At 30.6% G+C, this 72,089-nt stretch overlaps 2 protein-coding genes and 18 non-coding genes across 21 annotated transcripts in view; 7 read left to right on the top strand and 13 right to left on the bottom strand.

The window, feature by feature from the left end:
• The window catches only part of LOC123302704, a 6,913-nt gene extending 4,696 nt beyond the window's left edge, over positions 1-2,217 (top strand). Inside the window, exons 2-4 of one of the 2 annotated variants that reach the window (XM_044885751.1) lie at positions 566-917; positions 1,034-1,132; positions 1,972-2,217. In XM_044885751.1, the coding sequence (XP_044741686.1) occupies positions 566-917; positions 1,034-1,132; positions 1,972-2,121 (601 nt within the window). In that variant the 3' untranslated portion in view covers positions 2,122-2,217. Of the gene's footprint in view, positions 1-565; positions 933-1,033; positions 1,133-1,971 lie in introns of both variants that reach the window. The other variant, XM_044885750.1, reaches the window with a different exon arrangement.
• Positions 2,218-24,276: 22,059 nt separating this feature from the next.
• Trnad-guc lies at positions 24,277-24,348 on the top strand. Its single transcript has one exon. It is a non-coding gene; the product is annotated as a tRNA-Asp (tRNA).
• Positions 24,349-24,700: 352 nt separating this feature from the next.
• On the top strand, positions 24,701-24,772 carry Trnad-guc. Its single transcript has one exon. It is a non-coding gene; the product is annotated as a tRNA-Asp (tRNA).
• Positions 24,773-24,983: 211 nt separating this feature from the next.
• On the top strand, positions 24,984-25,055 carry Trnad-guc. The gene has a single exon. It is a non-coding gene; the product is annotated as a tRNA-Asp (tRNA).
• Positions 25,056-25,125: 70 nt separating this feature from the next.
• Positions 25,126-25,197, top strand: Trnad-guc. The gene has a single exon. It is a non-coding gene; the product is annotated as a tRNA-Asp (tRNA).
• A 70-nt stretch (positions 25,198-25,267) lies between these two features.
• On the top strand, positions 25,268-25,339 carry Trnad-guc. Its single transcript has one exon. It is a non-coding gene; the product is annotated as a tRNA-Asp (tRNA).
• Positions 25,340-25,409: 70 nt separating this feature from the next.
• On the top strand, positions 25,410-25,481 carry Trnad-guc. Its single transcript has one exon. It is a non-coding gene; the product is annotated as a tRNA-Asp (tRNA).
• Positions 25,482-26,377: 896 nt separating this feature from the next.
• On the bottom strand, positions 26,378-26,449 carry Trnad-guc. The gene has a single exon. It is a non-coding gene; the product is annotated as a tRNA-Asp (tRNA).
• A 70-nt stretch (positions 26,450-26,519) lies between these two features.
• On the bottom strand, positions 26,520-26,591 carry Trnad-guc. Its single transcript has one exon. It is a non-coding gene; the product is annotated as a tRNA-Asp (tRNA).
• Positions 26,592-32,813: 6,222 nt separating this feature from the next.
• Positions 32,814-32,885, bottom strand: Trnad-guc. The gene has a single exon. It is a non-coding gene; the product is annotated as a tRNA-Asp (tRNA).
• A 70-nt stretch (positions 32,886-32,955) lies between these two features.
• On the bottom strand, positions 32,956-33,027 carry Trnad-guc. The gene has a single exon. It is a non-coding gene; the product is annotated as a tRNA-Asp (tRNA).
• A 70-nt stretch (positions 33,028-33,097) lies between these two features.
• Positions 33,098-33,169, bottom strand: Trnad-guc. Its single transcript has one exon. It is a non-coding gene; the product is annotated as a tRNA-Asp (tRNA).
• Positions 33,170-33,239: 70 nt separating this feature from the next.
• Positions 33,240-33,311, bottom strand: Trnad-guc. Its single transcript has one exon. It is a non-coding gene; the product is annotated as a tRNA-Asp (tRNA).
• Positions 33,312-33,949: 638 nt separating this feature from the next.
• Positions 33,950-34,021, bottom strand: Trnad-guc. The gene has a single exon. It is a non-coding gene; the product is annotated as a tRNA-Asp (tRNA).
• A 70-nt stretch (positions 34,022-34,091) lies between these two features.
• Positions 34,092-34,163, bottom strand: Trnad-guc. The gene has a single exon. It is a non-coding gene; the product is annotated as a tRNA-Asp (tRNA).
• A 212-nt stretch (positions 34,164-34,375) lies between these two features.
• On the bottom strand, positions 34,376-34,447 carry Trnad-guc. Its single transcript has one exon. It is a non-coding gene; the product is annotated as a tRNA-Asp (tRNA).
• Positions 34,448-34,517: 70 nt separating this feature from the next.
• Positions 34,518-34,589, bottom strand: Trnad-guc. Its single transcript has one exon. It is a non-coding gene; the product is annotated as a tRNA-Asp (tRNA).
• A 354-nt stretch (positions 34,590-34,943) lies between these two features.
• Positions 34,944-35,015, bottom strand: Trnad-guc. The gene has a single exon. It is a non-coding gene; the product is annotated as a tRNA-Asp (tRNA).
• Positions 35,016-35,227: 212 nt separating this feature from the next.
• Positions 35,228-35,299, bottom strand: Trnad-guc. The gene has a single exon. It is a non-coding gene; the product is annotated as a tRNA-Asp (tRNA).
• A 32,856-nt stretch (positions 35,300-68,155) lies between these two features.
• Positions 68,156-72,089, bottom strand: part of LOC123302240 (solute carrier family 12 member 9) — a 12,092-nt gene continuing 8,158 nt past the window's right edge. The window contains exons 11-12 of the mRNA XM_044885093.1: positions 71,253-71,369; positions 68,156-70,695 (exon numbers count right to left, since the gene is read on the bottom strand). Coding sequence (XP_044741028.1) covers positions 70,264-70,695; positions 71,253-71,369 — 549 coding nt within the window. The 3' untranslated portion in view covers positions 68,156-70,263. The remainder of the gene's footprint in view (positions 70,696-71,252; positions 71,370-72,089) is intronic.

The raw sequence follows: 72,089 nt of genomic DNA, 5'->3' as shown, positions 1-72,089 counted from the left end.
TATAAGATCTCCGGGTTATCAAAGATTGTACTCAGAACATATCTGTCTTGTATTACTACAAGTACGTTCTCCCTACATCTAAAATTGGCCTTTTTTAAGATATCCCCTTTAAGGAACAACTTTGGAGTTCGCAAATGAGACTCCCGGATGTATGTCGAAGCTTGTGTCCGGCAACATTGTGCCATTTCTAGCAAGCTCGTCGGCTTCACAATTTCGCAACTAGAAAGTTCATAAAATCAAGCCAAAATCAGACTCAGTTTCGTCCTTAGGTTGTACATCAACCCACATAATATTATAACTATTTAGAATTAAAATAAATTAAAGCTTTCGAATATAAACTCAAAATGCAATATTTACTAGGAGACAGAATTAGTTTTAATTTAAAAATTGTTTTGAAAAGTAGACGTAACAGTTTTTATTTTTATTTTCTAGGAAAATAACATACAATTTGGTCTCCCCTCTCTCACATTATCACGCTACGTTACATTTTTCTCCGCCTCTATTAGCGTGACGTATTTTATAAATATCACTTCAAGTAAAAACAAATTTATAAAATTTTTTACAGATTTTTCACACGTGCAGCATTTTTACTGACACCATCGCACGAATTAAGCTTGGATCGTGCAGCGGCAATATGTGATCGTATGCCATTTAAAGGGAAATTTAGTGTTGCAAAAACTGCAACCGGTATCCTATTTAAATTCTCCAATTCAGAAGATTGTGCAGCAGTCTTACGTAAAGGCTTTCACCGTGTGACTGGTGCTCGATTATATCGTAAAGTATCAATTCCATGCCGACCACAACGTGTGTACGCAGCAGCCATTTTGGATACACCAAGCGATTTACCGCTGGAGGATATATGCCATTGTTTGGATCGTATGCGTTTTGTAAGCGTATTGGAAGTACGACGCCCAGCTGTGGGTATCGACCAGGTTTTTATTCGTAGATTTTAGTAATAGATTAGTTTTTCTCATGTAATTTTTTAAGCTTGTTTTGTTTGTTTTACTTTGTGGTCATTGTTTCTTATTTAAAGGGACCGTCAGTTGGTATGCATATTGTTAATCCAGGCAGTGGGGTATCGTCGACTGGACCACCAATTCGAGTTACACTAGCATCACAGGATGAGTATCAGGTATATATTCAGAAACTCATAGACTATTCGCAGCTGTAGTGCCAGAGTTATCAAATTATGTCATTAAAAATGCCGCAGAACTGCTAAAAAATGGAAGACTTGTACTTTGTTTCATTTTTGCATAATTTAAACATGGCTAGTAGTTAAAATCTTTTCGCCGCAGAGAAGCTGCTTCAAAATTGAGTTGCAAGATTCCATCCGAACAAGCATAGTTACATACATTGCAAGTTAAATAAAAGCTTGTAAAATAAAATCTTTTGGCAACTTAATAAATTTTGATTTAGATAAAAAGTCGTTACAAAAAGGTTTCGAAAAAAAACGATAGAATCAGAAAGCTCTGGTAACGCTGCGCAACGTGTTCAGTGTTCAGTTTCCCGCTTTGTTAATGTTTGACCGAGGAATAATCTTGATAACTCCGGGCTAGTCACAACGTAAAAAATACGTAAAAACGACCTTAATATTTGCCAACGACAGAATTTAGAGTCATACTTCAGGAATCGATAATGTGGTCAATTATTACACTTTTTGGTGCTAAATTCCAATGCAATAAAGCCCCTGAAGTGAATAATTTGAAGCCTAATTTATTCCGATGGGTAATGTCCGAATTTTGCCCAGAGCCAGCTTTTGCATTTTGGGAGGGGGCAGGGAATATAAAGATATAGTAATGTAATGTGAACAATTACTACACTTTTTGAAGAAGAAAAGAGTTGAATAATTATTACACGGAAACGCAAGGAACAAAAATAAATTTCTAGTTTGGTATTTTTTAAATGTTTTATTTCTCATCGCTTCCATAATATTAAGTTAAATGTTTTTTAAACTTTGTTTATATTTTATAGATGCTTATACAACGGGGTTTGGATTTTTACGGAGCGACATGTTTTGCTGTTGAACCAGCGCCAGAAATCAAACAGGAAAAGAAAAAGACAAGTATTAGCCTTAATAAAGCAGCAAGTGCCCGTCTAGCGAAAACATTATCAAATCATTAAACAATTTTGATTTTTTTTTTCATAAAAAAACATGTGTATCCTTTGCCTTAAATTATAAATGTTCCTAACACCCTTTAATATTTTTTTTTTGTATTATTTCACCCTAAAAATATGTACGCTAATTTATAAAAAAAAAAAATTTTCTAAAACAAAAATTAAAAATGTATAACGTTTTATTGAATAAAGAAAATTTTTAATTGTTGAATTTTAATATTTAAAAAGCAATTCACAATGAAAATTTCCCAAGTTAAATACACTCAAAACCGGTTATTAATAAAGTTTTCTTTCTTTTTAATACCATGTATATGAAATATACCAAGATATACTAAGTTTAGTCCCAAGTTTGTAACGCTTAAAAATATTCATACTATGATGAAAGTTTGGTTTAGGTGTTCATAAAATCATCTAATTAGTCCATTTCCGGTTATCTATCTGTCTGTCTGTCGTCTGTGTGTCGTCTATCTGTCGTCTGTCCTTCTGTCATCACGATAACTCAAAACAAAAAAGATGTCAAGCGAAAAAAGTGAGGTAGAAGTCGTAAATGAGCAACATAGGTCAATTAGGTCTTGGGTCCGTAGGACCTATCTCGTAAACCGTTGGAGATGAAACAAAATTTCAAATGTAAAAATTGATCCTTATTAAAAAGTAAACAACATTCTGTTCGAAAGATTTTTTCGTACACATCACTGTTTACGAAATATAGTATGTGTTATATGGAAAGTCGCCCTGGTAGCTCAGTTGGTTAAGGCGTAACCTATTCCGACCGTGGTATGGCCAGGGTAGCTGGTTCGATTCCCGTCATCGCAACAAAAAATAATTTAATTAATAGTTGTGATGGGCTGGTGTAGTGCATGGTATATGTATGAAGGAGGTGCACTCAGCCTGTGAAATTGAGGAGCTGATAAATGAAATTATCAGCGGAAAAGGTGGTAAAACACATATATGGTATCACAATGGGCTCCATAGCCTAAGTGTGCCCTTCGTGGATAGCCAATATAACCTAACCTAACCTAATATATTGTATGGGAATATCAGTTATATATGTGTGACATGTATGAATGTGTAATGAGACAGAGTAATCAACACTGTCTATACATGGTATTTCAACAATTAACTCAATCAGTTGTTTGTTTTCACTTGTTATCTCAAGTTTAAATTTGGTATTTATGTAGAATTTGGTTAGGCAATCATGGACGTATAGTATGAACAAGTGAGTCATGACTTTGGGGGTAAGTTTCAGGGGGTAAGTAAGAAAGTTAAAAAAAAACTTTTTCCTACTATATCAAGTGATATATCATAGTTAAGGGATCAAAAATTTCGAAAGAATTTTGGTTCATTTTTGGAGGCTTCTTCACTACTACAGGCCACTACTTGAATTTACATACAAATGTTTAACTTATATTTTATAAATTTGGAGAAAATAGACAAAAAATTATTGTCGTAATTTGTGAACTCACGGGAAAAATACAATGATGTTTTTGAAAAAATATTTCAAATAAAAGTTGTTAATTGAATTTTTTTCAGTGTAATCTTCTCTTATTTGTTGAAATTTCACGAAATAGATATACGGTTTCAAACTAGGGTTCAAAAAATACATCATCATAAATAAAACTTTTAACACCCTTTCGCGTTGTCACGGTTCGTCACATTCAATTGTAGAACCCCAAACTATGATTATCCGATCTCCCTCTAGACAGAGATGTATTTGTTTGTGTATATTATTATACTCTGTACATATGAAATATATATCATGGTATATTAATTTAGTCCCAAGTTCGCAACGCTTAAAACTATTGATTATACGAACAAAATTTTGGTATAGGTGTTCATAAAATCACCTAATTAGTCCATTTCCGTCTGTCCGCACGCCTGTTTGAATCAAATTTTTATAGCGTGCTCTGGGCATAAAAAGTGAGGCTCAGTTCGTAAGTGAGCAACATAGGCCAATTACGTCTTGGGTTCGTAGGACCTTTCTCGTAAGCCCTTAGAGATAGAACAAAAGTTTAAATATAAAAAATATTCCTTATAAAAAATATACAACTTTTGCTTGAATCCAAAACAAACTTTAGTATCCATTTTTTGCAATACTATAAAAGATGGGGAGTTGATAATTTGTAGGTAGCTTCATTTAGTGAACTTTGTGAACCCTCTCCCCACTAAAACTTTCAGAATTGATTAAGACTCAGTCCAACTTCATAAAAAAAATCAAGCCTTTTATCCCAAATTGGCCTATGTTGCGCACTTACGAACTGAGCCTCATATTTTACGTCCAGAGCACGCTATATAAAGAATTTTGTTACCTAGTTTCCATCTTTCATAGTTTTGAAGAAAATGTAAACATAAGTTTGCCGTTTCTTGCGCACTCGCAATAATCCAACTGACCAATGTTTCTCGTTTACGTTATTAAAGTTACTATTAATGTCAAGACTCCCGTAAAAATTTCATTTGGATATTCCTTTTAGTTTTTGAGTAATGTTGATATCGGACAGATAGACAGGCGAACATATGGACAATTTTTCCATTTTCTCCGGATTTATTATTAAAAACTACGGAAAAATAAGAAGAAAAATAAAACAAAATTAAACCCAAGAAGAACGAAAACTTTCTAACAAACATTATCATTATCATCAAACATTAAGCTTTGGTCACAAAATGGACGTTAAGAAAAGAATTAATAAATAAGTTATAAAAGTAAAAAAGAATAAGTTATAAAAGTTATAATTCTGGAAAGTTAAGTTTGAGAAGGGTTAGTTTAAATTTTTAACATTATTAACAAGAATAAAATTAATTTTAAATTTGTTAATGAGTAAAATCCCAGCCTTTTAAATAATAAACAGAGAATGGAAAATGGTTGAAAGGAATATAAGTAAATATAGAAATATGCTCCCTTCTTTTAAACTAATAAACTTTTGTTTGAAAAATTTTTTTCTGAACTTTATTGTTTTCATACAACTTTTAAGTTTTTAGACCACATCTATAATTCAATATTTGTGTAGACAGAGTGACTAATTTTTATTTGATCTAGAAGACGAAAGTTTTCAGTTAACAGAAGTTTTAAGTATGAAAATATCTTATCTTATATACGGGAAAATAGCCTGTTACATACCACTGCATAGATCGGACCTAGCGACCTCCGCATAACTGGTGGTTTTTATGCGAGATCTGACGAACATCTCATATACTAAATGATTTTTTATAAAAACATGACCCACTCAGTGGTCGAGCTGTCTAAGGCGTTAGTCTTCGACCGTTTGGCTACTGACTGAGAGGTTGCGGGTTAGAATCCAGGCAGCGGCAGTGTGAACAAATTATAATTAATGGGGGCGGTAGAAAGGATCACATTGTCGTCGCTTGGATAAGAACGAAGTAATCGATTCCACCCACATTATAAAATTTAATTGTATATATACGGATATAGTTAAATAAATAAAGATGTGGGTGGCCTCTGTTTTAGGTATATGTCAAGCAATAATAGACCCTATTATTATTATAAAAACATGAAGGTTTTTCCCGGTTTTAAAGATTTGCGGTCTTCTACATCTCCTTCAAATTGAGTTAGAGGATAGAAAATGTATGTAAGCTGTGTTAGAGTCAAGGAAGTATCTTCTGGTAGGATTGCCATCTCGGTCAGGTCTCTCGCCTGGAACATTAGGAAGGTGGTGTTGTGGAGAGAGGGGCTATTGCAGTGAGAAGCGGGAATAATAATATATAAAGTAATATAAATAAATTAGAAATTTGCACATTTTGTCCATCATTTTGCACGCAAACTACCAGTCAGTTTGTTTTTGCATTAATCCATAAGTATCTATCATCACTTAATGACAAGGTACAGACATAAAAATTTGACACAAGCATGAATCAAACAAAACGAACAAACATGAAAATTCTGCAAGAACGTGACTCAAATAGAATTAATATAAAAGTCTTACAACTGACTTCTTATCGTGATACCAACAAAATAAGCTGAAAAGTGCTATAAACACTAAAATCATGAACAACATCTATTATTCATCATAACTCTATTTCCTGAGGTCAGATCCATCGTGGTGGCGATTCAGCAATCCTAATGCTAATTTTTGCTTTTTCAACCCTGACCACGCAATGCCAAGGCAATATTTTCAAAAACCCGGCCACCCGGCAAAACCTTCTAAGCCCGTCACTGCCGGGCGAGTCCCGAGCAAGTGGCAACCCTAATCGAATCAAAAATAAAGGCAGAATTTATTTAACACTATAAAAATTATAGACGAAAGTAAACAGATGTCAGCCCACAAAGTTTCTAGCAGAGAGAGCTATTTTCATTTCTATAATATCCCCTTAAGGTGTAGGTATAGAAAAAGTTTACTGCACGATATATACATATAAACCAAATACATTTGTAGTCAAGTAATGAGTTATTCTTAGCTTTACAATACCACGTAAATACAAAAATATATATATTGTGTGCAAGTGATGCTTATAAATTTGATAATATAGATATCTCTCTTCAATCATCAATACTCTAACTATAGTCGTCTCTGTTCATCAAATGATGGATCTTCGAGAACTCATAATTAAATTAAAATTTTGTTTTTATATCATCGACAACCATAATATCAATAATAATATCAATATTTTTATGATATTATTATAAACTAAAAGATTGTCTAAATATTTTAGAAAGTTTTTTATCACACTCTCTAAAATTTTTTATATAGAAATATCCAATTGAAAAAGATAATCTATATGATTCATTTTTTTTCAGCAAACTTTGAACGATAAAATAATAATTAAAAGCCCGATAACGTAGGACTATTTGTGATTTTTGGATACTTTGTTAATCAAGAAATGTATTTATAAAGTTTTATTGAAATTCCTAGTATTATTCAATCCTTATTACTATAGAAATTATAGACGAAAATGAACAGATGTCAGTCCACAAAGTTTCTAGCAGGGAGAGCTATTTTGATTTCTATAATATCCCCTTAAGTCGAATGAAAGATTGCAATTTGATGAGTAGATTATAATCTAACTAGTTAGATTATAAAATCTGGTGATATTCAAACCCAACTATGACATATATATCTACTTAATATATTGTAAGATTTTATGTTTGGAACTTTACATAATAGTCCATTATACATATCCGGTAAAATAGTTGTACATGTCAAAGATACATTGACATTATACGGTCAATTGTTTTAGTACATCAAACTAAAGTGTACATTCGTTGTCTTTTTTAGTCTTATGTTAGTCTTATCATCTTGTAAAAACTATTATTATTATTCTCAGAGTGCTTGTAGTTCAAAATGAGCACATTTACAAAGAAATGTATTCTTCTCTTTTATTGTATTTTAATGAAACCTCCTGCCATTACTATCTTTCATTATAAACTGGGAGATAGTTACTAATTTTACGACTTTACGAGACATGATTTTTTTACTAATTTTATTCAGGGACTACCATTAAATTCTAATAGTGAATCACTCCTATACTGTAAGGAATAAAGCTGGAAAAAAATCATAAGGTTGCAATTCTACACTGAAAAATATTCAAATAATGACAGCGTCATCCCGAAGTTGGCCGTTTCATATTGAAATAAAGTAAAAATACTTACAAACAATTTCCTAATGATTGGAACAAGTGCAGTTAAATATTTGTATTTACAATAGAATGGGATTGAATTTAAAATATGAATTCATTGGTACAAAATCATTGAAGCTAAATAAATAAAATCATTACTTCTATGAAAGAGATTGATTTTAGTTTAAAGTCATGCCTTTTATTAATGGAAAATAAAATTATACTCAGTTGGAATATTTAATCGTGTTAATGAAGCGAATAGACGAATTAAAGGAACATATATTTACGTTTGCTTTAAACATACGATTTGCTTACTACGAACGCATACCTGGTATGGCTAGTTTAGATGTGGTTGGTACAACTACATGAATGACAATTTGAACTAAGCTTATTGATCATTTTTATGATAAATACCATATTTTTGTTTGAATATAACAAGCGTCGGTAGCGATATTGGTTAAGCAATGGAATTAGGACACTAAAATCAAATTTACTCATGAATAATTATTATGTGGGGTTTGCTTTTGCTAAAATAAACTAATAACGGGCCGGAAAAATGATAAAACTCAATACTTACAATCGTGCTAGCATCGATGCTATTACATAAAACGTATTTTTATGTGCATAACATTAAATTAATTATAGACTCATACCTTTAAAATGAGTACCTTGCAAGTACAAAAATATTATTTATTGGTCAATTTAAGGACGTTACAAACCAAGCGCTGCGTGCCAACCTTATTCAATATAATTTTAGTTATATCTGCTTTTCTATTTAATAGTTTAGAAGTTATGACCGTATAAACAATTAATTATATAATAAATAACAAATGTACCCCGTCTCTGAGTGATGAGGAAGTGAGAGAAAATTTTGATTTAGATGTTCATAAAATCACCTAATTAATCCATTTACGTCTGTCCGCACGTCTGTCTGTCTGTCAACACGATAATTCAAAAACAATAAAATATATCAAATTGAAATTTTTATAGCGTGCTCTGGGCGTAAAAAATGAGGCTCAGTTCGTAAGTGCGGAACATAGGCCAATTGCGTCTTGGGCTTGTAGGACCTTTCTTGTAAACCGTTAGAGATAGAATACAATTTTAATGTTAATGTTAAAAATACTCCTTATAAAAAATATACCACTTTTGCTTGAATCATTTTTTGGTACAAAACCTACTTGCCTACAGATAATCTAGATGAGTGCGTACCTAGATACCGTACAAAACTGGTTAATTTAATATACATAATGGAAAATTGATGTAAAAATATCCAGTAATAATTATATTTCAACGGAAAAACAACATGTATAACTTCTTATGCAAAAATTCGCATTAATCAGAAAAAAATTTTAATAAAAGAAAAAAAAATTATATTTTCAACGATAATTATACGAAGGGAAAATTTTTTTTTTCTAAACATACCACCCTTTTCTTATACCCGCCGCCATGCCAGCTGATATGAATACATGAATATAATATATATATATACATACCATAATATATGTAAATAAATCAATATATATACTTACAAAATGGTGTAAAAGAATCAACCCCCCCAAGGTCAGTTCTAGAAAAGAAACTTTTAATACGTGTGTAAGTAATTTGTAAAAATAACTTATTCAAGACTCGAGTATTCCGTATTTTGTGATTTTTTAAGGCCTTTAGATTAATTCTAGATTATTTTTTGTTTTATTTGAACAAAATTCCTAAATTCTACGCTGGGCCAGTGGTACATTTTGAGGAAAAATGTAGGAGTATCCTGCTCCCTTAAGGAAGGAGGAGGAAGGAAGTAAGGATGTTTGTTTGTTTGTTTGTTTGTTACGCTTTGACGCAAAAAGTAATGAATGGATTTGAATGAAACTTAACTATAATATAGCTCATACATCAGAATAACACATGAGCTATAATTTATAAAGATATATTTAAAACAAACAAAAAATTAAAGAATTAAAGTTAATTTGATATTATCATAAATTACAGATTTCTGTAAAAATAGCAAAAAAATAAAATAAAAATTTCATGGCCATCTTTTCTGATAAACTCAATATTTCTGAAAACCGTACATATATTTTACCTGTGTAAAACTTTACCAATATTTACTTTTACAAAACAAATATTAATTAAAAGCCACGGGTATAGTTCTAATTCTACTCGATTGAGTAAATAAATTCTTTGTAAGGGGTCTATAGACAAAAAATTGACGTTTTTTAACATATGCATAACTTAGTTTAAACAATCAAATAACTGAGTTAATTGTTAAAATACCCTGTATAAAAAATGTTGAATGTCAGTGCATTCTTTTTTATAAATAAGAAGACTTTGCAAAATCAAAACAATTTTTTTGGTTTTCGAAAATTTCCGAAAGTATTTTGCTAGAGCTTTTTTCGAAAATATTACACCACTTACAAAGACCACTACTGGAAGCTAACTGCAAATTTTCAACTCCCTATCTTTTATAGTTTTGGAGAAAATTGACACCAATTTTGTCCTAATTGGCGTCCTCACTCGTAAACAGTAATGTTAACGAGAAAATGTTTCAATCAAAAGTTGCTTATTTAAATTTTAGAAGGATTTTTTACGTTTACTTTTTTCCATCTCAAACGGTTTAGAAGATGATTTAGACCCTAGCTTTTTACGCCCTGAGCCCGCTATAAAAATTTCAGCTTGATATGTCTTTTCATTTTTGTGTTATCGTGTTTTTTCACAGACTGACACACAAACGGACAAAATTTGTTCTTATCATCAATATCTCTAAGCCTTGCAATCTTTGGACTAAAATTAGTATACCTTTATAAACTCCAACGATAGAATCTTGAAAGAAAACAACTAATTTTTATTAAATTATTTTTTTAAAAGTGTAAATTCGATGGTCCAATTTAGTTTTGACCGCGTGTAACTTGCTCAAAAAAGTTCGTATGATAATGCGTAAAAAACACACTCGATAGAGAAATGCATAAGCTTTCGGATGTCTATGTTTCTTTTCTTGAAAAACAATTTTTGCGTCCTGCGTACGCAAAATGATGAATGATAATAAAAAACTTTTAGCTTTGTATTAAAAAAAATGCAGCCATTCGAATGAGTTGAATCTGATCCTGATAAAATAATTATACTCGGAAATACAGATGTTTGAAGTTTCGTTAAAGTTTGAGTTTTTTTAAGAGGGGCGATTTTTTCATACCGCGTTTCAACATTCATAAATTTATACGATTTGAAAAACATAAAATAAAAGTTCGAATAAAATAATTGATAATTTAGCGCGTCTTTAAAAATATCATAAAATATATTTTTCTAAGAAACGTATTTTATTAAATTACAGAAATCACATTAAAATCTGTTTTGTGGTATCAAAGATTAACGCGTTTAAACAGAGTTCAAAGTGATCTAATTATTATTTAAAACCATCAAGTGTGTATTTATTTTTTGCAGTATCAAAAAGGGCTCATATGTTATATGATTACATATATACTGTGTGTGGTCTGCACCATTAAAAATACACCAGTTAAATCATTCTAAGCGTTAGTACTACTGTAACATCCAGAATTGGGCAAGCCCTATAGGTTCCCAAGCTTTTTAGTTATATTCCTAATTAAATTTAAACATGTAACTTATATACACCGTATTCTGTTATTGACTGCAGAAACCTGGCTTACCAAAATAAGCTCATCAAGAGCAATAAAAAAACTCTTTTCCAAATTTGGATCTGAGGCCTAATTTGGGAGAGACGGGGATTTTAAAAAAAGTATACAATTATTTAATTGGATTTGGTCAAATTTCACTTTTTATATTTTTATTATATTTTTCCGGGATCAAAATTTAGAAAAGCGTTTTTTTGGTGCTCTTGATGAGCTTATTTTGGTAAGCCGGGTTTCTAAGTCAATAACAGAACACGGTGTATATTTTTAAAATCTCCATTTAATATTTCTTTTTTTTATGGTACAATACTCGATAGGTTTCGTGAATTTTTTTTTCTTAATATATTACCATTTCTCACAGAAAATTTTGTTTTTCTATTTTTGACCTATCTTAGGACACTTGGGTTTTTAAAACGAATATAAAGGTACCTTAACTGTCGTAATCCATCCAGCTGTTTGAAAGATACGAGATCATACAAAAAATTATAAAGAAACAAATATAATATATATATAGTACATTCTATATACGAGTGGAAAATGATTCTTTGAGAGCCTTGTAGAAATAAATCTTAAATAGAAATATAAACAAACTATTACTAAGGAAAACGTAATTTCTAAGAAAATCACTATAAATACTAAGAAAATTGTTGGAAAATAGTGAATGTCTATATAAAATTAGAATCATGTTGAATTTCACGTTTATATTTTACTAGATTGATACCCGCCCGCTTCACTGGGCTTAAAAGTAAAAACCACCGCTTTATAGCCTCCACCTGCTTTGATCTCACTTATGAACGTTCCATAACACTTGAAATGATGGTTTTACTTAGGTAAAAGATATGCACAGTTTTCAATTTTTTAAATTGTAAAGTAGTTATTAATTCACGGAGTTTATCCGAAAAGGTAGCCATGAATTATGACATTTACTATTTTAAATTTATTTTGAAAAAAATTTTTTGTTTTGGTATTTATATCTTTTTAATTTATAGCTCATGTGCTATTCTGGTGTATGAGCTATATTGCTGAACAGTTTCATTAAAGACCATTCGCTAGTTTTTGCGTGAAAGCGTAACAAACAAACAAACAAACAAACAAACATTGTTACTTTCACATTTATAATATATAGGGATTATCTTACAATGAAAATAATATATAATGTAGTTAATTGCTTAAATATTCTGCATATCCAGGGTGCTGTTTCGCTTAAATTGGGTATGCTATCATTGTTTCATAAGAAATCGTACATAATTAACTTGATCAGCATAGTCCAGTGATTTTACGAAAATCCAAGTGGGGTGACCCAAAAGTTTGTGACTAGAATTTTTTATTTATTCATTCAACAGAGGTTTGTTTGGAGACCATTTTTTGGAGAATCTGATTTTGGGTACTCACGAAGTTTTTTTTGTGTGTTTGGTCCATATTTTGCCTTCAATTCATTCAATTAAATTTGATGATTTTGGTGTCGTTGGACTTGTCTGCATTTTATCTTCAAACTGACTTATTTCGAAGTACACGCTACGATTGATAGAAAAAAGTTATTCTTGTTCAACATCAAATATTTTATCGTGAATTTCTTTTTGTAAGTTGTATAAATGAGTTTGAAGATAAAACGCAGACAAGTACAAAGACATCCTAACCCTAAAATTTTAATGAATAGAACGCAGGATGTGGATCAAAACGCAAAAGAAGTTATTTTGCAAGATGTCGGGTTAATTTCGGAAATACGCAAAATCAGGTTTAATGTCTTTAGTGTCACAAATTTCAGTCCGCAACTGTAATGGACTAAGCAATGCATTGGCGCAGAAAGTGGAGGTTTAAGATTTCAAACCCTTCGTATTTCTTTGCCTATGAAGGTAAGGAATTGGAAATGTTGAAATTAGATGCAGCAAATAGTTTGTAAGTACTCTATTAACAAGATTTTTCGATATAATCTGGAACATCTGAATGTAATTTTTCTTAGTTCCAAGGAATAATATTTCAAATTTGCAGTAAAACATAAAGATATCCGATTTTTTCCATGGGTATCTTTTCTCTAGTTTGCAATTTACTGAACCCAAATTAAACAATTTTAGTCCTTTTTCTCCATGGACGTAGAAATACGGGGGGTATGAAATATAAAAATGTCATGTACTACGAAACATTAATGATATCTACATTTTTATACCCTGTATGCATGTAATATATATCAAAACATAAGTTTAGTCCCAAGTTTCTAACGCTTAAAAATATTGATGATACGAACAAAATTTTGGTATAGGTGTTTATAAAATCACCTAATTAGTCTATTTTCGGTTTTCCATCAATCCGTTTATCTGCCTGTTTGTCTGACAACACGTTAACTCCAAAACAAAAACAGATAAGAAGCTGGAATTTATAGCGTGCTCAGGACGTAAAAAGTGAGGTTGAGTTCGTAATTGGGTAACATAGGTCAATTGGGTCTTGGATACGTAGGACCAATTTGTAAACTGTTAGAGATAAAACTAAAGTTTAAATAAACAAAATGTTGCTTATAAAAAAATAAACAACTTTTGTATGAAACAATTTTTCGTAATCATCACTGTTTCCCCACGAGGGCGCAAATTACGTTATAACATTATATATTACATATTATATAAGCGAATATCAGTTATGTGTGTGTAAAACCACAATCACGTGACTGTGACTATCTAAGAATGACCATCTATCTTTACTTGTATTACGTTTGCGTAAAAACAAACATTTGCGTAATCAACACTGTCTATGCATGGTGTTTTAATAATCAAGTCAGTCAATTGTTTGTTTACACTTGTTTATGTTGGTTTTTGTTTTCCAATGAAATAATGTCCACAGACTCAATCTTAGCTGAATGATATTTTGTGTTTCGAGTTACAAGAAACGATTTCAAACTTTCAACTGAAGGGTCACTCATGCTTCAAACAAAACAACTTGATACAAAGTTAAGTTAAATCAATTCATTTTGAGCTGTATTATATCTGGTTTAGTGTTGCACAAACCTTTTAGAGAGTTATGCAGAATATTTAAGCAATTAACTACATTAGATATTATTTTCATTATTAGACAATTAGTACGGTAAAAGATGTTACAAAAATCGGCTAATTAAGGAAAATGAAATAAACCGCTTACTTTTCGCTAAAACGTCATGGAATGTGTTTTTTAGATGTCAAATATTATTAATAAAGAGTTAGTGGTGCAAATGTTTCTATTGGTTAATAAACAATAAATTATTAATTAAATGAAACGGTCAATGCAAAAGTTTACAATTAAAAATTAATAAATAGACAACTTGTATTACGTATAAGTTATACTTGTATAATAGTTTTTCGATTATTTGACAAGCACTCACATATATGTAATACAAGTTTATTTATTAACTTTTAAGTCAATATTTATTGTTTATTAATAAATAGTAAGATTTGCGCCACCAACTCATGCTTTGCTTATGATATTTGACACGTAAGAAACACTTTTCACCAAGATTAGCAAAAAGTAAGCGGTTTTTTTTTTCATTTTCCTTAATTTTTAACATATTTTACTCTACTAAATAAACTATTAAACTGAAATTCAACATGATCGTAATTTAAATAGACATTCACTATTTTCTAACAATTTTTTTAGAATTATTAGCGATTTTCTTAGAATAAATTCTTTCTTTCTATTTAATAAAAAAATTCCTTAGCAATATAAAGACATTCTTTTCTACTTAGGACGCTCATTACACATTGAAATTCTTTATAAAATTTTTTGAAACTTTGTCAAAATAAAGATTTAAGGATGTATGAGCATAACAACAATGTTTGATTTATAGGTAGACTTTTACTCAAAGAATATGTAGTTAAAATTTCAACTAAGTTATCCATGCAAATTTTTAAGAAAGAAATCATTGAAAATCGATATAAAATACATTGATTGCTCTTATGGAGAAATCTCAAAAAAACGGCATGTTTTGAAAGTTTTTGATAATTTTTGGAATGAATTTGAAATGATTGATAATTGAATTGAAAGTAAACATATAAATAATGACAGAAACGAATTGAAACAAGTGCCTCCATATATATAAGGGATGTACGAGCAGGATAGATTTAGGGTTAAAATTATTTTTATCTTATTATTTACTTTGATGATGAATTTTATTATAATTCCATTAACGTAGACGGAAAATAAGAATATAATTTTTCAATATTTGCCTTAGTTTTCGAAAAATCGAAAAATGAATAATTAAAGAAAGTTTTCAATTAGGGCCTTATTAAAGAAATAAAAAATATATTAAAAAACCGTGTCGGTCGAATTTATTAAGGATATACAATCAGTGTTAAAGTTCTCTTACGTATACCTTAAAAAAAATTATATTTTCTCACTTGATAATGAATTATCACATAGCTTGACGAAATCGCTTATTCAAGCTTAGTTTACGAAATATCAAATATCGGAAATTTCGGTAAAATTATTCATTCTTGGTTATTTCGAAAATAAAGCTAGATGTCAATAAATTGTTTGTTATCAAGGTTGAAAATTTGATTACAAATTTCAACCCGTCATATAACCTGCTCGTCCTTCTTTAATTAAATGAATAATTCAATTAGAACATTAATTAAATAAAGCCAGTTAGTATAACAACTAACGATTTTAACTGTTTAAATACCCTGGATATGGCTGAGTATCAACGTTTGAACTATTTATAATCATTAGTTAAATTACACTACAATTATACTTCCATAGCGGTAAGTATAAATAAGTATAATTATTATGTAATCAATTATCAATAACAAAATTATGCAACAATAAAAAAAATTGTTGATGAAACCGTTTATAGATTTGACTTAGAATCGAAAGCATTTTACGTAAATACGATTTGAATATCATCAACTTCTAGATTGGATTTGTAATATTTGTAAATTGTTCAGATAAATTGTGATCTATTATGAATGTGAAATTTAGTGAGGATGTATGGATGTATCAACAAACTATAACTGCTTACCCATTGGTATATATTTTAACATACAGGAACATGTCACATTTGAGAGTTACAATAATTAAGTTATTTTTTTCTCTAGATTCTGAACTTTTTTCTAAATATGACCCCGATACACAAATATCTCTATCACATTTCATTATCTTTCCCATATTCATAAGTATGAACAAGTATGTACATAGAAGTCGTATGGGGTATTTAAAATTCATATTTTCCATATGGTTTGAATAAAATAACAAAAACTAAACGATATAGGTCATCCCGAATATATCCGAAAGATATTAAATTATACAGAAAATAATCATTTTTGAAAAATAAATATTATTCAATTAAACTTTGGATTAAAAGTTTTAAGATATATAATTAAAGTAATGAAATTATGAATAATTGAACAAATCCCTTAAGGAGGTTGGTGTAGTCGATTTTAATGACTACATAATTTATACAAAATATCAAAAGAAAAGCCAATTCTATTGTATTTACAAAATATAAATTAATAATGAGAGGTGGTTGGAACAAAATTAGTGGCTGATTTTTTAAAATGTTATTCTTTAGTTTTCAATCAGATGAAATTTTTTTTTTTGAATAGCTAATACGATTTGAACAAAAATTTTCTTACATAAACATATAAACAAAAACTTTTGATTAAAGATGAAAAACTATTACAAGGAAATTGTATTCTTAAGAGAAATTTTGGAAATGAAAATATACAATTTTGAAAAAGTTAATCGGATAATATAATTTTAAAGAAAATTATTAAATCTTCATAAAATAAGTTTGTTTTGAATTAAATTAATTGCCCCCAACAGCCTTAAACGAGATTATTTAATAAAACATTTATTTTTCATTAAAAATAAATGTGTGAAAATTCATTTAGAATTTCTAAAAAATACTCAGATATATCGCGTGTCATACATTTAAGTCAATTTATTAAGGGTAGGGGGTAAAATAAAGTGGTATATACATATCACACGTAGTGGGGTAAATAAGTGAGTGATATACCTTATAAAGACGCAACGGGGGTTACATATTTAATTATATATAATTTTCATATATTAGAAATAATGTTACGAAGAACCCACCGTGAAGTAACTTCGAATAAAACAGAAACAAAAAAATTGAGACACTTTTTTAAAATTGAATCACACAGGAAATAGATTTTAAAAAGTGTTTTTCGATAATCGGAAATAAATTTTGAAATATTTGTTATCCCTAATCGCTTTCCTAATTTCCTTTTAGATTTCCGGTAACCATTAAGTATGATGACTATTCAAAAATTGTATAGAAAACAGAAACAGGTCATTATTATACATACACGTTATATAAAACGTCTATTATATTTAAAAATTTGCTTTTAACTAAGTTATTTATCTGTTATTTTTCTTCAATGAAAATATCTACAGTTAGATTTAAGATAAAACACGATTTTCTATTGTTCAAACTACTAGATTTTCCTTTGTTCGAAAAAAGACCAATTTTTTCACGAAGGAAATATTTTATACAAAAAATAATTTTTTGTTTACAACAACTAATTAAAAAAATTTGAAATTTTTAAAAAAAATACTTACAGTTTAATTTTTTTTAAACGCGAAAACAAATTTTTAAAATTATTTTTAAAATTTTGAAAAAAAAAAAAAATTTAATTTATCATAACAATATCATAATTGTTGTAAAAGTAAGTCTTCAGTCAATCAAAATAAATGATAATTTTCAAAAATAATGACACTTTTCACTATGAAATGTTTTCGAAAGTGTTACGGAAAATGAACTGCAGTTTGCAACCTGCGTGTGCCTTCCTTATATAGCGGGTTTTCACAGGAATATAGTTTTGAGTGAAAATATACCACACATTGTGTAATATGAATATACACATTATTGTCGTATATAAAGTTTTTCCGCTTTTCATGTTATTCTAAAAAATAATTTTTCTTAAATTATTTTAAATTTCTTGGTCATTTATTGAGTTCTTTTGGTCATTTGGCTTTACAATCAAATTTGTTAAAAGTTTGTATTTAAAAAAAAAATTTCGACTTGGTTTTCCACAAAATAATTAAATTTATTTTATTAAATTTAAAAGTAAATTGTTGGAGAATTTTTTTTAAATCATGTAAATTTAAAATAAATTTTGAAAAATTTTAATTTTTGAAATCAAAATATAAGTACAATATTATATTCCCTTTTTGTGTACGTAATACGCATGCGCTAGTTGTTAAAAAGAAGCAACAGTTATGTGGAAAAATCAATAATCCCTGTAAGATGAAATAGTATACGCTAAAATGAACTATTAACATTATATGATAAATAAAGAGGGCATATCAAACAAGTGCCAATGGCCAGATTCGAACCGCAAGTCGAGAAATCCGAATATCTTCTCCACTAACCAAGTAAAATCAACACCACCCCCCTAATTTTTCTTCCCCCACTTTCCCCTTCATTTCCACTTTATAAAAACCCTTAATAATAATATGACATACACATATAATAACAAACAGTGGTAAAAGTGGCCTTTAGAAATCAGACTAATAAATTTCTGATAGTATATTCTGAAGTATATTTTATTATACCATGCATATTATGTAATATGCAAGGTATACTAAGTTTAGTCCCAAGTATGTAACGCTTAAAAATATTGATGCCACGCACAAAATTTTGCTATAGGTGTTCATAGAATCGTCTAATTAGTCCATTTCCGGTTGTCCGTCCGTCCGTCTGTGGGCACGATAACTCAAAAATGAAAAAATATATCAAGCTAAAATTTTTACAGCGTACTCAGGACGTAAAAAGTGAGGTCGAGTTCGTAAATGAGCAAGATAGGTCAATTGGGTCATGACCTATGGGTTCGTAGAACCCATCTTGTAAACCGTTAGAGATAGAACAAAAAATTAAATGTAAAAAATGTTCCTTATCCAAAAATAAACTACTTTTGTTTGAAACATTTTGTCGTAAACATCACTGTTTACCCGTGAAGGCGCAAATTAGGCGTAAATTGTATAGTATGTCTTATACAAATTGTATATGTATGTGCAATGTGATACAGTAATCAACACTGTCTATACATGGTATATCAACAATTAACTCAGTCAATTGTTTGTTTTCACTTGTTCATTAATAAATTATAGTAAAATTTATTTTATGATACTCTATATATAAGCGACTTACCACTGATTGACCCATCACGAAATCTCCGAAACTATCGATCCGATTAACTTCAAATTTCGAATTTGATTTACCTCTTTCGTGACATAGACGTCCATTAAGAACGGATTTAACGGAATTCCTATACCAACGAATTTTCCTATTTGTAATTTAATTTTTATTTACTTTTTTCTGAAAAATTCGTTAAAAATAAACAATGGGAAAAAAAGTCCTAATAGGTCAGTTTTGTAAAAATTTCTGTTTGTTTCAAAAAAAAAGAAGATAGATTACTCTTACAAATTAAATAATTTTTTACCTTGGTTAAAGAAATTTAAACAGTTTTTCTGAGAACTGTTTGAGGTAGAAAGTGATGACAGATTTTCGGCCGAATCGAAAAGAGGCGGATTTAAAAGTGGTCGATTAATACTCTCCGATATCCATTAGCTTAAGGGATAAGGTCTACTGGGGATCCTGCCACAATAAATAACGGGAAGGCATCCCAAAACACAGTGCCTCGTGGTTGATGTGGAAATCTGTGTATTAACTGACTGGCACTATATTTTCCTATTTACAATTTCAAAAATTTACAATAAATACCAAATCGAAATTAAACATTTCGTTAATAAAAGAAGTATACATTCACATCCAAATGGTTAGTGTGCCCAGCGAAGCGGGCGGGAATCAACTAGTGACAAATATTTCCAATTCTATTATACTATAGTTAATATATTCCAAATTTTAGGTTTTAGAACATTCAAATAAAAAATTACTTGGTAGAAATAGGTAGTACCACAAGCAGGCACGAAGTCAGCATTCGAAAAAGGTGGTGGGCACGCCGGCACGGCACAGCCATGCGAAAATCAGCCAAATGGAAGTCGGAGTATGAATTCGCTCATGATTGATTAAGGTGCATTCAAACAAAGGAGGTGTTTACAAAATATACGATTTGACTGACCAAAATTTTGTACAGTGTCCCTCCGGGAGGGAGTTAACACTAAGGCAGGACAGGCAAATAGGATATGTTAATTTATAAAAATGTTTTATCAAATATATATTATAACAAGTGAAAACAAACAATTGACTGAGTTAATTGTTGAAATACCATGAATAGACAGTGTTGACTACGGAATCGTATGTTTTTTCATGTCATGTAAGTAAAGAGATAGTCAGTCATACATACATGTCACACACACATGTAATACATGACTGATACGCCCATGTAATACAAACTATTCAATGTTCGAACCTAATTTGCGCCCTCACGGGTAAACAGTGATGTTTTCGAATTAAATGTTTTAAACAAAAGTTGTTTATTTTTATTATAAGGAACATTTTACCAAGCGAAGTATAGAAAACGATCTCTCTGCGATAGTTAGCTCTCCGGAAGAGTTGTCAGTATTTGTAAGAATCGCATGCTCCAATTAGAAGAGCTACCGACTGTGATATGGCGGAATTGTTTTCATATTCTTTTTTCCAACCAGAGTCGGTATTCAATTATAACAGTTAATTCAGTATCAATAAAGTTGGGTAAAATGACGACAATTTTTCTCCCGAAATTATTGAAAACATTTCTAGGTTTTGAAACTACGTTTTGAAACATTCTTTCGATTTTTGGAATTAACATGATTTGAAACGAATTTTCCTCCCTAAACATTATATGGGAATATCAGTTATGCGTGTATGTGACGTGTATGTATGTGTGGCAATCTAAGAGTGGCCATCTGTCTCTGTCTATACATGGTATTTAAAAAAAATCACTCAATTGTTTGTTTTTACTTGTTATTTCTAATTTCGGGATGAAAACAATTACTACTTTGTATAAGAAAGTTAATAAATAAGGAGTTTTTCTTTACAAATAAAAGGAAATCGCTCATGAATGCCTCAATAAAAAAAACTTAAACATATATTTTCTTTATATATTTGAAATTTTCACATTGTCATTTGTAATGAAAACATAATAATTTTATTGAGTTAAATTTTTTACAATCATTATATGACAGTAAAAATCATATGGAAATTCATCCAGTATTTGTCTCTAATTGGCTTGTTAGTGTAAATCCCTGGTGACAATAATAATATCAATTCTCATTCAGGTTTTCCACACATCCACATCTCTAGATGTTTCTCTCAAGAAATCATCAATCTACTGATGTGAAAAATTGCATACAATTTGATATGAAAATGACTAACTATATTATGTGTTTTTATTTGTTGCTTTTGCTATAAACATGTTATTTATTTGGTGTGTACTATAATTAGTATATGTAAGACGATTTGTTATGTTACCTAAAGTGTAACGTTGTTCTCATCATGCACTCAACTATATGCAATTAATATTTATAGTTGACGTTCACTAATTTTATACTTAATATCACAAATGAACTATTTTACTATAGCAGGATGTAAAGCTGCGACTCTTTAGTTTCACACGAAAATATCATTTATTCTACTAGGTTAAAATGTAACTTTTTGGTGGTAAGCTTTACAAAAAAAAATACAAAAGATTTAGACATGAAATGAAATGTTGTAGTTCCATATTTATGTCTAGATGTGTTATCAATCATTATTTTTAGAAAAAATTATATAAATAATAAATAATAAAAAAACAACAGTATTTTTTATTTATTACAATGTATATATCAATATTTATGCAGGGACAGTGGCACCATCTATGAGCTACATCTAATACTAATACATTTAATATTAATTTTAATTGAGTGCCCATCTGTAGATTCTTTCAAGTATTAAAAAACGTATTAATGAAAAATACAAGAAACGTGATAACAAAACAAAAACAATTAATTTTTGCAGTTCTACTGTAGAATAACAGTAATAAAAATTTAAGTGATATTAATACAAGTAATGAAAAATTTTTAATTATAGTTATTATAATTTTAAAGTTATTAATTAATTGTTATTAAAGCAATAAAATGCTACGACGTCGTACGTTGACGGGTCGTTAAGAGGGTGATCGTAATCGAGCATTATGGGTGATGATCGGAAACGACGAAAACAAGATCAAGAAGAATTATATCTTTATCAAAATGATATTAATTTTAAAATGTATGCAGAATTTTTTGAGATTGCTCAAAAGAATTTGAATTTTGAAGTATGCAATGTATGTCATCGTCGTTGGTTTGATTTACAAATTAATAAAGATGGGTTTTGTTGTGTTTCTCATAAATTTAAAATAAAAAATGAATTGAATATTTTCACAGCGGATAATAACATGGATCCTGGTTTACAACATGATGTTTTAAAGAAATAAAAGTTTGTTGAGGAACAATTAAATAAAAAAATATTTGTCAATAATTGAAGTATAATTTTATTTTAGAAATATACATTTTATATGATACCATTCGCGAGCCATTACAAAGTTATACTTTTAGCTAATTTTATAAAAAAAACATTTAAAAATCGTTCTGAATATATTATCGAGGATTAGGCACCATCTCTATATCTCAGCCGAAATAATAATAATAAATCAACAAAACCACTCTAGCATTCATAGTAAATCCTTTCTACATAAATAGAAACGAAATCCACATTGAGTCATTTGGAGTTGATACTGGATCTCTAGAAATATAATTGATCGATTTAAAAAGTAAAGCTTTGTGGAAAGTTGAAAAGCAAGTTGGAAGATAGTTATTGAAATGAATACCACGGTACTTGAAATAATACCACGATAATTGAATTTCCCGCCATTTTAGTCATCAAAACAAACCGGCAGGGGATGATCAAAATTTTTGAGCAATAGATTCCAAAACTAGAAAGTACAAGTTTTCTAATGAGCACGATAAGATTTTAGATAACGCTTGTTTTATAAAATGACGGCCAGATGAAATAACGCCTAAAATGTGGAAAAATTCCATTTTTGGACATGTTTAAAAACGAAAAGTGGTAGAGTGGTAAAAATTTTTAAGAAACAATATGCAAGGGCTTAATAGAAGGCAGTTTCAGTTTTCGAAAGATATGAAAAAAATTTCAGTTCGAGGATTAATTCAAATGGTACGGGTTTTTAAATCCAGAAGTGTCAATTTTGCTTAGAAAGCGAATATCTTGGTCCAAAATGCTCATACGGGAATTTTTTATCGCTCAAGAAAAATAAACAAGCTTTCAAGTGGTATAAACAAATTTGTTGTAAAATAAATTTTAAAATTTTGGTACGCTTCTGAACTTCATATAAAATTTAGAGATAACATTTTTCACCCTTTCAACCCTTCTTGCAGGGCGTTAAAGGGTGATTTATAATTTACAGGGACTTGACAGCAGGCTTTTTTTTTAATTGAAAGTACGAAAATAGGCCAGAAATTTGTAAAAACTATCAATGATTTTCGGTTTAAATCAGAAACACTTCTTACATTCTTACAATTTAATTAAAAAAAATAGTTCATAAGGAATCGATGAAAATATCTGTTTATTTTTTTGCTCAGATAACAAAAAATATCAATTGAGAAAAATTTTTTTTTTCAAATAAGTTATTTTTCCTACTACAAAAAATATAGAGTTCCACTTGAACAATTTAAGTTGACCACTGTTTAACTTAGAACCTATCCACCTAAAACATGACCAAAGTTTTGTCTGAAACAATTTTCTGTATTTAAATTATTTTTAATTTTTTTGGAAATGTAAAGTTAAAAAAAACAAAATTAAAAAAAAAAAACAGCGAAAAATAATTAAAATGCTAAAAAAGTACTTGGCGTAAAATTTAGCATCTCTCAGTCAATTTTGATAAAAGATAGTCGAATAAAAAACGATAATGTCAGCTACAACTTTATTTAGATTGATGGAAATATTTTTCTCTCTGGTTTTGTTCTAAGAACATTTTATGACTTCTGAAAATATAAGACAAATTAAAAGTCTTCGGTAGTATAGTGGTCAGTATCCCCGCCTGTCACGCGGGAGACCGGGGTTCGATTCCCCGCCGGAGAGAATCATTTTTTGTAATTTTTAAAAATACTGATCAAATAATTCTGAAAAGATATAAGGACATATTAACAAGTCTTCTGTAGTATAGTGGTCGGTATCCCCGCCTGTGACGCGGGAGACCGGGGTTCGATTCACCGCCGGAGAGAATCATTTTGTCTAATTTTTTAAAATAATGATAGAATATTTCTGGAAAGATATTGAGACTGACTAACAAGTTTTCGGTAGTATAGTGGTCAGTATCCCCGCCTGTCACGCGGGAGACCGGGTTTGATTCCCCGCCGGAGAGAATCATTTTGTCTAATTTTTTAAAATAATGATAAAATTTTCTGGAAAGATATTGAGACTGACTAACAAGTCTTCGGTAGTATAGTGGTCAGTATCCCCGCCTGTCACGCGGGAGACCGGGGTTCGATTCCCCGCCGGAGAGAATCATTTTGTCTAATTTTTTTAAGTTATGATAAAATATTTCTGGAAAGATATTGAAACAGACTAACAAGTCTTCGGTAGTAATTTGGTCAGTATCCCCGCCTGTCACGCGGGAGACCGGGGTTCGATTCCCCGCCGGAGAGAATCATTTTGTCTAATTTTTTAAAATAATGATAAAATATTTTTGAAAGATATTAAGACAGACTAACAAGTCTTCGGTAGTATAGTGGTCAGTATCCCCGCCTGTCACGCGGGAGACCGGGGTTCGATTCCCCGCCGGAGAGAATCATTTTGTCTAATTTTTTAAAATAATGATAAAATATTTCTGGAAAGATATTAAGACAGACTAACAAGTCTTCGGTAGTATAGTGGTCAGTATCCCCGCCTGTCACGCGGGAGACCGGGGTTCGATTCCCCGCCGGAGAGAATCATTTTGTCTAATTTTTTTAAGTTATGATAAAATATTTCTGGAAAGATATTGAGACAGACTAACAAGTCTTCGGTAGTATAGTGGTCAGTATCCCCGCCTGTCACGCGGGAGACCGGGGTTCGATTCCCCGCCGGAGAGAATCATTTTGTCTAATTTTTTAAAATAATGATAAAATATTTCTGGAAAGATATTAAGACAGACTAATAAGTCTTCGGTAGTATAGTGGTCAGTATCCCCGCCTGTCACGCGGGAGACCGGGGTTCGATTCCCCGCCGGAGAGAAATATTTTATCAATGGTTTTATAGGATCGAAATACATTATTCTATTTATAATTATCAATTTCCTGTTACTATTCCTATTGCTATGTGGTTTTAATTTTATACTGACCCACTCAAAATATGGTTTGCTATATCAAACACAATATTATCGGAACTTAATTTTGAGGTGTGATTAATTTTGAATGAGTATTCTCTAATTATTTCTGTGGTTATGAATCTCGAAATCACAGGAAATTCATTGTATTAATCATTTCCTTATTAATATAGTGATTAGCTATAGTCTTTCGATAGCGAATTTTATTTAATAAAGTCATCATATTCATAATATATGTATTTACACATTTACTTTTCGGCAATAAAATTTATTATTATTATTTATTTATTTATAAAAGACAATTGTTTACGTATTACATAACTCTTGTAGATGATGTATATACAGATCACATAATGTATATACAGTGGAACTTGGATAAGGGGGACCTGGATAAGTGAGAAACTACCATAAGATGGGCACGGCACAGCCACCCGACAATCGGCCAAATACTAGTCGGAGTATGAACTCGCTCATAATCGAAATACAGCGTTCCTGCAAAGGATATGTTAACAAGATATATGACGCCCTAACCAAGATTTTTTACAGTGTATTTGCTCACGTGGGCAAAGTCATGGGGCGAACACAAGTGAATTATAAAACCTGTAAAATGATAGTTTGTTCGCATACAAAAATTTACAAAAGTAAATGTGTGATTATTTACACATCATCACGCGTGTTATTTAGACCTTAACTACTGAACAATAATAAATACTGACCACTGTATTACCGAAGCTTTGTTAAGGAGTAAATAAAAATCGGACGAAAATTCTTAAATGTAATAAAAATAAGTGAATAAAAAAGTTTCTCTCCGGCGGGGAATCGAACCCCGGTCTCCCGCGTGACAGGCGGGGATACTGACCACTATACTACCGAAGACTTGTTAATATGGCATTATATCTTTTCAGAACTATTTGATAATAATTTCAAAAAGTTTGAAAAAATGATTCTCTCCGGCGGGGAATCGAACCCCGGTCTCCCGCGTGACAGGCGGGGATACTGACCACTATACTACCGAAGACTTGTTATTCTGTCTTAATATCTTTCCACAAATATTTTATCATAACTTTAAAGAACTCGCGGAATCAAGCATGTGTAACAGTCTCCTGTGTAACAGGTATGGATATGGCCACTATACTATCGAAGATTTTATATTTACAAAACATGATTCCGAAATTGTAATAACTTGACATCTTTTACAAATGAAACGATTATTCAAATTGTAAGTATAAAAAAAATTCATTAAAACACTAAGAAGTGGTCATTATTTGTTTTTATAAAATAAAAATACAAATGCACAAAACATAAACAGTTACTATTATGACTGAGACTGTGTGAGGGACATGAACGATGATATACATTTTAACTTCCTGCTTACAAGTTATTGTTTTCTTCGAAAAATGAAATCGAAATGTTATAATTTCGTTACACTGACAAAAAAATTAGAATGATCCCGACAACCTTATCCCGAAGTTGACCGTTTCATATTGAAATAGAGTAAAAATATTGTCAAACAATTTCCTAATGATTGGAACAAGTACAACTAAATATTTCATTTACAATAGAATGGGATTGAATTTAAAATATGAATTCAATGGTACAAAATTACTGAAGTTAAATAAGCAAAATCATTACTTCTTTGAAAGATATTGATTTTAGTTTGAAGTCGTGCATTTTATTGATAACTTAGATTTAAATCCATTAAATATAAATTAGTTGCTAACTTGGCTAGTCATGTGACGTCCGAATTACTTTAATAGGGTATTATCGTAAGTAAAAAATTAAATTATGAAATTTGAAAAAAGTTAAAATTTATGTAAAAATATACTTAAATATTCTGATTTCGAGTCATAAAAGCACATTTTTCTTTTAAAATATTAAAATTAAAAATCGTAATTTTTAAACTGTATATCACGTGACCTAAAACGCGGGTAAGCCCTGATGTGATGTCATATCGGTATGAGCCATAGACCATCAATTAGTTCAGTGTAGACAGCTGGGTATAATATATCCATAGATAATAAGTATTTATATTTATTATAATCAGATGTCTATGAATATATCTGTCAAACTTATTTGTGTTATTTCGTGTAACGATGCCGATATTATGTCATTAAAAAGGTTTAAAATTTAATTTAAGTTTTTGGCAAGAAAGCGTGTGTATTTTTTAGAAATAAATTTTTGGTGGCTTTTTATTAGCAAAATCAACATTTTGAAGTACTTCAAAAATAGTAGAAAACCCTATTGTTTTTATGATCAGGCGAGCGAAGTGAGCCTCTACTAGGTGTAGATGTGTTATCAATCATTATTTTTAGAAAAAATTATATAAATAATAAATAATAAAAAACAACAGTATTTTTTATTTATTACAAGTATGTATACAATCTATATATATGCAGAGACAGTGACACCATCTGTGAGCTACATCTGATACTAATATATAATTGGCTACACTTAATATTAATTTTAATTGAGTGGCCATCTGTAGATTCTTTCAAGTATTAAAAAACTTCATAATGAAAAATACAAAAAACGTGATAAAAAAACAAAAACAATTAATTGTTGCAGTTCTACTGTAGAATAACAGTAATAAAAAATTTAAGTGATATTAATACAAGTAATGAAAAAATTTTAATTATAGTTATTATAACTTTAAAGTTATTTATTAATTAATTGTAATTTTAGTAATAAAATGCCACGACGTCGTACGTTGACGGGTCGTAGAGAGCGTGATCGTAATCAATCGTTAATGCGTGATCATCGGAAACGACGAAAACAAAATCAAGAAGAATTATATCTTTATCAAAATGATATTAATTTTAAAATGTATGCAGAAAATTTTGAGATTGCTCAAAAGAATTTGAATTTTGAAGTATATATTGTATGTCATCGTCGTTGGTTTGATTTACAAATTAATAAAGATTGGTTTTGTTGTGTTTGTCATAAATTTAAAATAAAAAATGAATTGAATATTTTCACAGCGGATAATAACATGGATCCTGGTTTACAACCTCATGTTTTAAAGAAATTAACGTTTGTTGAGGAACAATTTAATTAAAAATATTATTATAGCTATACTTTTAGCTAGTTTTTAGAATGAATTGAATCTGTAAAAATCCGTCATTATCTTAGTCCCTAAAAATCATATTCACCACCGACTTGTTTAAGGTGGGTATCCTCATAATATATAAACAACACAATCAAAACGGGGTAGGGGTTTTGTAATTTTAGAACAAGGTTGTAACTAAATGACTCGATCAGTTTTATTATATATGCAAATGTCAAGAATACATCAATGGGCATGTTTACTGGAATGTAACGAGACTGACGCCCGGCACGGCCGTATGTATATAATCATCATATTCCAATAATATATGTTATACTACAGTTAAAACCGATTATAACGATGAATGAGTTCTTACGAACAAATATAAATTCGCATGTGAACATAACGTCTATAACGACAAATTGGTTATAGCGACTTCCTATCAGTAGAATTGGTTGTCGATAACAACCAATATATAGGGGAAGAACGGGTAAAAAGGATATACATTATAATCATTTCTATTCTTAACTTTTTCCAATAATTCTTCGGGTAATTGAAGTTTATAATTAAAGTAAAATAAAAATAAAGCCAACATTATTCATTTTGACTGCCTTGAGCACCAGGAATCTGGTACCCGATTCTGTCGCGATGTTCGTGTTCAGCGACCGCAAAAATCCCCGAATAACAAGTTTGGTATCATTTTCATCACTATTAACCGAATTGCGAATTTAGTATATTTACAGTTAATTTAAAATTATAAAATGCATATTATTTTTCCAAATTACATATTTTTAATTTCTTATGAATCAATTTAGGTCAAAAAAATTTCCTGACACTCCAGCGAACCGAAAACCGCATTCAACTTACAGTTCAAATTTTTCGAACTTTAACCCTCTTTGGTGTTTCGTTTCTGTGACTAATAAGTGAATAAATAAATTTCTCAAAACAATTAAAAAATCTTTTGTTATTGTAATAAGTATCGCTAAACTCATTTCAATATATTTCAAGTTTTTATTTATTTTCGTAATTTTAAGCATTTAAAGGAAGAATTTCTGAGTGAGTGACATTTCGTTTACCGATAACTTCATAGGGTTAAAAAATTGTAATTAACTTAAACAATTCACGTCACCCTGTGCGCGCGCTTCATAAAAATTCTCATCATTTTTTTATAACGCCAAAACAAAAATTTCCGAAACTAAAATCTTTTTGTTAAATTTATCAGAATGATAATTAAGTTTTGTAATCGGTTAAAAAATTCGGATGTTATTTGGTTCATTGTATGTAATTTTTTAATTCGAAACAGTATTTCAGAAAACACTGTTGACTACTAATTTGAAAATTTTTTCCATCGAATTGTATAGAATATTCTGAAATTTTTAAGCAATTCGGAAGAATTTCACATAATGTTGTAAAAGAATAATATTTGAGAAAAAAGCTGTATAATATTCGAGGAAATTCGACCAAATTATGTTAAACGTTATACAAGACTCAAAAAAACATTATTGTCACAAAAGTCAAAAATTTGCAGTTTTTCACTCTTTAATAAATAGATTGATGTTGTAGATTCTATCCTCCGAAAATGCCAATGGCGTAAAGGAATTAAGGACACAACCTCCTTTGAGAAAGTTTCCGAAAAAAATAAGTGGGCTAGAGTTATATTTAACCATCATTGTAATAACAAGATAGATAGAATTTTGAACAAATCTGGAATTTCAGTTGGTTTTTCATCTCAGAAATTACAACACACCTTGGATCAAACCAAGGATCCAATTCCGGACGCCCAGAAATCGGGTATCTACCAGATTTCTTGCTCGAATATAGAAATTAAAATGATCAGCACTATAGAGAGTGCTGGAAGAGAAATTAAATTATCATTACGAAAACTTAAATTAAAAATTAATACTGATTTTAAAATTGTCAGCTTTTGTTGGTATGCGTGTGACTACTTGAGTTGAAAGCTTCAAACTGGTTGTCAACCAAGTTGTGTGTGTGTTCAATGTCGTTTCAACCAATTTTGACTGTATATAAATATTAGTATAAGTGTAGTACCCCAAACTTCTTTTAAATGTCATTTGCCTGCTGATAGCATGCTTATTTGCTCGGTATGTGATGTCGGATATTTGTGTATTTAACAGTTTGCAGACTTAATTTATCAGAGAGATAAGAGATAGGTAATCTGCATGTATTGAAGAAAAACTTATTCAATTACATAACAATTACTCCCAATATAGTTCAACAACGAATGGTAGTAATAGATAAAGTGTCTATTCATACAATTGTCTTATCATCCGGATCACAATTACGCGAATCACTTACACCAAATTTACACTGTCAAAAAAATATAATCGAAATAAATGGTTGGCAGCCTACACAGTAGGTCAAAATTCACGCAGTTATTGCAGTTATTCATCAGCTTCTTTTCAATCTTCGAAACAATTTTTGGCAAAGCTCTCAGAATCTTTTGAATAGTAATTTAGAATGGTGCTACATCGTATTTACATAAAAATTTACGAATATCTGTACAATTATTGACACAACCCTATGTCTTCGATAATATAGTTTAAGTTCGATTATTATTTATTCTTAAACAACCCTTCGGTAGAATAGTGATCAGTAGCCCCGATTCCCCGCCGGAGAGAATCATATAAAAATTTTTGTAAAATTATTAATTACCTCTCAACACGTCTTCGGTAGTATAGTGGTCAGTATCCCCGCCTGTCACGTGGAAGACCAGCTTGATTATTATACTTAATTATTTGAGTAATGAAGCTTGAATAAGATATTTTTTTTTAAATATCCATATTGTAATTAAAAATTTTTTTCAGGTGGTTTCCAACTACAGGTGGTTTCACCTACCTCATAATCGAACCACGGGGTTGTCACGTTTCGCTTTATTTATTATAACAAGGTGTATCAGGTTTTAATTCGAACAATTGAATGGTCGTAAGATCTTTGAAAAAGAAAATTTCATATCAATTAGTAAAAAATAGGCTTAATTCCGTTTTAATATTTTTAAGCGTTACAAACTTTAAACTATACTGTGTATACCTTGATATATTTCATATATATATGATATTAAAATAACATTTTTTTTAAACTTATGAAAAAATGATTCTCAAAATTGATTGATTTTTGCACCTCGTCAATATGGGTCGGATGAGTCGGCCCTGTTGGTTACTGTATGTCCCAATTTATACAGAATGTTCGATTTACATCTAGGCATATAAATATCACGAGTATGACAGAATACATACGTTAAGCAATGCATCTAAGTAAGAGTTATTAGATTATAGGTGTTCTATTAAACTGCAAAAGTGACTTGTATCGTGGCTTATCTGTTGTAGTTCATCTATTCAACTAAGAAACTCCCACTCTCCAAAGGTCTTAAAACTATCTCAACGCATATTGAAGCTTCAATACATGTATATAATACCTCACCTAGATGCATTGTTTAACGCATGTATTATGTCATATTCGTGATATTTATATGCCTAGATGTAAGTCGAACATTCTGTATATTATATTGGATGTAAGACACATCCATTGTATTGAATTGCATCAATAAACATCTAATCAGTTATATTGAGAACTTGATAATTACAATATTAATTTCGATTATATGTTTTTTTTTTCAGGCAAATAAATTTATCCCTGTATTTTGTACACAATTATTTTGCGTTTCAATTAATTGAACGGGGGGTTACAACAACATTATTGTACGCCTTTAAATGTTTTTATTATTTAATCATTTTATCGTTATTCTATAAGGGCGATGAAAATTTAATACAATTATTACCATTATTATTAAGGATGTTCCGACTAGTCGGTAAAGCCCACTATCAGGCCACATTCGTAGTCAGCGAATAGTCGACGAAAAATCTTAAATGTAGCAAAAGTAAGTGTGAAAAAAAGTCTCTCCGGCGGGAAATCAAACCCCAGTCTCCCGCGTGACAGGCGGGGATACTGACCACTATACTACCGAAGACTTTTTAGTATGTCTTAATATCTTTCCAGAAATATTTTATCATTATTTTAAAAAATTAGACAAAATGATTCTCTCCGGTGGGGAATCGAACCCCGGTTTCCCGCGTGACAGGCGGGGATACTGACCACTATACTACCGAAGAATTGTTAGTCTGTCTTAATTTCTTTCCAGAAATATTTTATCATTATTTTAAAAAATTAGACAAAATGATTCTCTCCGGCGGGGAATCGAACCCCGGTCTCCCGCGTGACAGGCGGGGATACTGACCACTATACTACCGAAGACTTGTCAGTCTGTCTTAATATCTTTCCAGAAATATTTTGTCATTATTTTAAAAAATTAGACAAAATGATTCTCTCCGGCGGGGAATCGAACCCCGGTCTCCCGCGTGACAGGCGGGGATACTGACCACTATACTACCGAAGACTTGTTAGTCTGTCTTAATATCTTTCCAGAAATATTTTATCATTTTTAAAAAAAATTAGACAAAATGATTCTCTCCGGCGGGGAATCGAACCCCGGTCTCCCGCGTGACAGGCGGGGATACTGACCACTATACTACCGAAGACTTGTTAGTCTGTCTTAATATCTTTCCAGAAATATTTTATCATTATTTTAAAAAATTAGACAAAATGATTCTCTCCGGCGGGGAATCGAACCCCGGTCTCCCGCGTGACAGGCGGGGATACTGACCACTATACTACCGAAGACTTGTTAGTCTGTCTTAATATCTTTCCAGAAATGTTTTATCATTATTTTAAAAAATTAGACAAAATGATTCTCTCCGGCGGGGAATTGAACCCCGGTCTCCCGCGTGACAGGCGGGGATACTGACCACTATACTACCGAAGACTTGTTAGTCGGTCTTAATTTCTTTCCAGAAATATTTTATCATTATTTTAAAAAATTAGACAAAATGATTCTCTCCGGCGGGGAATCGAACCCCGGTCTCCCGCGTGACAGGCGGGGAAACTGAACACTATACTACCGAAGACTTATTATTCTTTCTTAATATCTTTCCAGAAATATTTTATCATTATTTTAAAAAATTAGACAAAATGATTCTCTCCGGCGGGGAATCGAACCCCGGTCTCACGCGTGACACGCGGGGATACTGACCACTATACTACCGAAGACTTGTTAGTCTGTCTTAATATCTTTCCAGAAATATTTTATCATAACTTAAAAAAATTAGACAAAATGATTCTCTCCGGCAGGGAATCGAACCCCGGTCTCCCGCGTGACAGGCGGGGATACTAACCACTATACTACCGAAGACTTGTTAGTCTGTCTTAATATCTTTCCACAAATATTTTATCATTATTTTAAAAAATTATACAAAATGATTCTCTCCGGCGGGGAATCGAACCCCGGTCTCCCGCGTGACAGGCGGGGATACTGACCACTATACTACCGAAGACTTGTTAGTCTGTCTTAATATCTTTCCAGAAATATTTTATCATTATTATAAAAAATTAGACAAAAATGTTCTCTCCGGCGGGGAATCGAACCCCGGTCTCCCGCGTGACAGGCGGGGATACTGACCACTATACTACCGAAGAATTGTTAGTCTGTCTTAATTTCTTTCCAGAAATATTTTATCATTATTTTAAAAAATTAGACAAAATGATTCTCTCCGGCGGGGAATCGAACCCCGGTCTCCCGCGTGACAGGCGGGGAAACTGAACACTATACTACCGAAGATTTATTATTCTTTCTTAATATCTTTCCAGAAATATTTTGTCATTATTTTAAAAAATTAGACAAAATGATTCTCTCCGGCGGGGAATCGAACCCCGGTCTCCCGCGTGACAGGCGGGGATACTGACCACTATACTACCGAAGACTTGTTAGTCTGTCTTAATATCTTTCCAGAAATATGTTATCATTATTATAAAAAATTAGACAAAAATGTTCTCTCCGGCGGGGAATCGAACCCCGGTCTCCCGCGTGACAGGCGGGGATACTGACCACTATACTACCGAAGAATTGTTAGTCTGTCTTAATTTCTTTCCAGAAATATTTTATCATTATTTTAAAAAATTAGACAAAATGATTCTCTCCGGCGGGGAATCGAACCCCGGTCTCCCGCGTGACAGGCGGGGAAACTGAACACTATACTAGCGAAGATTTATTATTCTTTCTTAATATCTTTCCAGAAATATTTTATCATTATTTAAAAAAATTAGACAAAATGATTCTCTCCGGCGGGGAATCGAACCCCGGTCTCCCGCGTGACAGGCGGGGATATTGACCATTATACTTCCGAAGACTTGTTAGTCTGTCTTAATATCTTTCCAGAAATATTTTATCATTATTATAAAAAATTAGACAAAAATATTCTCTCCGGCGGGGAATCGAACCCCGGTCTCCCGCGTGACAGGCGGGGATACTAACCACTATACTACCGAAGACTTGTTAGTCTGTCTTAATATCTTTCCAGAAATATTTTATCATTATTTTAAAAAATTAGACAAAATGATTCTCTCCGGCGGGGAATCGAAAACCGGTTTCCCGCGTGACAGGCGGGGAGACTGACCACTATACTACCGAAGACTTGTAAGTCTGTCTTAATATCTTTCCAGAAATATTTTATCATTATTTTAAAAAATTAGACAAAATGATTCTCTCCGGCGGGGAATCGAACCCCGGTCTCCCGCGTGACAGGCGGGGATACTGACCACTATACTACCGAAGACTTGTTAGTCTGTCTTAATATCTTTCCACAAATATTTTATCATTATTTTAAGACTTTTTTTAAAATTATGATAAAATAATTCTGAATATGTATTTGATCATTATTTAAAAAAATTAGAAAAAAGTTTCTCTCCATCGGGGAATCGAGTCCTGGTCTCTCGACTCTCGATTTGTAGTCTATCTTTATATCCCCTTGGTAATAGTTGAACAGTACTGTAAATAATTTTCATTCATTACGACTAAATTTTTTATTATAAACTAATTATATCCACCGGAAAAATGAAAATCAAAAAGTCTATTCGTATTGAGGTGGTCTACAACGAAATTGACGTTCATATGTCTTTGGATCTTCGGGGATTTTATCCTGTCTTATAACTTCAAAATATTAACAGCTGAATGAATTAAAATTATTGAAAAAATTTATTAATTTATTTTACCATGTTCGAGTATTTCCATACGGATATTCACGGAAAGCAACAAGTGTTTTGGCCGGAATGTTCAAAATTTCGGTTATTGTAATCTCAAAACCAAATAAAATTTTGTAACTTCTTAAAAAAATGTAAAAATGGATTTTGCTGTAGTTTGTTGAATGTTTATTTTGTTCAAGGTCATTTGAAGGAATAATACGTTACATTCATATCTTTTAGAGTCGATATTTAAAACATAATTAATATATTTCGATGTGTACCTTAAAATCCTTCATTCAAAATATTATAACTAACATACCGTTTATTACATTTCCCTTTTCATGGCTTCCTCGCATGACTTCAAGTTTGAGAACTCAAAAGTGGGTGCACAAATTTAAAAATGCATTTTTTAAATTATGCTGGTGAATTATGTTATAACTTGACGATATAAGACTAAAAGTAATTTTCGATATCTGGCGTAATATTCAAGATATCGAAAATTGTAAATTTTTGTTAATTATTCATCTTTCGATATTTCGAAAACCAAGACAAATATCGAAAAATTTTATTCGTAATTTTCGTCTATCTTCATTAAGTTATAACAAAATTTATCATCAAAGTTGAAAATAAGGTAAAAATAATTTCAACCATAAAACTACCCTACCCATTTCTTATATGGATGGCGCAGTTGGTTTTTTTGTTTTCTATGTCATTGCTAATATGTTTGTTTTCTATTAAAATGCAATTCTTATTTGTTTTATTTGTTCCAAATGAAAATTATCAAAAACTTTTAAAATATGTCGTTTTTTTGAGATTTCTCCATAAGAGCAATGTATTTTATACCAGTTTTCAATGTTTTGTTTCCTTAAAAATTTGCATGGATACCTACCTAAGATTAAATTTTAACCACATATTCTTTGAGTAAAAGTCAACCGATAACAAAATTTTGAGCCTTAGAATCAAACACTTTGTCATGCTCATACATCCTTAAAAGAAAACTATTTAAGTAAAATCGAAAGCGTATGAAATTCTTATCTAAACCTTGGCCACAATAAATTCACACACATTTTTCTGAAAATATCTGAAAACAAACGTAGTTATTTAAAAAATTTCTATAATTTGTGTACATTATGCCACAAATATTAAAAATAGTGTGCTCTTTGGTACTCATTTTTCAGTATGTACAACGATGGTTACTTATGAGAACGGCGTCGTTGATATAACTGGGTGAGGCGTCAGGACGCCGGGCGTCATTACTGTATACGCAACTATGTACACACACCCCTAAATACATTTTCATATACCATATAAACATTGGCATTAGTTTCTCAAATTATTATTAAAAAACGCTGTAAATGATTTCCTTGTATAGGTTTATTTTTGTTAAGAAGCAATTTTTTTGAGGCAAAAGTGATTTTTGGTTAGTCACGGGTAATTTTTGTAATCCAAAATAATTTTACATCCCTTAAAAAATGTATTTAGATTTGGTAAATTAGATCACATACTTTTATCAACTTTTTTAATTGTGTAAACTAAAATAGTGTTCCTGCCACTAAACCACTTCCCTTTTATTTAGGTTGCCAATAAATCTTTCCGGCGTAATATTACAAATGTGTTCGATTATTTGCTGTTTATTCGAGTATTTGTTTTTAGCTTAACGATGTACGAGCGAATGTGCAATTTTAGATAAAAAGGTTAATTCTTTTATTTGAAGTTGGAGTCTTAATCAATTCTGAAAATTTTAGGGGGGGGGGGATGGTTGTCGAGAAGTGATGGGACGAATGTAGAAGCTTGTATATTCGTGAATCCGAATGCGAATATTAACTTTCGAATGAAGCGCCCATAAATTCTATTGTATGAACTTAATTAATCCATATATATTTTTTCATGTTTCTTTCTGTCCCATTTCTTTCTTATTCCTTTATCAAATTCCCTCATTCGGCCTTTATTTTCAAACTTATCATGTTAGCGTCTGACAAAAATATACTCACGGATTAAAATTGTACCGCTTAGGAAAAAACAGGTTAAACAAAGATTAAAAAAATAATTTTATCGAAAAATTAATTTAATTGAGTTAAATAAGTGTAACAGGCAATTATGATTCGAAAGTTTTTATACCATGTATATATGAAATATACATAGTATATTAAGTTAGTCCCAAGTTTGTAACGCTTAAAAATAATGATGCTAGGATAAAAATTTTGTCATAGGTGTTCATAAAATCACCTAATTAGTCCATTTCCGGTTGTCCGTCCGTCCGTCCGTCTGTGGGCACGATAACTCAAAAACGAAAAAAGATATCAAGGTGAAATTTTTACAGCGTACTCAGGACGTAAAAAGTGAGGTCAAGTTTGTAAATGAGCATCATAGGCCAATTGGGTCTTGGGTCCGTAGGACCCATCTTGTAAACCGTTAGAGATGGAACAAAAGTTTAAATGTTCCTTATCAAAAATTAAACAACTTTTGTTTGAAACATCTTTTCGTAAACATCACTGTTTACCCGTGAGGGCGCCAATTAGGCAGAAATTTTATAATATGTACTATACTTGATTATCAGTTATGTATGTGTCACATGTTTGTATGTGTAATGTGATGTGTAAAGAAATCAACACTGACTATGCATGATATTTCAACAATTAACTCAGTCAATTGTTTGTTTTCACTTGTTATAGATATTTTCCTAATACTGAAGACACCATTATGATGTGAATCAGCAACTGTAAAAATATCTCAAATGAAACTAGTTTTAAAACATGTTGTCCTAATATTAATTATAATTGGTACAGTGTTGTAAAGGACGTCTAAGAACATTCTATGTAAAACTTTTTGTATGTAAGTAGTACAGTAAAACCTGGTTAAAGGAGACATAAAGGGACCTGCAGATTTCTCTCACTTATAAAGGTATTCCACTTACCCAGTGTCTCAGGTATGTAGGTATAAATATCTGTCTCATTTACAGAGGGTTCCATTAACAGGGGTGGGAATACAGGTTATTTCAATTATAGAGGTGCGATTATTAAATCGGAAAGTTTTTTTAATGAAGTTGTTTGACCCATGTTAGCAAACACTCTTCAAGTTCAGGATATTCTGATAAACGAACACGTTTTGGTTTTTCTTGTTCTTCGGAACATTGTGGTTGAATTTTATCTTTATTTGGAATTATTCTGCAAAGATTAGATTTTGGCACATTAAATTCGACACAGATTTCTTCACGTGTTTTCCCACTTTCATAAACGGATATTAACAACAGTTTTTCACGTACTGATAACGATTTGAGTAAAGCAAAACTAAAACTGAAGGTCCTAGAGGCTCAAAATTAGTTAATTTCGGAATTTGCGGGTAGAATAAGAATAAGTAAGTAAACAAACAAAACGATGTTATCTCAGTTCTCAGTTACAGAGGTTAATGCATATAAAATTCACTCGCTGTCTCAGTTATAGAAGTAACTATGATGATAAATTCGAAAGAAATAATTGTCGATATAGAGGTTTGCTTCCTTCCACTAACAGAGGTAATTCAGTGCCAAAGTGTTAGGACTTCAGTATGAGTTCCAGTTATGGAGGTTTCTCACTTATCCAGATCTGACTTAACCAAGTTTCACTGTATATGCATATTTTCGTATGGATTTGTCTTAAAATCAATTTGTCGAAATTTAATTTAAAGTACTTCAAACAGAAAATCTGGATCTTGGAGAGGCTATCGAACTAGCTGATGCTGTAAAACATATTTTGATTGAAAGGAGAGGAAACGATGGAGAAGATTTCAGGAAATTTTTCAAAACCATGTGCGATATCTGCGATGGATACCACATAGAAGTGTGGAAGCTAAGGTTCACATCATAACAGACTCAACACTTGAATATACAGACTGATTCAGTTGAAGATTAGAGATCGATTTTTGAATCATAGCAATATTTTATCAAATTTAGTTTATCTCATTCTAAATGAAATGAAAAATTTTGATGAAATCTCTTGCTCGACTTTTTTAACTAGAATATTCAATTTTGTACGATGATTTCCGTATGATCTAGGCCGACGTAATTCAACTTTAGCGAAAATGTGGCCAAAAATTCACTCGAAGCACTAGATCGGCAATGTTTGAAGATCAGCTAAACGGTTTAGTCATCGCTCAATATACATCGCGGTGTAGAAGTTGATGCGCACCGAGTTTTGGAAAAGTTTTTTTTCTGTGCCTCGCAGAATTAACTTTTTGAAAAACAGTGACTGAATTCTACATTTTGACCTAATTAAATGTTCTCTTACTCGAAAAAATAATTTCTTGTTTTTTTGACTGTATGACAACAATGGCGAACAAAATTTTGAATCCCTCCCTTAGACCAGTCCTGCGCACAGGCCTGTGCTGATTTAATTCTTTTCTACCTCACGGCGAAGAAATAATAACATTGCAAATTTTTTTTTTAAATGACCGCCAAAACTTTGTATACATAATGAATATGCGTATCTGTCTATCTCCATTGCATTGTGTACAGTAATCGTATTATTAAATGTCGACTGTTGGCATTATTAAATTGCATGGGTTATTGTTGTAGAATTCCCAAAGGGATCTAGTTTTATTATCTAGTATATTCATAATAAAATTAAACGTTCCATGACATACAAAAAGATATTATGAAAATGTCAAAATATTGATCAATATAAAATTTATTCTGGTATAAATTTTATTATCATCTGAGGTTTTTTTTGTTTTGTTAAAGGTGTAGTTCAAATTAGATATTATTACGCTATTGTTCAGTGAAAACTTATTGTTTAACAATTAGTAATAGCAGCAATTTATATCAATCGCGTTCATTGAAAAAATCCTGAACAGCAGAACTCCACCACTAAAGTTATATTTCCTTCTCATCAAATACTTCTTCTTGGGAGTTTTGTCTTTTAATATTTTTGAACACATTAACGTAGTTTTAAAACATTAACATATTTTTGAACACATTAACTTGTCAGATGACTAGTCAAGTTAGCAACTAATTTATATTAATTGAATTTAAATCTATGTTATGAATAAAAATAATATTTGTATCACGTAAATGTTTTTTAATAATTTTAAAATGTCGTAAAAGATAAAATTTATACGTCAATATGACTAGTTTTTAACGTTTAAACGCCAAAAACCAAAGTTTTTTTATGATTTCTTTTTGGATAGCACTCCAAAGAGTTTAAGGTAATGTTTTTTTTTTTTTTTTTTTTTTTCATAAACAGAAGCTGTGATAAATTTTCTTCATGATGAAAACTTATTTGATACACAATCACCGATTAATTTTTGTACATTTAACATTATTGTGAGTTCTTCCATTAGGTGCTGTGTTAAAAATCACAAGAGGCCCCAAAACTCTGTTTATTGTGATCAAGAAACTTTGAACGATTATTATTTACTGCAAAAATTAGTGAACATTCACCGTACTTGCTCAAACAGCCGAACAACTTTAACAAGAATAGAGTCTCGATAATTAGGACTCAATAAAAGGAGTTCCGATTACTGGGATTGTATTGAAAAATGCGTAAAGTAAAGCAACGGGAAAAAATTTCCATTTATTTTTATGATATGAAAAACTGATCGTCGAATATTTTCATACAAAATTATTTTGTATTCTTTTTAACTTTAATATACAAAAGCGAGGTATTCTCGTTGTCAATCTTTTTTATTCTCGTATTAAAGTCTGTATTATAAATAGACATCTCTTTTCAACTATTTATACTCTAAATATAACTGTTTCTGTTCAACAATAAAATTTAATAAGTTTAAATACTTATATCTCAAGAATGAAACGGTCAATAATTTTGATTTTTTTAATTTTAAACTCAGAACAAATACATGAATGTTCAGTTAGTTTTTTTTTAAAGTATGTATCTTAAATTTAAAGTTTATAATAAAAAAAACTTGTTAAAAACTGTTAAAAACCAAACCTCTCAAATTTAGAATTTTCTGTCACTATCGATAACGAGACAACGGCCTTAAAAATCCTCCTTATATTTACAGACAAATTAGGAATAAATGTATGCTAAGCTTGTCAATATTTATCATTCTTTATCTTTCATTTGTCGAAGAGCTCTTTCTCAATTTTCTGGACCATTAATAACACACTGATTTGAGCTCCTTTTATCCAGAGCCAGTAGTACTAGGCAATAATGATCTAAATACAAATAACACAGTCCAGTAAAAAAAGTCTATGATTATGATAAATGGTAAAAATATTTGACATAATAACATAACCTACTTACAAGTAAAAAACTATTAAATCATTATTAATATTAATAATTAGTAAAGTTGTAAAAATTTTACAAAATTAGTAGTTTTAATGAATATTAATTAATCTGTAAAACAATATATTGTGAAAATTTCAAGATAACAACGCAATGTAAATTATTACACATGAAAACTACCTCAAAACCAGCTACATATAATTGGGCTCGGCTGCTTGACAGAATAAAATAGTTGGTTTGTGAAAATGTATAGAGTGTTCTATTGTCATTTTATTATAGAAATGTGAAAAATTACACAGTTTATTGCGATAAACCTTTCTAAAACGAGACTTCTAGACGACGGCTTTATATTAGAGCTTCTCACGATAAGATATATCATACTACTAGATATATCATATTTTAGCATTATGTATGTCCGGAAGATTCCGGATAGCTTTGATAAGAGGTGTCAATAAGAATCGATTGACACCTCAATCAGTTAAATCGGTGCAACCGTTTAAATTTTATAAATTTTTAAAAGTATGCAGACGCCATTTTGGAAAAAGTCCGCCATCTTGAATTCCAGTGGATGAAATTTGTGTTTCCTCGGATAAAATCTTTCACATTGGTCCTTAGTATCACTGGGTAAACTGGCTTGATTTCTGCATAAAATGCAGTTTCATTTTGCTAAGCCCTATGACTATTACAACATCATAAATTTGTACACCCCGTATTCTTTTCTATTCGTAAATTGTATACGTTCGTTCGTTAATATAAAAAGCGTGACATTCCGTGTATTATTTTTTCTAGTCGATTTCGATGATGTTACTTTGTCAATCACTAAATATGTCTGCTGTCTCTACATTATATACCTATTATTGATAACATTTCTTCACCAATATGGACGCACTATGTTATATCATTCAATAGTACTTTTCATATTGTTTTACGATTATTATTATTATATTAGTTCGCAAGTCATTTTAAAGTTTATAACAAAAAATATAACCGTACAAATAGTGATAGCCTGGTTGTGTTGAAGTCAAAATTAGCCATTTGCGTCTCAGAAATTTAAAGTGGCTAGTTTATTGACTATTATTATATTAAAAAAATGCGTTGAATACAATGGTGACAAAAAAAAATGTGTAAACCATGGGCTTCATTGTTAAAAATTATAATTTTGAGCGACAATTTTATAAAAATAGTCAATAAACTGACCTCTTTAAATTTCTGACGTAAAAAAAAATAGTCGTCTCATCTATGTAACTACATCGAATTATTTTGAACTGTTCTATATCATGAATATTATAAAACGGTGTGCAGAGCTTTTAGACTAGTAAAAATTTTAGAAAATTGAACTTTTAGAAGCATTTCATATTACTTTTGGGCAAAAGGTATTTGCCCCCTATTTCGACCCTACTGAATCTGAATATGCCGGTTGCCCAACCGAAATCTAAACCGGAAATGAGATATTCAAGATGACGGAAAAATTTTTACCCCTTTGTTTAGTTTTCTCAAGTCCAAAACTATGCGTTTTTTAGAAAATATATCCTATAAGTTTTTAAAAGAGATTGCTACAATTTGAAATCAAAACCAGCTTTGTAGATTTAATACTTACTGAGATACAGCTCTCCAAAAATAGGCAATTTTTTCGAAAAAAGTGAACTTTTCATACTTGGTCTATTTTCAACTCAGATATCAAGAAAAATACTCATTTTATGGGTGAAATCATGGGAAAAGATGTTAAAGCAAATGTTATCAGCTTAAATATAAGCAAAAAATAAGTCTTTAGGCCATATCGTTCACTAACAAATCTTAAAAATCCAAAAAAAGAGAAAAATGCATTTTTTTATGAATCGCAAAATAACTTGTCTTATCGGTAATAGCGGTGTTGTGGGACACCTGGTAGGAACTATGTTTTTTGTTTTAAATTATGTATTTTTTAATTATGTATCAAGTTTTCGTTTATCAAGTTCTGAAAATAGACATTTTCTTATTAATAACAGAATAATCAGAAGTTACCAAAGATCAGAAACAAAGTTTTTCTGAGGCATATTTATTCCGTGCCTATGAAATATACCAAGGTATACTAAGTTTAGTCCCAAGTTTGTAACTCTTAAAAATCTTGGTACTATGAACAAAATTTTGGTATAGGTGTTTATAAAAACACCTAAATAGTTCATTTCCGGTTTTCTGTCTGCCTGTCTGTCGCCTGCATGTCCGTCTGGTCATCACGAGTACTTAAAAAAGAGATATCATGCTGAAAAAGTCAGGTCGTATTCGTAAATGAGCAACATAGGTCAATTGGGGCTTGGGTCCGTAGGACCCATCTTGTAAACCGTAAAGATAGAACAAACTGTTTACCCGTGAGAGCGCAAATTGTAAAGTACTTATTATATGGAAATATCAGTTATATATGTGTGACATGTATGTATGTGTAATGTGATAGAGTAACCAACACTGTCTATACATGGTATTTCAACAATTAACTCAATTGTTTGTTTTCGTTTATTTAAATATTATAATTAATCTATTTTAGAAGCAACCTGTATACTACAAAGCATAAACTATTATTATAAAATGTTCCACAAAGAAATTTAGTTTGCTTATTTATCACCAGAGGCGTTTATATCACATAAATACCTTATTGTTTTTATCTATAGATATTTTTATGGTTTGCAAACATTGACGGACAACAAACATTCATACATATTATATACGAACAATATTTAATGAAATGAACTATAAAAAGCACAAAGTTTTATATAAAATACACAAATAATTTTTATTGTAAATAGGATGATCTCATACTGACTATTTACTTCTTCATATCATATCCATTAAAAATATACCGGAAAAGGGCGCATCAGCCCATTTAACCAATATACATGTATAGATTTTAATATCAGCGATCGTCAAACAGTTTGAACTATATTATGTGTGTCTATCTATCAATTTTATGACTTTTAGAATCTATTTTATTTATTATATAATTAAAAAATGAAGCTATTTCATTGGTTTAAGTAGAGGGAGGGTTGCTGATAGGGTGAAATGATGTTTAATGAAAGTTTACATTTTTTTATACAATGTCTTATACTTTATTAACTGTGACTACCATCAAAAGGATTACATCATCAAGAAACAATATACTACAGTCATTTAAAACATAGTTTTTCACCTGTCTGTCCAGACCCGTGCACAGGAATTATCCAAGGATAGGGGTTCAAAGTTTCGTTCGCAATGTTAGGTCATAAAGTCAATAAAAACAAGTGAAAATAAACAATTGATTGAGTTAACTGTTGAAATACCATGTATAGACAGTGTTGTTTTATAAGTAACATTTTTTACATTTAAGCTTTTGTTCTATCTCTAACGGTTTACAAGACGGGTCCTACGTACCCAAGACAGAATTAACCTATGTTGCTCATTTACGAACTCGATCTCACTTTTTACGTTCTAGACGCAATCGTTTGTTTTTTACGTCATATAAGTAAAGAAAGATAGCCACACACATACATACATGTCACACACTTTTTACTGATATTCCTGTATAGTACATCTTATATAATTAGCACCTAATTTGCGCTCATACGGGTAAACAGTGATGTTTACGAAAATAAGTTTCAAAAAAAAGTTGTTTATTTTTATTTAAGGAATATTTTATACATCTTTTGTTATATCTATCTCTACCCAATGGTTGCTCATTTGATCTAGGTTGCTCATTTACGTATTCGACTGTTTACGAACTTTTTACGTCCTGAGCACGCTATAAAAATTAGTTTTTCTCATTTCGCGACTTTTTTTACTTCTCTAGGCACGATAATTCCGCATTTCTCGAATTTCTCGAGTACCTCGAAAAATTTTTAAATTTTTAATAAAGTACAATATTTTCTTCTAATTTTTGCTTTAATACAAAATAGACTGATAACTGAGATCAATTAAATTAAATAGTAAATTTTAAGCTACCAAAAATTGCACTTATTAATTCACAAATCGCACAGCTATTATTATGTTTTTAATTAAGTTAAATAAAAACAAGTGAAAACAAACAATTGACTGAGTTAATTGTTGAAATACCATGTATAGACAGTGTTGATGGGCAATCGTTTGTTTTTTTGACGTCACGTAAATAACAAAAGATACTCACTTTTAAATAGACACACACACACAACTGATATTCCTATATTAATACATACTATAAAATTTGCACCTAATTAACGCCCTCGTGGGTAAACAGTGATGTTTACAAAAAAATCTTTCAACCAAAAGTTTTTTGTTTTTTTATAAGGAACATTTTTTACATTTAAACTTTTGTTCTATCTCTAACGGTTTACAAGATGGGTCCTACGGACCCAAGACCCAATTGAACTATGATGCTCATTTACGAACTTGACCTCACTTTTTACGTACTGAGTACGCTGTAAAAATTTCAGCTCGATATATTTTTTCGTTTTTGAGTTATCGTTACCACAGACGGACGGACGGACGGACAACCGGAAATGGAATAATTAGGTGATTCTATGAACACCTATACCAAATTTTTTTTCCTAGCATCATTATTTTTAAGCGTTACAAACTTGGGACGAAACTTAATATACATGGTATAATTAGTAAAATTAAATGAACAGAATTTCTATTACCTACGCTTAAATAACTATGTTAGGTAATACTTAATAACGACACAGTCTTTCCGTTAAACAAATCTTTATAGAAAAAATAAAAATAAAAAAAAAATTGTTAAATTAAATCAACAAAATTACTAGTATATATTCAGATACCTATTTAGATTAAATCACAGTATTTCGATTAAAGAAATCATAATTAAAGAATTAACTAATTCAATAATCAACAAAGATATCAAATGTTAATTCAAAGTAGGCTAGGTTTCCAGAAATATAAGAGCATTAACAGCATCATTTGATAGACAGACGGTTTCTTATTTTATTGACAATGTTTCCAGATAACGAAAAAAAAAGCTCATTCTCCGTTGATGTTCATTGTCATTGCAGCTATGTATATTTTTCCTAGAGTAGGCATTCGTTGCCTATTAGACTCAAATAAATAAAATTTTTTTTTAATTAAATTTTTAGTGATGTGGATGTGATTGGTTTTTTTATTTTTATACCATGTATATATGTAATATATATCAAGGTATACTAAGTTTAGTCCCAAGTTCGTAACGCTTAAAAATATTGATGTTACGAAAAAATTTTGCTATAGGTGTTCATAAAATCACCTAATTAGTCCATTTCCGGTTGTCCGTCCGTCTGTGAACACGATAACCCAAAAACAAAAAAAGATATCAAGCTGAAATTCTTGCAGCGTACTCAGGACGAAAAAAGTGAGGTCGAGTTCGTAAATGAGCAACATAGGTCAATTGGGTATTGGATCCGTAGGACCCATCTTGTAAACCGTTTGACATGACAAAAATTTAAATGCAAAAAAATGTTCCCTATAAAAACATAAACAACTTTTGTTTGAAACATTTTTTTGTAAACATCACTGTTTACCCTTGAGAGCGCAAATTGTATAGTATGTATTATATGTGAATAACAGGCATGTATGTGTGACATATATGTATGTGTAATGTGACAGAGTAATCAACACTGTCCATACATGGTATTTCAACAATTAACTCACTCATTTGTTTGTTTTCACTTGATTAAATTCAAATAAAGTTCTAATACTTCATTGTCAAGTTGCAGATTTTCTACATTATCTTGGTTTGCGAAGGAAACTTCGGTGGAACCAGAATTGGAGTTCGCATATAATCTATTATATTCGAACTCTTCGGTATATGTAATCAATGTCGTTTGTTGTAGCGTTGAAAAGTCCTTTCATTTTCATTGTTGTATGTTATAGGGTTTTGTTATTGTTACCTAGCGCACGGAATTTACTTCTTGAGTTCTCGAGGCATTGAGTTTTTTTTTTCCCGTCTCGGCTGAAAACAAATATTTCGAGATTTCTCGAGGCAAGAATTCTCCTAAGAAACAACCCTAATAAAAATATCAGCTGGATATCTCTTTTCCTTTTTGAGTTATCGTGTTAACAGACGGACAGACGGGAAACTGAAAATGAACTAATTCGGTGATTTTATGAACACCTATACCAAAATTTCAGGTTCTTCTGTATGTGGTTTGATATTTTCGGAAGGAGGAAGCATGCGACTATCTCTGTATGCTGGTTTGAATATGCTAGTATAAATAAAAAAAACATACTGTATATGGCAGTCTATTGACTAACGTAAAGTCATTATAGTGGTAATAAAGTAATAAGGTGAAATGCATTAAAAAGTATAGTGTGGAATACTCGTATGACATCCATATTTTAGAGTCATTTTTTATTTAATTAAAAAGACATTGCATTTATACACATTTGAATCCCCTCTGTAGGTTGATACCTCAAACACCTAAGTGTCTCTGTATTGGTGAAATAATTTGATAAATATGTATTATTTTTTGTTGTGTTTATTTATAATTAAATAGTTTTTTTAGTATTTCCTACCCAATTAAATCAATTTACAATCATTTATTGTTTTATGTCCCCTATATTCGAAAGTGACAATTTCCTTTAATGGGTTTGATTGGTCTGTGAATGCATAAATCCTTCTATTTTCCCATAGTCACATCTCCCGAATTAGGCCTCAAATCGAAATTTGGTAAAGAGCTTTTCCATTTGTCTTGATAAGCTTAATTTACTGGTATAATTTTCTGCTATCAATAACAGAACACCCTGTATATTAAACATATAGGAACATATTACATTTGAGTGTTAAAATAATTCGGTTATTGTTTTCTTTAAATTCTGAACTTCTATCTAAAAATTCAGATTATATACTGGCCATGCTTGCCTTTATACATACTTTAGCTTGTTGTTTGAATCATTCCAACAAATCCACATCAATTCCTATCCCTACATATTTCGTTTATCTATACAAGCCAATACTAACAGTGAATTAAACCGCAGGAATTTTTGCAATTTTACTTTTTTTAAACAAAATATATTTTCATTTATGTTCATTGATAATATGTTTCAATCAATCAAAATTTTCGAAAAATCCTGCAATATTTTAAATAAATTTTAAAACAAATTGATTTAAATGTAAAAAGTTCCAGGTCAATTATTGAAGATTCATTCATTGTACTATTTATTTTGTTGTATCAAAATTAAATTCATTCATCCAATTCAAATTTAGTGGACTCAACTGCACCTAAAACTTGACTTCAATTCTCACGCGCAGTTGGTTTAAAAGAAACTACATAGTTACTTTGATGCCGATAGGCTTGTATGAAAATAAATAAATAAAGACATTGAGTCAAGGCATCACATTTTACATTTATAAGAAAATTTTAGAATTTGCAGAATTTGGTAGGGAGGCGTAAGGTCTATGGCTGGCTAAAGGTGATTGAGTCAAGAATAGGTAGGATTTTATTTAATGTCTCATTAGTTTCATTGAAATCCATCAAATGTTCATCTCAAAACTCTTTGTTTTACACGAACATTATATGTTTCAAAATATTCCGTATAAATGTATATATATGAAGGTAATAAATACTGTATTCCGTTTACAAACACATAAAATGTATTAGTATTACATAAAATGTACACTGTATAAATATTTGACTTAAATTAATTTGTACCCTGTGAATTAAAATTTGCAAAATAAGTTTTGTTTTTATGAAATAATTAGAACGGTAATTCCTCTCGATTGCTCGTACCAAAAAGTCGACTTCTTAGGGGGATATCTTCAGACCTATTTGGGAGGTAGTTGAGGGGTCTTAATCAGTTTTTTTTTACAAGTAACAAAAGAACTATGTATCAAATAAAAATCAAGTTCAAATAAAAGATTTAGCTGATTTAATTGCGCAAATTTTTGTTTGTTTTTTTTTTTCGATTTTCTAGTTTCAAAACTGACCGAGATCTTTCAATTTTAAAATGGAATTTTTTTGCTCATTCAATCAAATGAAAATGACCCATCTTGTAAACCGTTAGAGATAGAACAAAAGTTTGAGTGTTATTTCTTATAAGAAATAATCATAAATTTTGGTACGCTTCTAAACTTTATACAAAATTTAATGATAACATTAAATAATTCCTTCAACCCTTCTTGCAAAGCGGCAAGGGATTTTTTGAGTGATTCCAAAACTAGAAAGTACAAGTTTTCAAATGAGCTTTTGTGGTTGCAAAATCGATGATTTCGCGGAGATAAAGCCAAGCGTGGATGCAGCCCTCAAAAAAGATTATGGGCACGACACAGCACCCGAAAATCGTCCAAATACGAATCAGAGTATGAACTCGCTCATGATCGATTTAGTGCATTCCTACAAAAGAGATGTTTACAAAATATATGACGCCCTAAGCAAAATTTTGTACAGTGTATTTGTAAATTAATAAAACTGTAAAATGTTAGTTAGTTCGTTTACAAAAATTATTAAAAAAAATGTACGATTGTTTACATATCACAGTGTCATATTTAGACTCTAAACTACTGAACCAATTTTGATGAAATTTTTACAACTTCAAATTAAATTAAACTACAGTATACATTTTACATTAAATCATTTTATTGAGGTTCTTTACTTAAATAACAAATTCAAGCTTTCGTTTTTTTTCGCGAAAGCGTTTATAATATCATCGATTTCCAGATGTGTAGGAGAGCAAGTCCGAATAATCCTTCCTGTCCCATTGAGGCACGCAACCAAGATTTTAACCCGTGAAATGTAAAAAACGATCTCTCTGCGGTAGCTACGTTGCCCGGAAGAGTTACTCTACAAATCGTCTGCCCAAAGTGAGGTCGACTTCGTAAATGAGCAACATAGGCCAATTGGGTCTTGGGTCCGTAGGACCCATATTGTAAACCGCTAAAGATAGAACAAAAGTTTAAATACAAAAAATGTTCCTTATCAACAGATGAACAACTTTTTTTTTCGTAAACATCACTGTTTACGCGCGAGGGAGCAAATTAGGAGTAAATTTTATAGTATTAAATATATGGGAATATCAGTTATATATGTGTGACATGTATGTATGTGTAATGTGATAGAGTAAGCAACACTGTCTATGCATGTTATTTCAACAACTAACTCAGTCAATTGTTTGTTTTCACTTGTTTTCTTAAAAATTAGCATGGATACCTACGATTAAATTTTCACCACATATTCTTTGAATAAAAGTCTACCTATAAAAAAATTTAAACAGACTTCTAAAGATTAAAAGAATATTTGTCAAATAATCCAATTATAGATACGTAGTGATACTGTTGCCATTAGCGTGCGGGCTACAAATTAAAAAAACACATTTACTGTTTCATAATAACATTTGTCTTTATTTTACTATATCAAAAAAAAAGTATATCTTTTAACGAAATACGTTCAATAAATAACCATCAAACAAGATAAGCAATACGAAAGCCTTTATCCTCTGATGATAAATAATCAAACCAAATATATTTAGTAATTTCATTTGATAATGGTATAACCATTTTCTAACAATTAAAAATCGTACAACATAAATATAAATTTAGTTTTAATATTAATTATTTTCAAGAATTTTAATACTTAGAAAAAAGGAATTTTAATACTTTCAAAAAGCAATTCGAAATAACAAGTGAAAACAAACAATTGACTGAGTTAATTGTTGAAATACCATGTTTAGACAGTGTTGATTACTCATATACCTATGCATGTCACACATTACACATCTACCTATACATGTCAAACATACTTAAATTCCCATATAATACATACTATACAATTTGCACCCTCACGGGTAAACAGTAATGTTTATGAAAAAATGTTTCATACAAAAGTTGTTTATTTTTTTATAAGAAAATTTTTTTAATCTATCTCTAACGGTTTACAAGATGGTTCCTACGGACCCAAGACCTAATTGACCCATGTTGCTCATTTACGAACTCGACTTCACTTTTTACGTCCTGAGTACACTGTAAAAATTTCAGCTTGATATCTTTTTTTGTTTTTGAGTTATCGTGTTGACAATCGGACGGGCGGACAACTGAAAATGGACTTATTAGATGACTCTTTGAACACCTATACCAAAATTTATTTCGTAGAATCAATTTTTCTAAGTATTACAAACTTGGGGCTAAACTTAATATACTATGTATATTTCATACATACATGGTATAAAAATACAGATTTTTCAATTTTTGGTGACTGTAATTAAAGTCCTTTCCGATGCTTACCTACAATCTACCATATAAACAACAGCCAACAGGAACTAAAAACAGCGACTCGTCGTTTCTGCTTTCTTATTCAGTCTAAGTCATAGAAGTAATAACATGGAACCGTAATGTGGCCATCCAAACAGTTGCTCTTTATAGAGAGAGACCTAAAAAAGGACGCGTATAACGACATGCACTTGTTTATACAATAATTCAAAATATTAATATTCGCGCTTTGTCAAGCTGCGAGACAAAGAGAGAAAAAGGTCCCTTTTTCGGTGTTTCTTTGGTTTAAGTAATCCTTTATCCTCATGCTGAGATCCATAAGCATCAAATATCACACTCTTTAATAAAAGTAAGTCTGAGTACAATCGTAGGCGTTCTGAAGATCTTTTCCAAGGGCCTCTGTTGGCAAAGTTGTTGCGCCTATTACAGGACACTGGCTGGGCGGCAGGCATGCTGAACGCCTGGGCCTGGCAGTGTATCACGACTACTGCAGGAGCTGTCACAGTGGCGAGGAGCAGGAGACTATGTCTCATCTTATTTGTCACTGCCCAGCTCTTGCCATGAGGAGATGGACTTACTCCGGCCTAAAGTCCGCCGACGTGAAAGTTCTGCTGTTCTTAAACAGCTCCAAATGGTTCATGAAACCTAGCCTAATGAATTTAAAAACGTTAACGTTAACGAAGTAAAACGTTAAAAGAGATCTCGAAGTGAACACTTTCGTAACACCGGAGCATAAACTTTGGAATGCGTTTCATTCCAACTTAATTAAGTTTCATTCCTGTATATGAGTGCAAAGGGCGGCAAATATTATTCTTGCTGGAGCGGCTAAATAGCTAGATCGAGACCTGTCTTCAGGTGACGACATGTTCTCAAAAAGGGTAAAGAGGACCTATAAGTTTAGAATAGATCTTATAATTTTAGGATCCCGCTTATTGTTATCTTCTAATTTTAGGAGCCGCGTATTATGATCATTATTACCTCATACAATGTATTAAAAATAAAGTAATAACAATGACGAACTAAATGAAAATTGTTTGATATCTTCTTGAATAATAAAAAGAATATTATTTGTTGTATGTGTAAATATTATCAGGTCACTTTAAGGTGGAGCTGTAATAATTTCAATATAACTTCATGGTGTCACGATATCATCAATCCACATTTATACATACAAACATAGTGTGCCCACACAAATACAGTCAAAACCTATAAAAACGACATTGAAATAACCATACCATTTGTCAACCCTAGTAGCTCAGTTGGTAAAAGCGTAACCAATTCCGTCCGCGGTATGCATAAGGTAGCGGGCTCGATTCTCGCCGTCACAACAAAAATTAAATTAATAAATAACCTAACCTGACCTAACCATATATGAAATGTATCAAAGTATACTAATTTTAGTAACAATAGGTGTTCATAAATCACCTAGTTAGTCCATTTTCGGTTGTCTGTCTGTCTGTCTGTCAACACGATTACTCAAAAACGAAAAAAATTATCAAGCTGAAATTACCTCGGGTAGTATTATCGTCATAGTTACCTCTATAACTGAGACAGCGATTTAATTTTATATGCATTAACCTCTGTAACAGAGAACTGGGATAATATTTACTTATTCTTATTCTATCCGCAAATTCCACACTTAACTAATTTTGAGCATCAATAACCTTTAATTTTAGTTTTTACAAAAGTTTCAAGAAAAGTGACGAAACGATGACTCAAATCTCTATCAGTACGTGCAAAACTGAAGTAAATATCCGTTTATGAAAGTGGGAAGGCACGCGATGAAGTCTGTGTTGAATTTAATTGGGCCAAAATCTACTCTTTGTAGAATAATTCAGAATAAAGATCAAATTCAATCACAATTTCCTAAAGGACAATAAAAACTAAAACGTGTATGTTTATCAGAATATCCTGAACTTGAACAATGTTTGCTAACATGAGTCGAGCAACTTCTTAACAAAAACTTTCCGGTAAGTGGATCGATGATTGAAGAAAAGGCACAAGATTTCGCGCGAAGGCTCGGTATTCATAATTTTTATAGCAGCAATGATTTTGATAATACATTATTTTATTTAATAATCGCACTTCTATAACTGAAATAGTCTGAATTTTTTCTCTTATTAATGGAAACCTCTGTAAATGAGACAGATATTTATTTATATCTGTATATCTGAGACATTAGGTAAGTGTAATATCTCTACAAGTGAGACAAATTTGCATGTCTCTTGATGTCTCACTAAACCAGGTTCCACTGTATTTGTATTCAGTGAGGATCATTCGCTTTCGTGATAATAATTCGTCGTTATAATCCATTTTGACTGTATATAACTATATTAGTATATAGTACAGTATTATGGCACACACAAAAGCATTAAAAAAAACACACCTTAATCATCTATTTTCATTTTGAGTGTCGTAGTTAGAGTTAGATAGTTTATACTTTATAGAATGAAATGAAATGGTTCAAGTCAACTCATATATTTCATTTATGACACATTTTACTAATTAAAAATAATAATACAATATATACAATAATATGAAACAAATCAGTAAAAATATTAGAACATTCGATGTTCAATTTATTATACTTTGCATTCTTTATCTGTTTGTTGAAGGGATGCCCACAGGGGGTATGACTTCCACAGTTCCACCTCTATGAACCACCCGCCCAATATTAACAAAAATATAAAAAATCAATTCGAAAATATATTTAAAATAAGCGGAAAATGAAACGATGTTTTAATGATATTTGAAACGATATTTTTAATGGTATTGTCTAGATGGTATTGTCGCCCTATTAGCTCAGTTGGTTAAGGCGTAACCAATTCTGTTCGCGGTATCCTTAGGGTAGCGAGTTCGATTCCCGCCGTCACAACAAAATTAATTTAATTAATAGTTGTGATGGACTGGTGTAGTGCATGATATATGCATGAAGAAGGTGAACTCAGCCTCTGAAACTGAGGAGCTGGTAAATGAAATTATCAGCGGAAAGGTGGTAAAACACGTATATGGTATCACAATGGGCTCTATAGTCTAAGTGTGTCCTTCGTGGACAGCCAATATACCTAACCTAACCATTGTCTAGATACGTCATCCATTGCTTTTGCTATCTTTGCCATGTTGGCATTAGCTACATATAAGAATGAAAAAATTAAAAATTGTAGGCTAATATTTCTATCTATTGAGCAGGAAATAAAAACATTTCTAGACCTTAAACAAATGAACATACATGTCAAAAAATTATATTGAAATGATTTTTAACAAGTGAAAATAAACAATTGACTGACATAATTGTTGAAATACCACTCAATACACAGTGTTGATTATGCCTTCAATTGTTTTTTACGTCATTTAAGTAAAACAAAAGAGACACTCAGATAACCACAGAAATTCGAAAAGTGTTTTTTTTTTTTTTTTATCTATCCATGTGTAACCGAAATTTCAACATGAACCGGTACCAAAACCAGTCAAAATTCAATGTAAAATAAAGGACACTATTCAAAAAAATAAGAAATGTGTGTCATTTTCCGAGAAATACATAAAAAAATTGTTCTATGTAATTTTTTTCAATTAGCATGCGTTTCGTACCGAGACTATATATATTATTTGCTCTTTATTTGATATTAATTACAAATAAATTATAAGTCAATTATTTTTCAATCAATAATTAATAATTAAAAAGGAGGACGCACCCTTACGAATGTAATTTTTAAATAATTTAGAATAAATAATGAATTTTTATCTGTATATTATGCAGACTAATGTCGGTAGGTACTGTATAAATAAAGCTATGTTCAAAACGGTTTACTGAAATACTGTTTTTTCTCAAAATTTCTCAAAACCAAGCTCAATATTTCACTTCATTTGTCTAAACAGTGTAGGATTACCAGACATCAATATTTATACGGACATAGAGGAAAGTGGTCTATAATGATCCCTCTGGCTAAGATGATTCCACGTTGTTTTAAGTAAACCATTAAAGCGTTCTAGTATATTAATCGAAAGATGGTTTCCGCGTGATCAAATTAATCGTTTTACAAAGACTTATGATGATGTATAAGCTGATTTGTGTTTCAGAGGAAAAATATTAATTTTACTGCTTATGATTTATGGTACGACAAATTTCAACGTAAAATTTCTCTTTTGTATTAGTTTTTACCGACTGGTTGTTTTTACTCTTGGCTTTTGTTGACTTTTAATAATATTATTACACATTTTCATAGGCGTATAATAAATTTTAAGGTCAGTTTTTATGACGAAATACAAATACGTCGTTACTGGTAAAATGATCCCCTTTATAAAGACTAAAATGATCCCTATTTTGTGTGTAAAATTATAATAGATAAAATGATCCCCCATCATGTAACGGGTCTTGAATGTGTTGATTTAGATGAATTTACCAGTTATTTTTGTTTTCATACTAATCGTTGATGCAATGTAAAAGAACAGTTAATATTTTATGTGAACTGTTTGTTAAAAAATGCAATGGAATAATTTTAACCACTATTCATACAAGGTCAGTCAAAACGATCCCTTTTGAGAAATATTGAATAGTTCTTAAAATTTGAACAGATCAAAGGAAATTTACATACCAATATTTTAACATTTGAATAAAGAACTCGAAAATATTTCGACGTTGTACATAAATGTCGAATAGTTTGGCTATAAATTACATTTTTTCTTAGGGGGATCATTTTAGACCACCTTCTCCTATATACATTTTTTGACAAAATTTCCGTATATTTCGTGAAATGATTCAAAAATTGTCAAAAATTAAGTAATTGAATAAATTACGTGAAGTGGCGAGTAATTGAATAATTCTGTAACCTAAATTTCAAAGTTAGTTTCGAAAATTTTTATTTATTATGCAATTTGATATTAGAGTTGTATTCGATTTTTTTTTTTTTTTTTTGCAATTTCTATCTCGGCTGGAGAAGATTCCATGCTGGTAGAAGCCCTAAGTGGCTTCAATTGTCTCATTGTTATTGCGGCCCTGGCAGATGATATTCCTTTATCATTTTCCGCCCTATTGCAAGGTAACTTGTATTTAAAAACTGTATATCGATTATTTTGTTTAAACTACAATGTATAAATTAATCCAATCTCATTGAATTTTTACAATCCATAAAATACATATCTTATATATTTTTTTTCTAATCTGTTTTTTCCCTTATTCAAGTTAAGATGAGCAATTCTGTGGGCTGTATTATGCATTTTGTCAAAATAAATCCCCTTTCAGGACCAATAATAAAAATATTTAGCAAGAATTAAATAGCTAAAGTGGTTTCGATTGCTGTAGCAATCCACTTCAGTAAATACCATTTCTTAAACTCTTAAAAATAACAATAAATACCAAAATAAGATAAGAATAAAATAAAATAAAATAGATCTACAACGCCCTAAAACAAATAATAAAATATGTACCTGTCTATGGCGATATCTTCCTTGTTCCTTTATCCAATTACATAATTTATCCTTTTTTTATTACCAAGCTGACTATTGATATTAAATACTCACGTTCTAAAAATGTACTGCTTAGGAATAACCAAGCTAGAGAAAATTGTTACATTTAATTTTGATCATTACTTAATTTGTATATCATATCTGTAATAAAATTGCCTATAAATAAAAGTATAATAAAAGTAAATACTATTGATATTAAAGGGAAACTTGGTTATAGAGGTATAACACTTATCCAGTGTCTCAGATATCCAGATATAAATGAATATATGTCTCATTAACAGAGGGTTAAATTAATAGAGGTCAGAATACAAGTTATTTCAGTTATAGAAGTGCGATTATTAAATAAAATAACGTATTATCAATATCATTGCTGCTACCAAAACTATAAATACTAGCCTTCCCGCGAAATCCTGTGCCTTTTATTTAATCATCGGTCCACTTACCGGAACGTTTTTGCTACGAAGTTGCTTGACCCATGTTAGCAAACACTGTTCAAGTTCAGGATATTCTGATAAATATACACGTTTTAGTTTTCCTTGTCCTTCAGAACCTTGTAATTGAATTTTATCTTTATTCTGAATTATTCTACAAAGACTAGATTTTGGCCCAATTAAATTCCACACAAACTTCATATTAACTTCAGTTTTTCACATATTGATAACGATTTGAGCCTTCGTTTCGGCATTTTTCAAATAAACATCCGTATGATAGTAAAGCAAAACTAAAACTTGAGACTGAAAATTAGTTTTTAGCGGAATTTGCGGGTAGAATAAGAAGGAGTAAGTAAACAAACGATGTTTTCTGAGTTACTGAGATTAATGCATATAAACTTTACGTGCTCTCAGTTATAGAGGTAACTATGACGATAAAATCGAAAGAACGAATCCCAGATATAGAAGTTTGCCTCGGCCTACTAACAGAGGTAATTCGGTTCCAAAGTGTTGGAAACTCAACATGAGTTCCAGTTATGGAGGTTTCTCACTTATCCAGGTCCCACTTAACAAAGTTCGACTGTATATTATTTCCGTATTAGCCACGGGTACCGGTCTACGAAATTCCGTACGGGTCGAGCTAGTACAAAGATAGTGTATGTAACAATGTATGTAAAACATTTGTAAAGCTCTCACACTTTGTCTTTATTTTTTTTTCTTTAAATTATAAACACGAAAGGGCTTTAAAAGTATTATTAATAACGGCACACCAAACAAAGCCAATTGTATTCGTCTTTTATTATGTTATGTAGACAGCATAGTCTTATATAATATGATATACAAAATTCATTCGATTTAATTAATATTTCTCTATTTCATGAGCGTATACACACATGGTATAAAGTTAAACAACTATATATACATTTGTGTTTTAAAAGATGCCTATACGTGAAAATATTTGCGATTTAAAAATATGTTACACCATAAAAGATTTTTTTTTTAACTTGGGGTACAGACAAGGGTTGTTGTTAATGATTTTTTCACGAAATAGACTTTATAAGGGCCTAAATGGCCGAGCGGTCTAAGGCGTTTGCCTTTGGTTGTTTGTCCACTTAGACTTAGGTTGCGGGTTCGAATCCAGGCAGCGGCAGTGTGAACAATTTATAAATAATGGTAGTGTAGAATTGATCACATTGTCGTCGCTTGGATAAGAACGAAGTAACCGACTCCACCCACATCAAAATGTAAATGTAAATATGTTTGTAATTAAATAAATAAAGATTAACAAATAATGATGTGGGTGGCCTCTGTTATAGGCGTATATGTCAGAGAAACGGAATTTAAACCCCATTATTATTATTGTTATTGTAAGGGCCCAGAAAGAAAGATAAATTTAAATATAAATGAAACTGCGCGAAAAAATCGTTGATGTAGGCTCTCCTTTGAGAAGTCGGTTGCTTGTTCTTTTATCTGTAAAAAGCGTTGTCTTACAAGCCTTTTTGACTGAGTTATTCATTGTCAAAACAAAACTGAAACCCTGTATAATTTGCGTCCTCGCGAGTAAACAGTGTTGTCAAATGAATCATGTTCTTTCTACAAATTAAATGGATACAAAATATATAGAGTCTTTGCAATTACTCACTTTAGGAACTCTAAAGATACCATCGAAAAATCGTCACTATGCAAGCATGCTGGTCTATTTTTAAAATATGATTTAAGTAAAACTCTTCCATGCATACTACACTTTTTTGAGATTAGTCTTTCCTGGCCAATTACCACAGCAACGGCTGAAAGGTCATTTTCGTCACTCAGGCATCTGAAAACCTATCAAAGGAGTAAAATGGGAGAGGATAGGCTAGCAGGATTGGCTTTGATGGCCATTGAAAGACAAAAGACTGCTGAGCTGATGTCAGATGTAGGACTCGATATGTTGGTCGAAATATTTGCTATGCAAATTAGAAGAATTAATTTACTTTAAGATGGACAGATTTTTTATTATTATTATTGTTATAACTTAAAAAAAAGCTGTATTTTTATTCTTCTTATTAATATTATAATTTTCATGAAAGACTGAAGAGAAGACTGTTTTTCATAATTTTTGTTACAATTTTAAGAAAAGGTTGATTTTTTTTTATATTTTTATTAATTATTGTGCTTTTTAAGCATGGCAGATTTTTTTAAATTTTTTATTGTTATTTTCATTATAATTTAAAAAAATGGTTACTTTTTTTGATTAATATGTATAAATAAATACTTAAAATTTATAACCTGTTTATTTAATTACCACTTTTTTTTTTCAATTAACTATCCATTTTTTCTACTATTGGTGCCCCCCCCCCCCCAATAATTTGATCCTAGGGACGCCTATGCATGTAACTCGTAATAATATCTTGTAATTGGAAATTCGGTAAAATTTCCTCGATTTTGCGCTTTTCATTACATTACTTTGAAAAACTGGCCTCGGATTCGTGTTCAGCGACCCAAAAAATATGTAGGAACTCATTTTCAGGCCAAAAAAAGTTTTTTTGAGAAAGTGCAAATTTAAAAAAAATACTTTCTTGAGACCGCATATGAAGTAATGCTTTTTTAAGGGTGTCAAATTACGGAGGAGACCCATACCTCTTTTTTTTTTTGAATTAATGATCCTGAAGGTATAACAAAACGTTCTAAAATAATAATTTTTGAAAAAAAAAACTGTTAGACCCATTTTTTCTATTAACGGGTTCTTTAACCTTCATTTATTGTCCCATAAGAGTTTGATAGGGAAACTGGCTGCTTTCCCAGCTAGCGAATGGTTTTTAATGAAACTGTACAGCAATATAGCTTATATATCAGAATAACACATGAACTATAATTTATAAAGATATAATAAAGAAATAATAAAAAAAATATAAAAATTAAATTTAATCAGACATTTATCATTTTTAAATCTTCAGTTAATCTTTAAAAATGATGATAATAGATAGAGCAGAACTATGATCATCTATTTGAACCAGATATTAAAGAATTCTTTGAAAAAATAATAGTAAATGTCAAAAAATCATGGCCAACTTTTCTGATATACTTAATGAATTATGACCATTTTAAATTTAACAAAATTGAAAACTGTGCAAATCAAGAGTGGGTGGAGGCTATAAAGCGATGATTTTTACTTTTAAGCCCAGTGAATCGGGCGAGTATCAAGCTAGTAACTTGTATAAACTAACTGTGTAATTTAAAAATAATTCTCTAATTGAAGAGCAACGCAAGTTTATTTCTTTTTCTAAAAAAGGCTCCATTGGAAAAGAATAATAATTTTACATGTTGTATATATGTATAATCATTTTGATTGTAGTGCAATTAAGGAAATGAATATTCAAAATGAGCTTTAAATATCGCTGTTCGAATCCTGGTTTAGCCGACCTATTTTCTTTTCACCCGGTGAGTATGAGCTTATCATATAGAAGTTATGTGAGGTTCAAACAAGATTTTTTTAAATATTTGTTTATAAAAAAAACAACAAAAAAACATTTGTCGTGTTTTCTAAACACGAACAATAATTATTTATTCAAGAAACTTGAAGAAATAATAACTACTTTATTACGTTCCAAAGTAATTAAAAAATTATAGATTTAAAAGGGGTTTCTGACGTAAACATTGCAATACAGTGACGGATTTATTACTTCGATCTCCCCTATATTACTTATTTAAATTTCGGTTATTATTAATTTAACTTCATGAGAACCAGCCACTTAGTTCATTTTTACATCGCTGGATAACTTTTATCCCAAATACGGGACAACAGCGGGGAAAATTTTATCTCCATGATATTTTATGTGCAATGTCTGGGAAATTTAGAAAAAATATTAGGTTAACTTTTTAAACTTTCAAAATATAGGGGAGTTTAAAATTGGACTCATAATTTAATAAAAACAAAATTTTTTTCCATCTGATAAGTTTTGGGGGACTATTTATTTTCTTTTGTTTAAAAATTCGTTTCTAAGCATGTTGACATCAAAAATCGAAGAAAATCATAGCGAAATCGATAGAAGACTTCTATCGAAATCAATTTATATTACCCTATTAGATTCCGTTTTAAATGATTTGGGGCACAGATTGTCTCCGGAGGTACTCGACCAATTTCAGTTGAAAGTTATATTTCAGTTTGTATATCCATGGCCGTTCCGATGAACCGACAATTCATTAATGATAGTGAATCAACTGTTATAAATGAATACCGACTCTAGATGGTCAAATGGAAAACTGAATGTGAAAAAAATTCCACCATTCCAGAGTCGGTAGCTCATCTCATCGAAGCATGCGACCAAGATTTGAATCCTAATACGAAAATGTTCTTACAAATATTGACATCTCTTCCGGCGAGCGTAGCTATCTCTGAGAGATCGTTTTTTATACTTCGCGTGTTAAAATCTTGGTTGCGTGTCTCAATGGGACAGGAAAGATTAGTTGCGCTAGCTCTCCTAAACATCGATAACATTATCAACGTTATCGCGAAAAAAAACGAAAGCTTGAATTTATTATTTAAGTGAGAGCCTAAATAAAATTATTTAATGTAAAATGTATACAAGCGTTTAATTTAATTTGAAGTTTGAAAATTTCATCAAAATTTGTTCAGTAGTTTAGAGGCTAAATGTGACGACACTGTGAGGTGCAAACAAGCTCACATTTACTTTTGTAATTTTTGTGAGCGAACAAACTAATGGGCAAATACACTGTACAAAATATTAGCCAAGAAGTCATATATTTTGTAAACATCTCCTTTGTAGGAATGCACTATATCGATCATGAGCGGGTTCATACTCCGGCTCGCATTCGATCGATTTTCGGGTGACTGTGCCGTGTCCATCACCTTTAGGGCTATATCCGCGGCCTGAAGAGCGTAACCCTCTTCATACGATTTCAACTCGCACTTGACCTTTTTTTCAATTGTTATATAATTCGATTGAATAATACGCCCTTTCAAAACTAATTTACAGTAAAACTTCATTAAATATAATTTTAATACAATACAATGAATTGCACGAATGTGTGAATCAGTGGGGTTCCATTTTTCAATACTAAGATATATATTTATAACTCCCTAATGGATTTTCTCAACAGGAAGTTAATAAAATAGGAACTCAAATGTACAACAAAGCAAGCATCTACTATCGTGTGGTTGGTATTGGTTTACTTGAATTAGATACAAGAAAAATAAATATTTTTATTTGGTTCTGTTTTATGAAAAATATAATATTACCGAATGTCATCTTGATGACGCGAAGCTATTGTTTTTGTACTTGACATTGGCAGATTTAAGGTGGATTTCTCATTTAAAATTCTCTCAAACAATCAATTTTTCATAAAAATGTACCTTAGTATCAAAGATGTATTCTCGCTATAAACGCTTTTGTGAAAAAAAAGCAAGTTTGAATTTTTTATTAAAGTGAGCGCCTAAATACAATTATTTAATGTAAAATGTATACAAACGTTTAATTTAATTAAAAATTGTAAAAATTTCATCAAAATTTGTTCAGTAGTTTAGAGTTTAAATTTGACATTGTGATGTCCAAACAAAAACATTTACTATTATAATTTTCTCGAGCGAACAAACTAACATCTTACTGGTTTATTAATATACTAGAGTTCGCCCCACGCCTTTGCCCAAGTGGCCAAACATATTATACAAAATCTTGGTCAGGGCGACATATATTTTGACGTCTCCTTTGTAAGAAGGCACTATATCGATTATGAGCGAGTTCATACTTCGGTTCGAATTTGGCCGATTTTCGGGTGGCTGTGACGTGCCCATCACCTTTTTTAAGGGCTGAATCCGTGTCTGGTCAAAGCATTAAGAAGTAAAGAATTTAATTTTTTTTAAATCCATATATCCTCTTTAATAATTATAGTAATTTTAAGATATTTTTAACACGCCCATATTAGGTTCACCGGTATGCATGTATGTTTGTATGTAACTGTCTAATATCATACCCATGCATAGGGCAGCATCAGTTATATATATTTATTATACTACCGATAACCATACTATACATATATACTTAGAACAAGCAACAAGCGTTTTAGTTTTTTAAACTATATTTTTATTAGTGACCGATTTTAAGCTTTATTGACACTCTATCCACAATCAGAGTTAAATTTACCCATAAGCCGAATATCAAAGTCTCGCTAAGCCCCCAAGTTAAAACCGAAGAAATCGAGATAATGACTTTTTTAGTTAACACAAGTTCAAGTTTTTCGGATACAATAGAAATATGCAAAAAAAGAAAAGCTATTTACTTTCTTTTGGTAAAGTGCTCTTTCAGTCTGAATCGTTTTTTTTTCGAAGCCATAAGTTTACATTCCATTTATACGGTACATAAGTTTACATTCCATTTATCTAGTGGAGAAGCTCGAAAAATTTTAGCTACACTGATGAATTAATATTATTTATCATTTAAAAGTCTTAAATAATTACTTCATTGATGAAACTGGCATGCTAGAAGCTTATCTTCCATGATGGGTACAAAGACGTTACTATACCAGTTACGTCATACAATGATTTTTTTATTTTAAATCTCTTAAATAAATTTTGTTAAATGTACCAGCAAAGTATCAAACAGTCTCAAACGTCCTTGTTGAAAATATTGGATTACAAGAAACAATAATAATATTTATTTTATATAGGAACCTGCAATTTTTTTACTAAATCTAGTTTAAATTGCCAAATCACAGATAGCAGCATTTGCAAGAAACTTTTAGATAGCATAACATTAACATCACAATTTTCATTTTCCCAAAGTATTCTATTTCTTTCATTTAATTCCAGATTTTAAAATTGAATTGGTTTTAAAGGGCAGATTTCATAATTTTTGAATCTAAAAAATTGTAATCTAAATTTTGATAAACAAAGATTTAAAAAACTATGTTGCATTTCAAAATACCAATATTTAAAATTTGTTAGCCAGTATATTACTTTCATACAAACAATTCATGCCTTTGTGTCAACTTCACCACTCAACCTCGTACGGTAGTTGTATCACATTCGTGGCACCATTCGCGATGAGGTTGAAACTACCTCATATCGGTAGTTTACGAAAAAATGTTTCAAACTAAAGGTGATAATTTTTTTATAAGGGACATTTTTTACATACTTTTATTCTATGTCTAACGGTTTACAAGACCTAATTGATCTATGTTGTTCATTTACGAACTCAACCTCAGTTTTTACGTCCTAAATACGCTATGAACATTTCAGCTTGATATCTTTTTTCGTTTTTGCGATATCGTGTCTACAGACAGGCAGCCAGGCGGACAACCGGAAATGGACTCTTTATGTGATTTTATAAACATTTTTATCATAATTTTGTTCATAGCATCAATATTTTTAAGCCTTACAAATTTGGGAATAAACTTAATATATTTCATATATACATGATATAAATATAATAAAAACTAGCGAAGAGGGTATTTGCAGCTAGTTTTTAAATAATAAAAACGTCAATGGTTGCATAAAAATAATTTTATTATTTTGAAAAATCATTATAAATAATTACAAAAAAAATGCAATTAATATAAAATATGTATAAGTTTATATAAATATATTAAAATAAATATTTTGTATATAATTTTTTTTAATTAATCTGTTATAATACAATTGTTTTTCTAAATTCTAGGTCCTTATATTAAAAATTTCGTCTTCTTTTTTTGAAATGGTTTATTTTATTCCAAATCAACAAGAAAGCAAATCTAATAAATTTGAAATTTGAAAAATCTTAAAAAAACAACAATAGCTAGATAATCAAATCAAGGAAAACGCTCAAAAAAAAAAATTCAATTCAGTGTTATTTTACGAGACATTTGACATTAATCCTAACGAAGTTTGTTTTTTTTAAATTTGCGGATTTTTTCTATCGACAAACAATTTTACAGTAGACAACTCATTTGTGTTATAAGTATTTAATATTTCTTCATGAGTACATTTATCAAGGTTAAATTGACGAAATTTATTTCGAAAACCGTGGCTTAATTCGAAAAAATTACTTTGCTATTGAAATATGACGTCGAGTACATGTTGGGTCCATACCCGGTTGTTTCGAATGAATTTCAAAATTCAACTTTCGATTCTTATTTAAAATAACTTTGGTTAAAAGCTGTTAAGGCGAGCTAAAATTCATGCGCGATCGCACAAAAGTATTTTATATCTTGTAGATAAGCTAGACACAAAACCGCGAACGTTTTCGCTAATAATCGCGCTAATTGCCCATTTCTGCTGAACAAGCCCATTCTGTGATGTTCTTTTTAAAATCAGTCGTGAGAATGGTCTATCGACCAAGTTTCTGGTTTGAGTATCTCATAACTCTGTATCCGAAATTAATTACCAGACTTCGATCGCGTAATGAACAGTGCACTGCATCTTTATAGTACCAGGATATTTAAAATTAAATATTTAATTTCAAGATATAATAATTGAAATGAAATTTGTTTTAACCCTGATAAAAAAGTCCGATTAAATTCCGATTCAAATTTCCAATTTGTTCCGATTGAATTCTAATTCAATCCAATATGAAATTTCCCATTCGATCCCATTCTTGAATTGCAACCAATTGGAAATTTCCGATTAAATGGAGGAACCACGATTAATTAGAATTAGATTTTAATTCTGGATTTTGTGTGGAAAATTGTGTCGAAATATCTAAACAAAAATTCATTAACTAAAAATAAAACTTTTCTAAAATTGGATTTTAATTATTACCAATTGATTTTCGAAATCGGATAAGTCTCTTTGTTAATTTGGTATAAAATATAACCCAAACATTTATTTTGGAATAATGTTCTTCTTTAATTATGTGATTTCTTTAGTCTTAAATAAAGTATCTTAAAAAGTACAGAAATTATGAGGTTTTCAGCTTAAGCAAGCCCCACAGTTCTCAAATTTTAATTAGGCTCCGAATACCTTTCATAGAGATCATTTTTTTGAGTGATGACTTAAATTCAGAATTCAATAAGCTTTAATTAGGCATACAAGATACGTATGAAAATTTTTTCAATCTAATTAATCTTCTGAAACTGTTAAATTGAGGAAATAAGGCATTTCTTCCAGGAATCGAGGTGACAAATGTATGCCTGAGAGTACTCAACAAGATCTATTCATGCGAATTTGTATTTTTTTCGATTCACACCCTTACGTATCTACAATTTATACTTTTCCAAGTACCTGTCAAATTGTAATATCAGTGACGTCAGTCAATCAGCTTCCTTCAGTTGACTAGTGCCAAAAAATGTCTTGGATCAAAAAATTCTTAGAATCGTCCAAACCCAATTACAATATGTATATATATATATATATATATATTTTTTATTTTTTTTTTTGAATGTTAAATAAAAACAATTTGATGTCTGCAAATAGGGTACTTCTGTCCCTTGTATGGGCGTAAATTGCAAACCTTTAGTTCGAATGAATATCTTTTCATTGAGCACCCTCAGGCAAACATTTGCCATCAACTCCTACAAAAAACTATTAGCGCTGGGTCGATTCCTGGGTCAGACTGTTTTTTCGGATGTATTTCCTCGATTAAATTTCTAGATTTAAAATATTCGATCTATTTGTTTGTAACGTATTTGGTGTTTACACAGTGCTGCTTTTGGTATTGTCGTTTTTTGTCATTTGACTGTCACAGATGTTTTAAATATATGTCCGGAATAACATTTGTGTATTCTGGAACATTAAATGATAACCGAAGCAGCATCTGAAAGAGCCCAAATTCGCTATTATTATGCGTGTCTGTAATTCGGCCACCACTAATCAAAAAAGCATAAACTACAACAAAAATAGGCAACATTCAATTATAAATTCTGTATTTTTAAGGTTTTGGCAACAAAATCGATTTCTTCGACAGTGCGCCGAAAAAACAAGGATTAATAAAAATACTAGAACTGTGAGGTTAGCAATTAGGCTTTTTATAATTATTAAAAAAAAAAAAAAAAAATATTGCATTCGATTTATTGTGTAGAAATAATTAAGGACTATTTCGGAACACAAATTTGGAAATTTTGCTATTAATATCACAATATTTTCGGTCCATAAAAATTTTCAAGGCACCATTTTAATGTTTGTCATTTTAAAAATAATATTTTTGATTAGATACGTTAGTTTTTTTTTCGAATTCGAATAAATTTTTTATAAGTGTAGTAATTGGCTTGAGATCTGTTCTTTTTAACTGCTGTCTAAAATTTGACAAGGTGGTAATCAAAATGATTGTATAAATTTTTCTCCTTTATCCAAAATATTAGTTCCTTTGCCATTTCTAATTTGCTTGCCACAAGATATCGACAGTAAACATAATCAGTTTTGAAACTTGAAAACTGACATTAATTTTTAAGACTTTTATGTTTCTTGAGAAGTAGGATAAGCTGTGAAGGTTAAAGCATTTACAACTTTCTCACTAACTGAAGTATAGGCCAAAATATGAAGTATACGCCAAAAGTTACGAAGTTTTGGATAACTTTGAATGTTGTCCTTACGTGGAAAATTTCCCACATCTCAAGAATTCTGTTTTTCTACAAGAATTTACATAAAGAGCAATGCACGGATATCGTGTAGTGAAGAAATGTGCAAGTTGTCACATTATTGCAGCTTACTCAAACTTAAATTACCCCTTTTCTTCAAGGGCATTTCTAGTTCGTTTGCCACTCTGTTACTGAATGATGCAGCTAAAAAGAACAGACTATCGGTATCTATCTTAAATAAGCGTAAGAAAAATAATAAGTTAAGAATGTATACCATGTGCAAATTGACAGTCTAGGTTTTATCTAAAAGTCTAACTGGATCCGTATTGTAATTTAATGATTTTTCCAAAAAATTTGCATCAATGCTTCATTATTTCAATTTGGATATCCAATTATTATTTGCAAATTGGTTCATTAAAAAAAATCAGAAGTCGTTAGATTATGCAAACCAATAGTTCCAAAACAGAGAATCTCAAAATTTATTCCTCTTAGTAATTTCTAATTCTGAATTATCCAAAATTTACTAAATTTCTAGTAGGTCTAAATCAATCTCTGTGAGTCCATATGGACCATTTTGGGAGTATTCTTAAATTACGTTCGCTAAATCTTAACAGAGTCGTTTTATGAAAATGAAAATAAATTTTAAACTTGATCCTCCGTTCAAATAATTTTGGAAAAGATTTTTGACATCTATGTTACTGGCATGCATCCTTAATTTTCACGATTTAAACGCAGTCAATACGAAATGTTTCTGAAACGTATCGATAAATGTTTAATCGGGATCTTAATGATCCAAAATCATTATTTTGTTATTAATTTAGTCTAAACGTCCGGGAAAAACATTTCAGAAACATGGTAGAATTAACAGACCTTTCATAAATTACTTAGATTTACTTAAAAATTAAAAAAAAAAATTTACTAAGAAAATGGTTTAAAGGTTTTAAAAAAAATTGAGCCTGTTAGGTAAAATTTCATTAAGGGACTTTATCGCCATAGTTTTTACCCATACCCTGCGCTCCAGTTAAATTCATCTGGTTAAAATGTTAGAAAAAAAATGTTCAGTCTTGCAAAAACTATGATCAGAACTTCATTGAACTCGGGATATGAAAAACATAGATTTCGAGATATCGATAAAAAGTCGAATCGTCAGAGTCCAATCTCCAAAATATTTTTTAGTTCAGTATCTATATCAGTATTTTTTAGGAGGTGCGCTCTTCGCGACCACGGGGGAAGAGTTCGAAATGTTATCATAAACAAAAACCCCCACACCCCCGCCGTTTCGGAGAAAAAAAATTTGTCAATTTGTTAAAAAATCGTTTCGGGGGAAATTCTTGTGTAACTTTTTAAGATTTTTGTTTTTGATAACATTTCGAACCCATCCCCCTTGGTCACGAAGTATGTACCTCAAAGTGTTTTTCTTAATTGGGGTACTGAACTATTTATCATTTTCAGATTAAAATTAATATTTATTATACAGACTTTTTCAAGTCAGCCTGCATCCGGCATATGTTAAATGTTCTTTCCTCGAATATAAATCGACTTCGGTACGATTCGAAATCTTACAAAAATCTGAATCTTCGAATTGCCAAATATTTTGGGACAATCTGTACTATATTTTAATCTCCCCGATCGTTTTTAACAAAATATTAATCACACTTTTAAAATTTAAACAAAAAATTTTCGATTACATTTAGAAAAACCATGGTAGAAAGGGTAAAATCGTAGCAATTTGGGTCGACTTATGAAAATAAACCCAATTTTTTAAATACCTTGTTTTTAAATAAAATTTATATTTATAAAGTTGTGCTTGTAACAGCATTTAAGCCATGTACCAAAACCGTTGGTGGTAAATTTTCAGTCAATTCAGTTAAAATTTTCAAATAATTATGACATAAATTAATTTGGCGTCGATCAAAACAATTATAAGTAATACCGGTTGCCTCAAAATAATCGGATTGCTGTTGATTTGCTAAATAGTTGTCATTGAATCGTATGAATTCATTCTCGTATGGTGGATTTCCTTTGAAGTTTGGTGGACAAGGTAGATAAATAAAGGAAACCGCTGTACAATTACTACTTTTCTCTTTGATTATTTGGTTTAATTGTTTGATGTAGTTCATATTTAATTGTGATTTACTTGTTTGTTCGTCGTCTGTATCATCGTAATCCGATCTTTCTTCATTCACGTTTATTAATCCGTTTGATATTTCGCTCCAATTTTGAATCTAAAAAAATTATTTTTACATTTATTGCAGGGATAGAGATTGAATCTTCGAGTCAGTTTATTTGTTGGATAACCCATGATTAAAAGATCCGATTCATGAATCGCAAATTTCCAATTCAACCAATTTCCGATTCATTCTAATTGAAAGCAATTACAATTTTGAATCGAAATTTAATTGAAATAAACCGAATTTAATTGTATTTAACAATTAGTTAAGGATGTATGAGCTCCAAGGCAAAAAAGCTTGATTTTTTTAAAATATGAAATTGATATGAATCAATTCTGAATATTTTAGGGGGGCAAAAATTTGTATTCTTATTTTTTGTCTACATTCATGAGGTTATAGCAAAATTCATCATCAAAGTTGAAAATAAGGTACAAATAATTTCAACCATAAGTCTAAACTTGCCTTGGCGCTCGTACTACCTTATATATTTTATTTTTTAAATAATTATTAATTTGACTTTGTCCCCCCAACAAAATTTATTGTTTCATAATTAAAATACTTGCGCATATGCTGTACGATTATTTTAGCTTCATTTTCGTTACCTCACTTACCTCATGCACCGTAGCTCGAATTCGGAATAGTTTTAACAGCTCTTCTAAACGTAAAATATCCTCTGCAGATTTTACACGAACAAAAATACGGATTTTTAATTTTTTCCAAACGCTCACCTTAAAATAAGAAAACATCTCAGTAAGATGAATTATAAAATCATAGCAAGCATCGAGACAAGAGACAATATTGGATTTTAATGCTAAAGAAGGTTCTATCTATCAATAGAAAAAAAAACTATAGGTGATAGCTCTTATAGATATATAATATTTGATGGAAATGGAATAATTCAGATGTACCGGCGATTCATTAATGATGGTGAATAAACTACTATAAATGAATACTGACTCTGGATGGCCAAATGGAAAACAGAATGTAAAATAATTCCGCCATACCTGAGTCGATAGCTCATCTCATTGAAGCAGGCGACCAAGATTCGTAGCGTAACTCTTCCGGCCAGCGTACCTAGTGCAGAGAAATCGCTTTCTACACTTCACTCGGTAAAATCTTGGTTGCATGCCTCAATGGGACAAGAAGGATTATTCGGGCTTGCTCTCCTACACATCTGGAAATCGATAATATTATAAACGCTTTCGCGAAAAAAAAACGAAAGCTTGAATTTGTTATTTAAGTAAAGAACCTTAATAATATTATTTAATGTAAAATGTATACTGCCGTTTAATTTAATTTGAAGTTGTTAAATTTTTATCAAAATTGGTTCAGTAGTTTAGAGTCTAAATGTGACACTGTAATGTGTAAACAAATGCACATTTATTTTTGTAATTTTTGTGAGCTAACGAACTAACTAAATTTTACAGTTTTATTAATTTACGAATACA

This window comes from Chrysoperla carnea, chromosome X, assembly GCF_905475395.1.
Source record: "Chrysoperla carnea chromosome X, inChrCarn1.1, whole genome shotgun sequence".
Taxonomy (NCBI): Eukaryota; Metazoa; Arthropoda; class Insecta; order Neuroptera; family Chrysopidae; genus Chrysoperla; species Chrysoperla carnea.
Note: the sequence above shows the minus strand (reverse complement) of the source record. Positions and strands in the feature narration are given on the sequence as shown.